Source organism: Helianthus annuus, chromosome 2 (genome assembly GCF_002127325.2).
Source record: "Helianthus annuus cultivar XRQ/B chromosome 2, HanXRQr2.0-SUNRISE, whole genome shotgun sequence".
Taxonomy (NCBI): domain Eukaryota; kingdom Viridiplantae; phylum Streptophyta; class Magnoliopsida; order Asterales; family Asteraceae; genus Helianthus; species Helianthus annuus.
Genome location: NC_035434.2, coordinates 2794331 through 2866419, shown reverse-complemented (window position 1 = coordinate 2866419; position 72089 = coordinate 2794331). Strand labels below are relative to the sequence as shown.

The following is a 72089-nucleotide window of genomic DNA, read 5'->3' as shown; positions in this document are numbered from 1 at the left end:
CCGTTGATATCATCTTATTGTTTTAGTATATTTTTCATCAATTGACATTATTCCGAAGTCCCGGAAATGCTTTGTTATAGGTTCGGACGCGTTAAAATGCTATATTTTGAGCCAAAATAGACATTTTTGCAATTAGGGCGTTATACCGGAAAGTCTTGTTTCTTTGCAAGATGTGTTTTCACAATAATGTTTTCTTATATAAATGGACTCAGTTATGTTATCCGAGTGTCGTTTTTCAGTATTTCGCTCTGATTTCACGGTTTGCTGGCATGAATAGTGTAACCGTGAATAGTGCTCGCGACACTTTTTACCAACAATTTTAGGACATTGCTTGTTTGGTTTCGCCTTACGACTAAAACCAACATATGTTTTAGCTTTGTTTTCTTGTCCTAACACTGTTATCCACTCAACGACACTGTTTCATAATTAAATTACGCTAAATGCATGAGATTAAGAAATATAAATAGCGATTAGATTGTACGGAATTACCAGTTATTTGCCAGTTGTTACATCTGCTAGTGTGGAAAACTTGTCTGTTTCTTTGATTGCCAAGAAGTGTGTAGACTTTGTGAGTCGATCCACGATCACCCAAATAGTATCGTTCCCACGCTGGGATCTAGGTAGGCCTGTAACAAAATCCATGGAAATTTCTTCCCATTTCCATTGTGGTATCTTGGGTTGCTGAAGTAGGCCTGAAGGTTTCTGGTATTCAACTTTGACCCTCGCACAAGTCAAACACTTGCCGACGTATGCTGCGATAAGAGGTTTCATGCTTGGCCACCAATACGTTGTTCTGAGATCGTGGTACATTTTATCCGACCCTGGATGTACTGAGTAGGGAGACTTGTGCGCTTCATCCATCACAAGTTCTCGTAGACCGCCATAAAGTGGGACCCAAATACGCCCTGTTACATAGTAAGCACCGTCTTCCTTTTGTTCTAATTGTTGCCTTGAGCTGTGTAAGGCCTCAGCCTTGACATTTTCTGGTTTCAATGCTTCTACCTGAGCATCTCGTATCTGTGCAGGAAGACTAGACTGGATTGTGAGGTGCAATGCTCGTACACGCCTAGGTGTAGTCTCTTTCCGGCTGAGGGCGTCAGCCACACTATTGGCTTTGCCTGGATGGTACTTGATGGCACATTCGTAATCATTCAGTAGTTCAACCCATCGTCGTTGTCGCATGTTCAGTTCCTTCTGCTTGAAGATATGCTCGAGACTCCTGTGATTGGTGTAGATAGTGCACTTGGTACCGTACAGGTAGTGTCGCCATATCTTAAGCGCAAAAACAACAGCTCCCAGCTCTAAATCGTGCGCCGTGTAGTTTCGTTCATGAGCCTTGAGTTGGTGCGAGGCATAAGCAATAACTTTATCCCGCTGCATCAATACACAACCAAGCCCCTGTATCGATGCGTCAAAATAGACCACAAAATCATCTGTGCCCTCTGGCAATGAGAGAATAGGTGCACTAAAAAGTTTATCCTTTAAGTGCTGAAAAGCGGTTTCCTGGGAATTACCCCAATGATAAGTGACACCCTTCTGTGTCAGCAATGTAAGCGGCTGTGCGATCTTTGAGAAGTCTTTAATGAATCGCCTGTAGTATCCCGCCAAACCCAAGAATTGGCGTATTTCCGTTGGTGTACGCGGTGCAGGCCAGTTCCTGATCGAATCTACCTTGGATGGATCAACATGAATCCCATCCTTGTTTACCACATGGCCTAGAAAGTGGACTTCACGAAGCCAGAAGTCGCATTTTGAAAACTTGGGGTACAGTTGCTCCTTTCGCAGAAGTTCCAAGATAAGACGCAGGTGCTGCTCGTGTTCCTCTTAACTCATGGAGTAGATCAGGATGTCGTCGATAAAAACAATCACGAACTTGTCTAGATAAGGCTTGCACACACTGTTCATAAGATCCATGAAAACTGCAGGCGCGTTCGTTAGCCCGAATGGCATGACTAGAAACTCGTAGTGGCCATAGCGAGTTCTGAATGCCGTCTTGGAGACGTCCTCATCCCGGACTCTCAGCTGATGATAACCTGACCTCAGATCAATCTTGGAGTAGTAGCTCGACCCTTGCAACTGGTCGAATAAGTCGTCAATACGTGGAAGAGGGTAGCGATTCTTCACTGTGACTTTGTTCAGTTCGCGGTAATCTATGCGCATTCTGAATGTACCGTCTTTCTTCTTCAAAAATAATACTGGAGCTCCCCAAGGCGAAGAGCTAGGACGAATAAAGCCCTTATCCAAGAGCTCTTGCAATTGCTTTGACAGGTCCTCCAGTTCAGTTGGAGCTAAACGATACGGTGCGCGGGCTATTGGTGCTGCTCCTGGAGCTAGCTCGATTTGAAACTCGACCTGGCGATGAGGCGGTAGACCAGGTAAGTCTTCAGGAAACACTTGGATAACCAATCCATACCAACGACGATGTCGAAACTACCCAGAACTATAGGAATAAGGTCGATGGAGAAAGCTTGACCAGCGAGGATAAGATTACTACCCTGAACTATGTGTGTGGCCTCTATATTTTTACCATTAGCTAACTCTATGACATGTTTGGTGTTTAATGGAGTTGTTGCACGTTTTAACATTTGGCTAACTTTAAGAGACACATAACTTGTATCCGCACCCGAATCAAACAATACAGCAACGTAAAAGTCGTCAAGAAGAAACTTACCCATAACTACGTTAGGGTCGTTCCTTGCGTCACCCCGACCCAGCACGAACACACGGCCTCTAGCATCATTGCCGTTGTTGTTGTTGTTTCCCCCGTTGTTGTTGTTCCCATTGCCCTGATGATTGTTCTTGTTGCGATTCTGGTTCTGGTTCAATTGAGGGCAATCACGTTTGAAATGACCTTCAGCCCCACACTGGAAACACCCCCGGTTTCCTCGCTATGGCTGCTGTTGCTGATTCTGTGGAGCTGGTGGTGGGAGTTGCTGATTCTGATTTGCAGGTCGCGAACTCCTACAGTCTTTAGCTTCACGCCCTAACTTGAGACATCTCTGACAACGTTCCTTGCGTCACCGTCCACTGTGGTGTTTGTTGCACCTATTACATAGTGGGTGAATTCCCCGATATCCACCCTGCCCCGGACTGCCTGATGATTGCTGACCCGGATTCTGGTAGTCATTTGTCTTGCGCTGCTGTGTTTGAGACTGAACAGAAACTGATCCCTTGCTGGAATCCCCATCCCATTTTCTCTTGTTGTCACTGGGAGTAGCAGAAGTAGTAACAGCAGTAGTGGTAGCACTGATGCGTTTTGGCAGCTTGTTCTGTTCCACTGCTTGATCGGTGAGGCGATGAGCAAGACGCTGAATGTCTTGGATGTTGTTAAGGTTAGCCGATGTCACATGGCTCTGAATCTCTGGTGCAAGTCCCTTGAGATACAACTCAATGCGCTTAACTGGAGGGTCCACCATAGTTGGACACAAGATGGCCAGCTCGTTTGACCGTTTCGTGTAAGCTTCAATTTCCGACCCCGTCATTTTCAGGTGATACAGTTCCACCTCCAACTTGTGAATGTCATCACGCGTGCAATATTCTAGTTTGATCAGTTCCTTGAAATCTTCCCAAGGTGTGGCGTTAGCAGCTGCCAACCCTAGGATCTGTACTTGCGCGTTCCACCAAGTTAGCGCTATTCCTTCGAGAGTGCCAGTGGCGTACTTCACCCTACGAGCCTCAGGGCATTCACACATTTTCATATACTGACTCTAGCTTCTCAAACCAATGGAGGAGTCCCACTGCCCCCTCGGTGCCACTGAATGTGCTTGGACGACAGTCCATGAAGTTCTTGAAAGTGCAGACGGGCGGCTGAGCGTGTTGACCTATTGTGTAAGAATAGGACAAGGTTAAACACAAGAGTTAATGTAGGATCTAAAGATCCTAGTGTGAATCACATCCGCAGGGTATACTACCTGCTTGTGCAGCTGCAAGTGCCGCAGCAACTTGTTCTGCAATGAGAGCCGTCAACTGGGCTTGAGTCATGTTAACACGTCCAGACATGATCTTCATAGTAAAAGTAAAATAAGTGAGAATGGTTCGCGAGTAGTGCGATGACAGAAGAGAGTAAGCACTCAATTGTTCTCAAGCAATAACGAATAGTAGGCAACGTATTCTAAGCATACCACGAGCAAAGTTCTATGTAATTCTAGCATGTAGGCAATAAACATAAACCTTATTACCTAGGATGTTGAGTCTTGCACGTGGAGCGAAGCGTCCTTGTGGATCGTTGAGAGCACTGTTCTGGTTATAGTCTGGTTTTAATAAAAACGTTTTCCCCATATTAAAACCAAGTTCTCTATAACCAATGGCTCTGATACCAATCTATCACACCCCCAAAATCCACACGCGGAGTATCACCGCTTGGGAGCGTGACTGTCCAGGATCAAGCCACCAATCATATTAAACATAGCATTTAAATATTAAAAGTAATCATTACAACCCATCACAATATAACTGGTGTTCAATAAAAACATAATTTAAGTAGCGGAAGCAGAAGTATGTAAACCTAATGAAAATCATAAGTTCAAATGTTTAAACGTTTAACATGGCATCCTCAATCCATGTCCCACAACGACCTGCTCCTCCCTGTGCAAGCTCCATAAGTACCTAAGGTCCTGCAAGGCATGTAACAGAGAGTCAACAACTAGTTGAGCGAGTTCACATTTAATAGTTCAGTAATTGTAATAGTATAGTAAGCCTTGTGTTCATTCGTTAAGTCATGTATCGTCTTAGTTCGTATCGCGGCCCTCTAGGCATGTATGCGAAGATTAGGTGAAGTTTCCCAAGTATTCTAGACTAGGTATATTTGTATCGCGGCCACCTGGCATGTGTGCGAAGTTTAGTGTATAGTTCGCAGCCTTCCTAGGCATGTGTGCGAAGATTAGTCATATTATCGCGGCCGACCCCGGCGTGTGTACGAATATCAGTTCTATTAGTATCACTAGTCTAGTCGTATCTTATCAATCACCCTTCCTCACCCGAGGACCATATAACTAAGTTCCATAAGCTAGGTAAGTACAAGTAAATAATCCAAACCCATTCCCACCCTGGGAACCCCATGCCTTGGCTGTGTGAACTCACCTTGGTTTGCTCGGCATGCTAAGTTATGTGCTCACAGTTAATCAATCAAGTCCTAGAGTGCACGTATATGTAATCAGTTTATATTCTCGAAACACATACCATCGTATAAAATAACACATAAATAATTACCAAGCAGCACATAGCACGTATTCTGAATCATATAAGTCATGCGTATTAGCTAACAGTTGTTAATAATCCCAGTTAACTTCTAACAGAAATTAACCAAGTTACTGTGCAGATTAACCTATCGGCGAAATGCCCCTTGTTTGGCCGTGACCCCTCTCCGACGAAACACTTCTGTTTTGCCAAGGTCGTTTCGTCGTAATGGGTCTTGACGAAACACCTTTGTTTCGCCAATTCGGTTTCGTCAACCGGTGATTCGCCGGTATTTTATTTTCATCCCAACACAACGGCAAAAATATTAATTCTTAAAAATAATCCGATGGGCCCTTAATTGCTAGTGGGCCGATACAACAGCCACTGCCCTTCCTTGGGCCGCCCAACCCCACCAATCAGAATAGATGACCACCCAAATCCCACATGACCTCCTGCACTACTGGCATTTGATCTTGTAACCTAGGTATTCTTCTAGCCACCCATTTCATGTACACTATTCCATAAAGTTCACATGCAATTCAAAGTATTATATGATGGCCGGCAGTTACATGTATTGACTTTTGATGTAAGGTGCCCCTATTTTGATTGGACCAACTTTGGTTCCAGCCGATAGTTGAACCAATGGCACATAACAATTTGGTCATCATATGCACTTTCTTTATTATTCGGTCATTCACATAATTATACAATTTTGTCAGTAGGTCACATGGAGCAATTAAATATAGATCACACTCATTGCACATGTATATCTATAATCTTTTAAAATGGTCGACAATCTTAGATGATCCCACGCTATTATTGGACCAACATATGTAGTGGATTTGACTACTACACACAACAATACTTATCAAAGAATATTGTAAAAGACAATTATAATAACAATACTAATGCAAGAGATGTTATTGGACCGAAAAGGAAACATAGCCGCAACAACTATCATATCAATTCTCACCACAGATAACATGCAAGCATAATATTCAAATAATCGTTTTGAAACACAAAATCGGATAAAGACTTGCACTAACCACGATGAACAAGGAAGAAATCTTGATCGTTCTTTGAGGGTTACGAAGTCACAAGGCTGCCGTCAATAGAGGAGGAGTCTAGGGTTTAAGAATTTTGATAACCGTTCCCCTAATCTAATATATATATATATATTTATATATATTTATATATATATGTACATATATATTTACGCATAACAGTTTGGGCCGTAACTGGGCCTTGACGAATTGACGGGTCGGCGAAACAGTACCCCATTTCGTCGAGTAGACTTGTGGCGAAACATATTTTGTTTCGTTGGGTTGTTCCACACTTAAGCAGTTAAGTTCATGAAATCAAACTTTACACATATTTAGCACATAACAACTCAACACTCATTTCAACTTATAATTTAACTTTTTATTCAACGTACAATTACAAGTCAAACAAATCCAACACTAAATAGTTAACGCGTAATGAATGCGAGAGTGAAATGTCGGAAACTCGAGTTGTCACAAGCAGGATTGGCTTGTGGTTGATTTGGACCACCTTGGTTCGGGTAACTTCGACAAGCACTTGCCGGGTGACCAACTCGCCCACATGATACACACAGACGACACTATAAGTGAGCTTGGTGATGCCCATTACATTTGTTGCATAATGGTGTCGTTCCCTTGTATTGCTTCTTAGCAGGTGTTGTTGCCACCTGGCTAGGTCCTGCTTGATTTGGTGCAACGACTGGAGAATTCTTTGAAGCTTTACGTTTCTTCGGTTTTGGTGAAGGCTTGGCTTCTGTTCCTTTGATGACTCTTGCGCGACTTCATTCTGGAGTCGATACATGGCAATAGCTAATTCGACGGTCTTAAGGACTACTTCGCCTATTTGCTGGGCAAATTTGGCAGTCTGCTCGGACATTTGAGTGTTGCTGAGATGAAGAGACATTCTAGAGGGAAATGAAAGACTTAGGAAGAAACAAGTGAAATGTTATTGGAAAAATCAAAACAAAATGGCAACGCATAAAAATTGCCATCATTTGTTTGTTACCTAAGGCAAACAAATGAGACGGTGACGAATCAAAGTAAACGGGTCATAGTAATGTATCACTGAAGACATGCTCACCTATAAGTGAACACTCACCCCAAGAGTTTCCAGGTAAGAGTGACTGGTCCGATTCTGCGGATTTGTACGAACACTCTAGCCTTAGACAGAAAACTCAGAGTACAGGTATTCACCCTTCCAGTTTTCACGTGTTCACATCAAAAGACCCAAACTTTGACGAGATTTGAAAACTTAGAGGGTTTAAAACCTAGTAATCAATCATCCTAGAACAAATGATTAGTTTTCAAAGCGATTCTGAAATTTATGTTCTTGTTGTGGTTGTCGCCTAAGGATAGGTGACGGTATTGTTTTATGACTAAACACAAGTAAACTCGTTTCAGGGTCCTAGGAAGGTTATAGACTAGGTAGAAGAATTACTAATAACCTAATTCCCAATAACCATGAGCTCTGATACCAACTCTTCTGTCACACCCCGACCACGTAAAACAACAAAACGTGGCGGAAACGTCAGGGAGTGTTGTAACAGAATCATTGTTTCATAACACATGGAAATTTAAAATTTTGTTTTATTGATTTAAAAGAGTTACAATGTCTTAACAACAAAGAAACATAACATAATTAACTAGTCTTGCATCTTTTAATGTCACTAAGGCCCAAGTCCTCCTAAGTGTCTCTTGATTAATCCTATGCATCATTTCCTGAAACACATGTGAAAGTAGGTACGTCAGCATAAAAATGCCCGTGAGATACATAGGTTTTATTGATTTAGGATTCATGACTTATAAGTTTAAAGAAAAAATGTTTAAGAAAAGTTAGTCATGATCCTTGTAAAATGTTTTTGTTTTATAAGTCATTTGAAAGCGATGTCAAAATAGATGATATGTAAAAGAATAGTGTAAGGTTAAATGAATAACCAAGTAAAATGAGTTTGTATAAAATAAGTTGTTTTGTAAAACAATGTCTTGTGAAAAAATATGTCATTTGTGTAAAATGTTATATCTCTAAACTGAAATGATTTAAATAGCGCTACGATATGTAATACCATAAAAGCACTTATATATAGGAAGTACCAGCAGCGTATCCACCATGCCTTTACATGTTTCACACGTCTCGTTACTTAAATCACTTACCACAAACAAACCACCAATGTATAATGTTTATGTATAGTCAAATGTCAAATGTTTATGTGTAAACCATCAAATGTAAATCATGTAATGTGTAAACAAAAGTTATGTATGGTAAGTAAAATGAGACTACTTAAACCACATATAAAAATGTACAAAACAAAGTATTTGAATAAATCAAAAGTTATACTTTGTAGAATAATGCATGCTTTACTAATACAAACACTTATATGGTAAGTTAAACGCATACATTCAAGCCTTGAGACAGAAGGATAACCGTAGAGTAAAGATTATCAAAAGAATGTTTTCGGATTCAGTCATTCCTTTCATCCAAACAAACCTAGGATTTCAGGAATGGGATTTGTCAAGTCCTATGGTACCATTACTTACTACCGAGTGGCGTAGCTATTGTTAATGAATGTATATAAGTCCCGTTTGTACAAACCAAATGTTATACAAAATATAAACATGTTATATGAAAGTAATGTACCTAATATGCTTAAGTGAACATACAAGATAGAGATGCAAAACAATGTGTCCATATGTTACGAGAACATATGCAACAGAGATGCAATGTAAAAGAATGTACCAGGTATGCACTAAATGGACATACATAGCATAAAATGTAATGTAAAATAATGTACTAAGTATGCACACAATGGACATACATAGCATTAAAACATAATGAAATCATGAACTAATAGTGTACTAATGAACATAACAAGTATATGATATGAAAACATGGAAAGCATGAAAGTAACAAGTAGGCACATGTGTTTCACCCTAAAACGTTTGAAAAACAGTAAAAGAGGGGTCTATGCACTCACTTGAGGGTGCTTAGAAGTCTTGAATAACAACCAAGCAAAGCTAAAGGGATCACGGAATCAAACGACACCCTATATAGATAACTACATAAATAACCGGACCTAAATCGGGAGATTGGATAGTATGAGGTTTCGTAAACCAAATGAGTATTGGAACTCATATGATATGGTTTAACAAAGCCTATATACTAAAATGAAACCTAACCTAAGTGCTTACGACCCATTACGACCCGTTTATGTAGCTTATGCTACTTTAACGCGTCGTTTGCGTAAAACGCGTTTGGACCGCTTAACTAGTCCTATGACAAGTAAAATATGCCTTAACATGTCTAATATAGTTACCTAATCAGTTTAGACGTCAAAATTTAGGTTACATATGCTTAAAATGAATTTATGCGTAAAAAGGGTATTTTGGTAATTTTCCTAAGGCATATAAACTACTTATCATACAACTACTTAAACGACGTGACCATAAGGTATAACCTCGGAAGGTTATTCCCTATACAACTATGGTCACCTAATGTGTTTGGTCGGATCCTAATGATCGACCAAACGGGTCGGGTTCGAAAGTATAAGCGATTGTTTAGATCGCTTACCTTACGACCCTATATAAGCACAAGTCTAAAAGTGACGAGCTAAACATGTTAAAACATGTTAAAACATGTTTAGTGAAGTTTGAAAACAGGTTTGGTATCAAGACAAAGGGTCTTGATACCTAAAAGATGTTTGGTTATAAAATATGCAAGAGTACACGTTTTGGCCGAAACTACGACTCGTCACTGAGCCTAGATAACGTGGTAATCAGTAGGTATAGTCACTAGGGACTATAACCATCGTGATTACGCTCACGTTATGAAGTTCAAACGAATTTTGTATTGACCATAAACTGGTCAATGCTGAAAGTCAAACGCAGTTTGATTTTAACGCTATAACGAATGAAAAACACGAAAAAATACTTATAGAAGGTCCCCACAGGATTGATTTTCCAAGTATTTCTCAGGTATGAAGTGTTTTACACTTCAACTTAGAGAAATCTCAGAAATTAAGTGGGTTTTTGCAAATGATAGCAAGGGGTATATATAGGCATGGCACAACCGTTAAGATCATTCGTCGAGAAACGTGCTTCAATCTAGGCCGTACACATGGGCCCATTGTTTTACAAAACTATGGGAGCCCCTAGATTAAGCCCATTGTTTGCTCGAAACCATTTGCAAGTGGGTTTTGTGAGTATAACAACTGTTAACAGCTGGAAAAACTCATTCTGCACATCTGGGAGGGCCTCGCGGCCCGCGTAGCACATGTACAAACCTTACGCGGCCTGCCTGGGTGTTCTAATCAGCAAACAACTTTGCAGAATTGACAGTTTCAGTCCCTGTTGTGTTTTAAAGCCATTTCGACATGTTTAAGGCCCGTCAAGCCAACTTTAAGGCCCTAAAATGATGCTTAAAAATTGTGGACATGCAACATGCTCAAAAATATGTCGGATGTCAGTTCGTTTGGTCATATGATTGCGATGTTCGCTTAATTACGACGAAATGCGCATAAGCGCGAAAAATAATCCAAATTGCGCGCCGAATGGATTTTTCTTATGCCAAATACTAAAATAAAATATTTTAATGCTTACATAAATTTTTGGATGTCCGGATGTATTCAGAACGTAAGTTGCAAAAATGCAAACTTATGCACTTTTTGACGCTTTTACTCCCTGAATGAGCATAAAGTTTATTTTACCATACCAAACCCCTCAAAGCCTATTTCTAAGCTATGTAAAGGATATTTAGGGTGTTTTTAACTTATGATCATGTTCTGGAATGTTGGTTACATTTCAAATTGGCATACTTTCGCAGTTTGTCAATTTTAGTCCCCGTAAGCGAATAAACTTGATTTTGCCATACCAATGCCTTCAAAACTTATTTCTAAGTTACGTAAAGGTTATTTAAGGTATGTTAAGCATGAATTGATGTTCCATAGTATTTTTTGCGTTTAACTGATTACGTTTACGCACCAGTTTGCGTATAATTCTTTAGAAAGCGATATAGAGTCCGAAATCGATCAAGAATTGATACGTGCAAATGATACAGATATTTATACAAATCCCAAGTATGAAATATAACATTTCATTAGTTTGGTATTTGTTTGATGGTTGAAGTGACACAAGTGTCACAGCTCAAGCTTCAAAACTCTGCGACTCAAAACCTCAAACTGTAGCTGATGTTACAGGGGCAACTCATCCCGTGTGTAGCCTCCATAATGTGAGGGATGGTAGGGTTCTAAAGTCAGCATAGTGTATGATAGGAACCATCAGAATGGCTCGTCCAGTGGTGTAGAAGTGAAAACGGTGCTGTCTGTGAGATCGGGGAAAATGCCACTATAGCAAAAGGATCGTCACACAGGTGCGGACCTGGAGTACCTTCCTGGGGTGCGGGTATGTTCTGAAAGAGAGCGATAGATATGTCGGTGCAATGGACGTCGGTCTTCATAGGAGCAACATCAGTGGGTGCGGGTGCAGGAACAAATGTCTCAACAAGAGAGAAGATCTTCAGGTGCAGGTACTGGGACATGTATAAGGGGTGCAATGTCTGGTAAACCAAAAGAAACATGGTCAGGATCAGGAATCGGCTCAAGATCATTAGGCACATCATCAGCCTAACCCAAAAGGAGCAGAAGCTAGCTCAATAGTAGGTGCTAGGTCGGGTAAAAGGTGTGGGATCTCGAGCAGGTGATGGTGCAGCAGTCAAAGCGGTGTCGTCGTCTGAGTCAGTAGTAGAAAGCTGCAATCCGGCCGTCAGTAAGGCTGCAGATGTCACAGACTCAAAGAAGTCTGAAATCGAGTGTATACTAAAATCAGATGATAGCTTGATAACAGGGATCTCAAGAAGTGAAATTAGCGACAACGTTCTCATCTAACTTTCCATCATCATGGGCGTCGTCAGGAGGACCATCAATAAACAAATCAACGTCATCATCAACTACTCATCGAGTAGCCAATCTTCGGAAGGAATGTCCATAGGAGGTGCATCATCGAGGATCGGAGCCATGGTGTTCTCACCATCGGGATGACCAATGATGAGGTGGTCATGGACTGAAACAAGGATGACCAATGTCTAGTAGCACGGATGGTTGGAAGTCGTCCTCGTCCTTGATCAGCATATCAGGATCACTCTCAGTGTCTAACGTAAATATTTCTGGCGCAGGTGCAATCTCATTATCTGTGGAGGTGGCCGTAGGGTCGTCAATGTCTGATAACTCGCTTTCTAAAGAAGGTGACATGTGTGCCGGCACATAATAATCATAGCATATATATTCATAGTAATCACTTACTATATTGCAAACAAGGACAATTCATCATGTAATCATGTATTAACATTACTCTTCATGAAACTTCCTATCCTTCCTAGTCTCCCAGACTAAACTACCTTGTCTCCCAGACTAAACCAACTAGTCTCCCAGACTAACTACCTAGTCTCCCAGACTAAAACACCCAGTCTCTCAGACTGAAACACCCAGTCTCTCAGACTGAAACACCCAGTCTCTCAGACTGAAACACCCAGTCTCTCAGACTGACACGCCCAGTCTCTCAGACTGAAACACCTAGTCTCTTAGTCTGACACACCCAGTCTCTCAGACTGAACTCCCTAGTCTCTCAGACTAAACTTCCCAGTCTCTCAGACTGAACTACCCAGTCTCTTAGACTAAACTCCCAGTTTCCCAAACTGAATTTCCCAGTCACTCAGATTGAACCATAAACATAAATTTTGAAATGTGTTATGCGTCTTTTTGTTTGTAAAAATGTTTGTTTCCTGGATCTAGGCGTTCCGTGTATGCAATGAAAACATGTTTGTAAAAACGTTTTTGTGAGAGCCCTAATGGTTGTAGTCTAGACTCGAGAAGGAATCCTAGTTTGTGTAACTTATGTATTTATTTCTTATGATTTTTGGTAACATTTTGGATTGTAATTTCTTGGTATTTTGTTAAGTTATATTATTTCATATCCTAAAATAATATAACTATCACACGAAGTATACAAGTAATCCCACATATTATGTCTTTGATGTATATTTATTCTAAATATACACTTATCCATTTTTATTTATAAAAACCAACCTCCAATACTTGTATTTTTGTTACAAAAATTATGGCAAAGTTTATATTGAAAACCATAGTTAAAATCCGCTTGTAAATATTTGTCAGAAAATATTCTTCTAAGTGTTTATATTTTTAGAAAATTTTGCCATAGTTTCCCCTAAAAATGGAGGTGTCCATGCTTTCAAAGCATATCATTTTCTTTTTAAAATCATTACAATCAATCAACAATCTAACCAACACTTACCAAGTTCCAAAACAATGCTATTTACATTACAATCATTAACTTGAACTTTCATAAAAACTTGTAGTAACTTGGTAGTGTGTTTAGTAGGTTTAGTTACCCTCCAAAATGTATTTACTTCTTTATAAACTTCATTCTTGAAAGACTTAGATGTATACAACTTGTAGACATGTTTTACAAAAAACATTTCTTTATGAAATCTTCTTGCTTCACAAGTGCTTCTACACTTGTTTTATCACCAAAAATAGTGTTTGTTTATGTAACAACCAAATCTATGTAACTTGTTATTTAACTTGGTTTATTTGGAAAACTATTTTTGAAATCATCCAAGTCTATGTCTAGTAATCATGTTATATGCTTCATTATTCATAAAATCATTTTCATACTTGAAGTTCATGAAAACATAAAGCATGATGATCTTGGTCCTTCACAAGATCACCACCTTAACTTGCTAGATCATGTGTTAAATCACAATCTAGTAGGTTTCATATGATGTCTAACAACACTAACTCAAATCACCAATCATTAAGAAGCAAATCAATACTAGTCAACATGTATTCATATGGTTTTAAGTTTATGTTAGAGTTTCATGATTATGTTCTTTAGTGTTCTTCAAGATTAACAATGTTCATCATCTTTTAACCATCAAAATATGAAGTAACAAGAGATTATAAGGGCCTTGCTACTAGCTCTATGGCTAGGGATGAACACAAGATGTTGAAGATGATAAATGTGTTGGATAAAAGCAAATGGAAAAGGTCCTTCAAGATCCAAGACCACTAAGCTTCATTAGATACCTCCTAGCACGGTATATGGATTGTATGTAAGTAAGATGATGATGGCGGTGTTGTGGTTGCTTGTTCTCGGCCGAAAGAGGGAAGGGAGGAGAGGAGAAGATGGTGTAATGAGCTAATGATCTTCAAGGTTATACTTATAACCATTTTAAGGGATTATCCACTAGTTAATGTGTTCCAATAGTACAAGACATGATCTCTAATCCAATCTTAGTAAATCAAGGGAAGATTTTGGTGGGGCCACTCTTTGTGACCATCCACATGAGAGGGGGGGGATAGGTTGTGGTTTAATGGTAAGTTAGATAATGTAGTTAGTTTTCAAGTATAATGTTTAGTGTTTAAGTGTGTTATGTGTTATATAGTGTGTTAGGGTGTTCGGGGATCATAACTAGCTTAAAAACATTAAAACAATGCTTCTAGTATAATTTTGATGTTTCGGGCAGTGTCTGGTTGTTCGGTTAGATACTGGTTCATTAAAGTGCTAAACTATACCGTTTAGTGTTCTTTATGTACCCTTTTGTGACACTTTTAATTCCCGACACTTAGGAAAGCTTTCAGGACCATTTAGTCATATTTGTGCATGTTACCAGCTTGATAAAATGCTGATTTTTGCTGAATTCTGCTAAATTCTGCACTTTATGTGAGTTTTAGGCACTTTCCGGCACTTAAACTATCACCTAGAACAACAGTTTTGTGGTCCTTACTTCCCTACACTCTATACTAGTGTAGTACACACTCTCTGGCCCATACTGGGTCTCAAAACAACGTCTGTCTATGTACTGAATTCCGTCAGCATTTTTCTAGTTTGTCACTTAACTGTTCTAACTGTGCTTTGTGCATCATTTATGTCAATATGTTTGCATGCAGTCAATGATATAACATCAAGCAGTATGTGATGCACATGTATGTATATGGCAGTAATCAGGAAGTAATTCAAGTCATAATTTGTAAATCTGCACAGTCATCAATCATTAATTATTGTTTAACTAATTGTACGGATGCATGCAAATTTGGCAGTTGTCACATGTGTGGATCTAACAGGGGTTTCCCTCTTGTGGGATTAGGAGTAGTGCATTCACGGTAGGTCACGCTGCTAAAATGGCTACTTCGGGCAAAGCGATCAAACACGAGAAAGCATGCCTTGACAACTAGCACGTGTTTATCCCATTTGCTTTTCATACTTTTGGTTTCCTTGCGCCAGAGGCTGTGTACCTACTTAGTTGAGTTCAACGGGTCATGCATAGTAATGTTATGACCCCGAGATCTATTGACGTAGTTTTTAAAAGAATTAGTTTTGCTATTCAAAAAGAGGTAGCGACGCAGCTTGTTGCATGTTTACCATCTATCTCGGTGTAAATTCATAACAAATGGATGATTATGATTTAGAGTATATTATAAGAGAATATCATTTGTGTATTGTCAAATAACTATATATTGATTAAATATGTCTTATTTTCTTTATTGCAAGATGAGTCTATGATCATAATAGCAATAATATTTATTTGTGGGGACAACAATTTTGCAATGATGGACAGTCTTTATTACATAATGCTTCATTCGGGATGCAGCAAGAGTCTTCTTCTACCCCAGCACAACAATACTTGAGTATATAACTGGTTTTAACACAACGCGAAATGCATTTTTTTTGGAGACGGAACCCCAAATGGTTTGATGTTAATGGAATCATGTTTACCACCTTAAAATTTGACATCAAGGTTATAGATTAGGAAGTTAGTTTAAAAATTGTGACATGCGAAAATATTTTCGTAAAGAGAACTTACCCTGGTACCAAATCATCAACACAAGAACTACCAGAAACTGTAATTTCATAAGTCTCATCATTATGCCTGGTGAGTTTGAGATTGTATGGACTTTGAGATTGTATTTGTTCTTCCAATTATAAAGTTGAGGATGGTTATAATGGAGAAACAATTGGTATTTATATGCACATTTTAGTAGTGGGGCAATCGTTTATTTTACTCATTTCAACATTGTATATGCTTCTTTGCCAAACTCCTAACAAACTCTTAACAAACTATTAGTTGTTTATTACGTGTTTCAAGCATGTACCATATAATTACAAATATATACATGTTCTATGATGTGTATATGCTTTCTACGAGTTGTGCACGCATATGGTGTTCTATATCTTTTACGTATTTATTTATACCACATGTATATCATGCTTATTTAGAATGACAAACGTTGTACAGGCTACAAGTGTTATAAAGTACAATAGGTGAATAATCTTTAATCATTGTAAATCATATCAGTTAAGTTGGTACTTAATAATGGATGGAGGTAAATATGATTGTTGCAAATTTTGTTTTTAAAAAATTAAAATGTGGTTGTAATATTTTAACATATCTTGTAACAAGAAAGTATAATAAAAATATTCTACAATATTTTGTAGCTTCTTTTTTTTCTTTTTCTTTTTCTTTTTCAGATATAAAATCATTTTTTGCATTTAAGGAAAAAAAGATGATGCACGTCTATGTAAAACCATTTGCGTAGACATGAATTGTTAGTAGATATCAAAACACATATTTATGTGTTCTAAAAACGCATGGGTGTGTGAGGTGTTGCTGGCCTTCTGAGTATGTACGCGGCAAGGATGTTTTATTATGTATGCTGCAAGGTTAATGGTGTTATTTGTCTATACACACAAAAAAAATTATTTTGTTAACCTGTGGTGTTATTTTTTGTTCTCTGTGTTTTAGTAGTTGCACTGGTTTATTAATATGTGTTTGATATGTTCATGTTATTTATTTATGTATGTGAAGCTTTATGGTGTTAACTTGCCAATAGTGTCTTATTTATGCAGAGCAATTGGTATGTTTTTTTATACATCATTAACATGAACATCAATTAGTTTGTAAAAAACCATCTGGTCAATACACATTCTTTTGTGACGAAAATGGCAATAGAAATTCATTAAAACACTAGAATAAAAAGGTGTAAAACAGAAACAGCTTACGATTGTAATCAGGCTTTACATAGTAAAATTATACCATAATCACAACTTTGCCAAAATGCTAACACGTCATATAATCAAAATTTCCCAAAATGTTTTTGTCTTTTAACAAAAAGTTAAGGTGTTTTGTTGTCCACCTACACGGCAGCTCCCAACCTTTCACCAATCCGACTGATTGCATTGTCTTCCATACTCACCCTTTCATCCTCGTCCAAAAGTGCGTATTCTTGTACTTCTCATTTCACTTGGCCCCGTTCCATGTTCACGTCGCTTAGGAGCATTTTTGAGAGGTACTTCTTACGTAGATCGTCGATTTCTTTTGCTTGATCAGGCAGCACCTCTCCTTTGATGTCCCTCTCATTCAAGAAACCACACATCCAATGTCCCACGTGTGTTCCTATTCAATACCGAACCATCAGAATTGTTCATATTTCGTGTACATGTATTTTAATTATTTTTTTAATAAACAAAAAATTATACGAGATTAACAGTGTAAGTTTCCATATGCCGCATCAGGAAAATACCACAGTCAATGCCATTATAAAGTGTTTGCCATGGCAACTCAAGTCGAACTGGTTGTGTATTCCTTAGTTGTGAGGTGATTATTGGATGCATCTGTCTTAGATACCGAAAAAATGCACTTATCTGCAGTTACACAATATTGATGTTAAGAAATATTTTTTTTTGTTATGGGATCCACATAAATATAAACATACATAAACTTACCATCTTCTCCACATTTCCGTGGTATCTTTCTAAGCCCGCAGCACCTTCTACGTTGTCAACAATAAAGATATCTCTTATTTTCAAGTTGAAAAACAGTAGATAGTAATGTTGCCCGGTCAACATAGGTATAAACACCATCTTGAAACCTTTAAATACTTTTGATTTTGTAGAAGCCAACACAACATTCATATTTGTCGTAAACTCTGCTAATCGGTCATCATCAGACAACACAAAATCTTTTTCGAGCTGTGGTGTTTTCCAGGTAAACAAAAAACAAGGTATGATGTTTTTCAGCAATCAAAAATTTGTAAACACATAACAAACTATGGTGTTATTTAAGAATTTACAAGAAAACCATGGTGTTATTTAAGAAGAAACAAATAAACAATGGTGTTATTAATTCCAGGCCTATGGTGTTATTTAAGCAGACACAAGTAATACATGGTGTTATTCACTATGCCCACATTATACAGTCTGCTTTCGAGCTGTGGTGTTTTTCAGGTAAACAAAAAACAAGTTGTGATGTTTTTCAGTAATCAAAAATTTGTAAACTTATAACAAACTATGGTGTTATTTAAGAATTCACAAGCAAACTATGGTGTTATTTAAGTAGACACAATTAAACAATGGTGTTATCATTTTTAGACCTATGGTGTTACTTAAGCAGACACAAATAATACATGGTGTTATTCACTATGCTCACATGATATAGTGTGACACCCCAGGAAAACTAGTGAACAACATAGCTTACGTTAGTGAGTGCGTACCAAATTTCGGGACGAAATTTCCTTTTAGTTGGGGATACTGTGACAACTCGTATTTCAAACCCGTTTTTGTATTGTATGCAACGTATGTGAATTTGATTGAATTATCAAATGATTGAATTATTGAATGTTATGACGTTATGATAGGTTATATGTTTATGAATATGTTTACTTTGTCCGAACCGCACAACACATAGCCGATCGCACAAACTAATGGGCTGACCCATGACACTCTCGGCCCACTCTCTTTGAATCCGAAACACATAGATAACCCATGAAGGGATTCGGCCCACTACACTTATACGAAATAGATGGTAGGGTAAACACCTCATTTGTTACAATTCACCTCACACACTCAAAACCCTAAAGCTCCCTTTCTCTCTCTCGAACTCGAAGGCAGCCAAACACCCATCTGTTCGAAGCTTTCTTGATTCGGATTATTCTTGTTCGAAGCTTGTTAACCGGTTAGTGCCTTATGATATGTGTTTACAAATGATGGATGATTATGTGTTTCGATTTCATGATTGTTGTTTAATGATAATACTCTTGTTAACATGGTAAACTATGATGCTAGTTATTAGTGTTCTTGATAATCGGTCACAATTGTATGATGATATAAAATCCATGTGAATCGGTTTTGATATGGATGTTAACCCGTATATGTGTTCCCGACCGAATGATGTTATTGTTGCTAGGATCTTGAACCATGTTATTGAATATGCTAGATGTTCTTGTTGAAATTATTTAGGGTTCATATGAATCGAATGTTGAAAACTCTTGTTTGATCGGCTAAGGGAATGGTGATAACCTAAATTGTGTTAATTGATATCTTATGTTTGGAAACTGATAAAGAATTGTAACCGGTTGCTTAAATCATGGAAATAACAAAACTAATCGCACAAGGGAGCCACTCGTACAAGGCTCCCGGTCGCACAAGGCTTGCCTAATCGGGCCCGTGTTTATAGCCCATGTTGAACTGTTGTTACTGGGCCGGACTGCCCAAAATCTCACTCGCACAAGGCCTCCTGTCGTACAAGAGGTCCTGATCGCACAACTGGCCGGGTCGCACAACTCAATTCAGTCGCACAAAGGAACCTGATCGTACAATGTAACCCCAGTCGCACAAGATTTTATGAATCGCACAAAGTGTTATGTCCATTAACTGTTGGGCCGGATGAGTGATTTGGGCTGGTTAATCTAAGTGAATCGCACAAGATTGTTATTTGGTTAATGAATTGGGCCGTGATGTTTTTGGGCTGTTATGTGTTACTTTTTGGGCCGGTACATGTTGTGGATCGCACAACATGTTGGGCCTACTGTCTTTATATGCTCTTGACTGTTAACGTACCAAACGTGTTACCATGAACTTTACGTACTTATGACTTGTTAGTCTATGTGTGAACATACGTGCTCTACTTGAACCCAACCTGACTTGTACGGTAATCCTGTTAGGACGTGATTGACCACTTTTAATTCAAGTAACTTTGGTATAATCTGCCGAGCAAACCAAGGTGAGTTCATTACATTTTCTCAAGCATGCGTCCCGGTGGTTTGGGACAACTGGTAAACATTGGAAGGGAAACTTGGGGTAAACAACTGAAACATAGAAACAATCATTTACCGGATTGCCTGTAAGGCAATGGGGTAATTAGTTGATAGCGCTATTAGGTTTGGCACCCTCACACCGGGCCGTAAGGACGGGCGTGAACTAATTACTGGGACAACTTGTAATGCGGATATAAGACCTCCTACAGCTTGTCAAGGTTGTTTGATACCTTGACTTTGACCAATGCCTGTAAGGCATTGGGGTTAGGCATTCCCATCATTGACGCTGCATACGGTACAACAAACGAATTAACAACGATATCAGAAACAAACAACGAGTTGATTTAACTAATATCTGGTAACTTCACACGTAAGCAACACCTTGAACTCACCAGCGTAGTCTGACACACTTGTTTGCATGCTTGTAGGTCGTTAACTTTGGAACATGGACTTGCTATCTGGGCGTGCTGAAGTGGTCATGGATCGAAGCTGCTGGATTATTTTAATTGATACATTGGTTTTAAGTTTATTTTGAAACGATTACTAAACAACTTATCATTTGCTTCCGCTACATAACTCTTGGAAATTTATTATCGTGTTTGACATTTAATCTTGGCGATTAATGACATATTTATTTAAGTATTTACTATTGGTTCAATGTGATTGGTGGCTCAGACTCTGATGTGTAACACGCCTCGCGGGGTTTCCGCAGGTGGTATTTTGGGGGTGTTACATATAGTCTGTTTTCACTTACTAATCTCCAGAAATTGGATTAAACTCATATGGTAAGTACAAGAATAACTTACCAACATTCCTGCACTACAGAATAATCTTGGGGCTGTCCCAATCCTCCTCTTTTTTTCTTCATAGTTCAATACCGCGGACCAGGCACAGTTACACCAGGCATCATCGACTCAAAAGCCCTCTCATCACCGGCACGTTACCGTTGTTGCCGAACAAAATATCCCTGCAAACCGAAACATGATTGACACGAATGTATAATTCAATATATGTTCAAAAAAAATTGTAACGTATAATACACTAGATAAACACATTTTTAAAGTTGTAACACCTCGTGTTTTCGAATGTCAAAGTCAAAGTCAAATGTTGACTTTTATTGTATTTAATCTATTTTAATTATTGTATTATGTGGAGTAAGTGTTGTATAATCAAATGAATCGAATGTTAATCGAATGCGAAATGTTAATCGACCTTGAATAGTAGGAAGTAACAATGTGATAAAGTCAAATTAATCGATAATCAAGCTAATCAATCAATCATCGAACTCGAATCTCGAATTATGCGAACTTTGGTACTTTTATACGTGTGTGTGTGTGCCTTATGTGTTACTTGTGCATGTTTATTTTATGTTGTTATGTGTGGTAAATCAATCAAATCGAATCGAAACTCGAAAGGCAATCAAACTCAATCGAAATCGAACCCGAAATGTGAAATCAGGATGCTTATATGTTAGATATAGTAGTTGGGACTGAAAGTAATTTGACTAGGAACTCTATCGTACTCAAATCATCGTTCGTCGAAATCGAAATATCAAAAATTGTCGCAAAACACTCAAAGGTTGTGCCAATCGAACAGGACCTCCTGATCGAACAGGCCAACCGATCGAACATGCTGTTCGATCGGGCAGCCCATTCGGCCAGTGAAGCCTGGCCGATCGGTCACACCTTTCCCCTTTTGGAAGCCTATAAATAGGGATGTCCTTGTCTTCATTTCCACTTTTGGAAAGTTCTGATCGGCCAGCTCCTATTCTTCACTTTTTCTCAGATGTCTCTCCAATCCGGTAAGTATTCACTCTAAATCTTGTACGTTCTTGTTCATTACATGATTCTACACCTTTCTATCTTTTGAAACTTGGATTTTAACCATGACATCACCAAGATCTAGGTGTTCTTGGGTGGTGACATCATGGTGTTCTTCAAGAACATCATGTTTTGGCATCATTCAACCGTGAATAGCTTAGATCTAACCGATTTCCACATAAACAAACTAAAAATCTATCATAGATCTTAACATTTCACGGTGTGAAATATTGAAAGACGGATTTTCCGACTTTCTTTCAACTCTTTTACACTCAGTACACTAAAACCGGTAGAAACGGAACTTGAACCAGCTCACAAATCGTTTTGTCAAACACAAGGTTCAAGTTTCAGATTCTAACTACGAGGTTACCCCGATATCGGTTAAGCGCTAAACTACCGTTCTGAACATTACTGGCCGGACTTGGGTGATTCCTGTCCGAACCAATGAAACAAGTAAGAACCCATGTTCTATGGTTCAAATCGCCGTCAAAATACCTCAAAATCATATCAAAGAAATCAAAACCGCCAAGTGTTAGACGATAGGCCAACCAGGTCAGAAATGCTGGCCGAACGGTCGGCTATTCGAACGAACAACCCAACCGAACGAACTTCCCAGCCGATCGACCGGGCCAGCGGATCGGCTAACACATGGTTCCACATTTTCAAGAAGTGTACTATTGACGAGGTGAAGTTCGATCGAATGTGCTACACGATTGGTAACATTAATCTTCGGATCATGAGATACTATGCTTCAACACTTAACTATTTTTCAATTCGTTTAAAGCATTGGAGTGCCACCCGATCGAGCATGCCACCCGATCGAGTGCAACCCTGCCAAGGGACTATACTGAGTGACTAACCGATCGGTTGGGCTAACCGATCGAACGTTCCGTTCGATCGACCGACCTGAAAGGTAAGGATACTTCAATATGTCCTGATAATGCTGCAAAAACTTCAAAAGTTCAAACCATCATACACAAACACATCCTTCCTAAAGGAAGAAACAATCCACTCGAAAGGACCAGCCGATCGAGCCTACCGGCCGATCGAATAGGACTGTTCAAACGGACTTTCAAACCGAACGAACCGCTCGTTCGATCGAACCTGTTGTCCGATCGACCGGACCGATCGACCCAATATCACTCGTTTGCATTTCCGTGTTACTCATCGTATACTATCGAACTATTCAGGCTAATCTACTCTCAGCGCTCCCTTCAACCCATAATCAATCACTATGAGTATACTCGATCCCTTTTTGCTTTTAGCACTTTTAGGTGTTACATACGTTATCTATCAAATCACAATCAACACAAAACTATTTGAACGCTAACCGATTGCATGTGCTATTTAACTAAATGAATGATGTTTATTATGTTTACACGTGGAGTGCTATCTACCTACCTTAGCAACATAGTACTATAGTTTGGACTCAGCACCCGTTCACACGGGGGTTGTTAAGGACAATTACTTGCATGGATTACGGTGGTATTCATGTATTGCGAACTGTCTCGGACAGTCAATCCGCAGTCGTTGGTACCGATGGTCCCATGTCGATAATTAACATGCATCGTTTTCCTCTGTGTACGTGCCTGGTTATGCGTAAACTATTCGAACTCTATATGCTATTATCAAACTTGTGTGCTCACCTTTACATTATATGTATTGACTTTATTTTAACGTATGTGGCAGGTGTATAACGTGTTTGCTTGCTAGGAAAGCGAGGCAACAATAAAGCTTTAGAGCCCAACAAATAGTTGTAAGTAGTGGTCTACCTAGGGGTTTCTAGAAGCAGATAAACAATTGCCATGGAGTCGTTGGAGTTGTCTGATCAAGCATCTATGGCATTAGCTGTCTGTAGATCTTGTCCAGATGAGTCTTAATGACTCTGGGCAGTACTTCACTCGCTTGGTTTGTAATAATTAAATCTGAGTTGTCGAAACAGTACTATTTGTTTAGTTGTTATCTATGATAATTTGTTTATTTATTTGGGATACGGTATGGGACGTATCATTTAACTGAATTTGTAATAATAGTTGTTGTAGAAACTTCTGGACAATCTGTTTCGCTCAGTGCCGTGCCCCGATGATTCCGCCATCGGTTGGGGTGTGACAAAGGTCCAATTCAAATTCATACCATATGTTTCCTACTGCAAAAAATATGCATCGAGCCAGTGTGTCTTCAGCCTTATCACGAACCGATCTCAACATGACAGTGCGCTCGATGTACGGTGACCGCAATGCTTCCAAAAGCTTGATTGTCCATTTCGGCCTTGGCGATCCACATCGCTGAACAGGCTGCGTTACGTCCTTACATTTTTCATTCATTAATACGTCGGCCAGTCTTGTTGACAAGTTCACCACTTCAATTCCCGAAACGTTGGTGTCTGTTCACTTTGAACCTCTTCAACAATTTATCCACTTCTGCGACAAACGACGATGTCATTGGTGAAAAGGGAGAAGGGTACTGTGTTATACGATCTTTATTTTGCTCGTTTGTAGGAGTGTTATTTCCCACTAATGATACACTACCTTTTTACAGATCAACTTGTTCAGCTGCTTCAGCCACATCATCCTTTTCAGCTTCAACGTTTTTATTAGTCGTTTCGACTTCACATCGAACAACTTATTCAGCTTCTGCAGCCACATCATTCTCTTCAACTTCAACGTTTTTATTAGATGTTTCCACTTCATCATCAACAACAAGGTGTTTTTTCTGTATCTCCTTCCACTCCAATTCTTTCCATTTCAACAGATCACTCTCGGGGAACATCAGATATGATTCTGCTAAGGTGTTTTTTAACTTGTTCACGCATATCTCAAATTCACTAATTAGGTTATCTAAAAAATTCGACCAAACTAGTACGAAACCCCGGTTTAATAACATATCATCAGAAATAACATATACTTTCAAGTCTATTACGAATCATAAGATGTTTACCAGCTCAAAATCGTCGTCAGATGTTCCTAATGGTGTTGGAGTGTCCCCATACTATGAGACCATCGGAATGAGGCATTCGCCATCTGGACCTACAAATAATGGACATGTTTGGGTGTCAGGTTGTGACAGAAAGTAATCTGCAAAGTGTCTGTATATACCCAAGTGCACATCATCATCTTCAATCTCAATCTCTTTAGTACCTTCATCAATCAGATTCTCCTTTTCCATTCCTTTTTCCCTGTTTTTTTTTTTGCTTCTTGATTTGTTTTTCACCACATTCAACCCCTTCGCCTCGTTTGGGTTTTTTTCTCTTCCCTCATCTTTGTCTTCTTATGTTGTTCAGCATGCATCCTTTCCATATCTCATTCTAGATTGTTCAGAAGATCATCATGTCACACCCCGATGTTTCCACATAATACCGGTGGTCCCCGCGGGGAGTATCGTCACGTAATTGATATCATCATAGTCAATACACACAATATAATAGCACAGCGGAAGGCTTGGTGAATAAACTATTACAAACCATAATGTCTGAGTGTCCGAAGGAAAGAATATACAGACTGGATTGTAAAAGATCCACAAGCAGATCATAAATAAATACAAAGAAACAAAATAACATACTTCAAGTATCTTAGGTATTTGCAAGATCCTCTTATAGGACACCTAATAGCTCCAGCCTATTACGAGAGGTACCTGTCAATCAGCCTTTAGAAAATACGTCAGTTTACACTGGTAAATACAATTAACTGACTCTTTTGAAAACATTTATGAAAATTGATTTAAGTGCACATGGCACAAATCATTTATAACTTGGGACAACTATTTAAAGATAATCTCGTATACAGATTTACATGTTTGTCTTACAATTGGGACCGGTTTGGAAGCCGGTCATGATTAACCGACTCACCACTTATTGAACCCACAAAGGAATTATCCCCAACATGTGGGTTTATATTTTAGCATTTGCATCTGTCAGGTGTATGCCTACACCCCGTGCATAGGTCGTGGCCATTTTCAAATGAAATGAGTCGAGGATATCCAAGACACGGTCGAATTAACCCTCAATGTTTATGTTATCAAAAAAGACAGATTAAAACGGGTTATGTAAATTTATTAATCACAATCCGATTAAATGATTTCATACCCGACCAAGTGGTATTATTATAATACCATATCCTAATCCCGTATAGGGAAAATAAGTTAAAAGTATTTACCTGAGCTAAGTGTGAAAGATAAATCAGCCATCAAAATCCTAAAGCTTTTTTATGATACCTTCTACTGGATGCTACTTAATCTGTATAGAAGGTTTAATAACCTATTAGGATGTGAACGAGTCTTTAGTTAAGTCAAAGACTTAGCTAGAAAGAAACTTTACGGTTCTAAACGCTAGATTAAGCGGAGATCGGAATAGAATGTGGTTTAGACCCGACAAGCTTGGATACTTGTATAATATGGATAAACTAAACACATTCTGGAATTTGAGGATTTAATGATAAGGTTAACCCCGTTTCGGCTATTTTACGTAAACTAGTCACATAAACGATCCGAACGCGTAAACGCGTAACGGGTAACCAAATGAATTATATACAGGTCTTAATGTTATTATGCTTAAAATATGTTAAAACATCAGTAGGATATTAACATATATGCCCAAAAAGTATTTTGAACCAATTTAAGTCCCGTAAGAGCTTTTTGGAAATTTTAATACTTATAAAGAGATTTTATAATAAACTGAAGTTCTGGAGTAATAATATTTAATTTATCTCGTTACATTAGTAAGATATTACATATATGTGAAGTTTATCATTTATGTCCAAACTATGCCCCGAAAGGGCATTTTGGTCATTTCACATAGGCTTTTTTATGTGTTGTAAAACACATACATTTATCTTATGTAAATTGTATATTTTTAAATAGTTTTAGAGTATTTTTTATTAGTTTTAGCTTCTATTTTATTAGATTGTATAATTGTAGGTCGTGGCGCGAAAAAAGAATTAAAAACGAGCTTAAACGGCTAATGTGCATATGATGACGAATGAGATGATCTGCATTATTTTATTTTTGTGAATCATCACAAATGACAAGGGTTTGGGTTGACAGAGTTTTATTTGGTTTGACCGAAGGAAAGTAAAAAAGACCGTATATAATTTTAATTTAATTTGGGCCATACTTTTAGTATATATGGGCTAGATGAAACATGAACTAATTTTGTGTTACAATCTTATATGGATAGATAAAAGCCTACATGAGACATATAATTCTGGATACATTATTGGGCTTCGAGAAGCTGGGATGATTTCTTTGAGGGGATATCAATACCCTACGGCTAGAGGAATTATCAAAGGGGAAGCAGTTATATTTTGAGAGTGGGAATTCAGAGAGGTCAGACGACAGCAAACTGAAAAGGGAATCAAGAAGGAAAAGAAAAACATCAGAAGGAAATTCTTTTGATAGCAGCAGATACCAAGGTGAAGAAAAAAATCAAGAGTTTGGTTCGATTCTTTTTAACAATTATGAACATGTTTTCATCTTTTAGACTTTGTTTTGAATCTGAGACAATGTTTAGAGGCTAAAACTTTTTAAGCCACTTAGGTTTGGATGATCTAATGATGAATGTTTGATATTTATTTTTGACTATGACTTTGACAACGTTTTGGAGTAAATTGGTTATAAGTTGTTGCTAGAATTGATTGTGCATGTTTTTGTTTTGCTGGATTTATTGATTTGGTTGATGAGTTTAATGCTTTTGGTAAGAATAAGTAACCACTATTTGTGTTAAAACTCGCTTTTAGGTTGTTTATTCGCGATTCTCAATCTAATTGTTTGAACTTGGTAACAATTCATAACATAAAATCAATTTAAAATCGCACCCATCTTCTTTGATTCGAAAGATAATTAGAAGTTGCTAGGTAATTCTGTGCATTGTTTGGTAGTTTTGAGCACCTGATAACTCGGGGTTTGTCTACTTATTCGTGTGTCAGTCAGTCCTAGGATTTTGGTGTATCATCTTAAAGCTTGCTTCACATCTAGAGGGTTGGTTAAGGGTAATCCTTTGCAATTTAATATTTGTGGGATTTAGGACCTTTAATTAGGCTTGTTTCCTTATAGTACTCCATCACACGTTTTGGTTGTTTTATTGGTTGGTTTTTAGGTTCTTGAGTTAGTGGGTCACTTTCCTTGTTACCTAATTACTATAGGATTTATTCTCTTTCACAAGAGAGTAGTCACTTAGAAACCTAAACCTAAGTCATTTGTCAAATTATTATCTTCACGTGTCATTAGTGATTCCTACCTAAGTGGTTTGTTCATCTCTTCTGGTTAAGTTCACATATTTTAGTTTCCTTCGTGTTCGTTAGTTCCGTTAAGTTAGTTAATTTAATTAAAACATTATTTAACTAATTCTAAAATAAAAACCAAAATTCTAAAAATCAATTTACGACTAGAATTGTGATTTGGCTTAATTATTATAGGTGTCAGTCTAGAGTCCACGGTTCGATACTCGGTCTTACTAGTTATACTACTTTCACGTCCGATTCACTTGCCGTTGTGTGTAGTTAGCGAGTTCCATTTTTAAAACTTGGTCATAAAAATTAATTGCAAAAATCACACATCAAGATTTTGGCGCCGTTGCCGGGGACTTTTTTTAGGCACTTTTGAGAACGACCTGAGTCATATTTTTGGTCTTTTTATTTGATTTCTAGTTATTTGCCTTGAGGTCCCTTGCTTTGATTGCTAATTGATATTTGTGCTCTTAGGTGTTAGGTAGTCTTTATTATTTTTTTTAGCGTAGTCATAGTTTTTATTTATTTATTATTCGCCAGTTTATGCCCCATACTCGTTCACATGGACCACCCGAATTTTTTGCTTCATCTGAACCCGAATGAGAGTTGTTTGAGCATCTTAGCCAGCATCATAAGCGTATTTGTAGGATCACCGACAAAAAGGTATTCATTCCTATTCCTACAGTTGCTATGGGTGATAATCCTGCTAGACGCACTGTGAACCAGCATGCCACTAAAGGCTTCACCGGAGGCCGAACTCCCATCACGACACCCGAAGCACCCGCTAACCAGAATTGGCAGATCCCTTCCCATATCATGACCACGATTTCTAAGAGTGCTCAATTCCACGGTTTGGAGGACGAGGATGCACCAGGATACATCACCCGATTCTTGCATATCTGTAGCACCTTCAATCTTCATGGTGTTACCGCTGATGCAGTTTATCTGCGCTTGTTTCCCTTTTCCCTTTCTAGTCGAGCTGCAACTTGGCTCGACACTTTGCTTCAAAATTCTATCACTACTTGGTAGATTTTGAAATCTAAATTCTACAAGAAGTACTACCCTCCATCCAAGGCTGCATGCGTTCGAGACCAGATCCATTCGTTTCGTATGGATCCCGATGAGCCTTACTACATGGCATGGGAGCGATTCCAAACCTTGCTTAGCAAGTGCCCCCAACATGGTCTTTCTGAATGGGCTCTAGTGGAGAAATTTTATAATGGTCTCACTCCTGACACTCAACTGATGTTTAATACTGCCGCTGGAGGTTGTATAATGGACAAAAAGGACCCAACTGAGTGTGAGGAAATGTTTGAGAGTTTTGCTATGGTCGGTCAACAGAGCCATCCTACTAGGAATTCCATTCCTTCTACTAGGACCACCTCCTCTGCTAGAGGTGTGTATCAGGTCACTCCTGACACTAGTTTGGCTGCTGAGTTAGAGGCTTTGAAGGGGGAGATGAGGGAAATGAAGTTGAAGGATCGGAAGTGTGAGATATGTCTTGGAGGACATGAGACAGCTGATTGCCCCGTGGGATCACAAGAAGAGGTCGACTATATTTCCAACCCGAATAACCGTTTCCAAAATGCTGCATCTAATAATTCTTATAATTCGGGTTGGAAAAATCAATCCAACTGGAGGTCGGGAGGAAACTCTTCAGGGTTCCAACAGCAATCTTCGAGTGGATCATCATCTGGTACTGAGTTCAAGGAGCTGAAGGACATTCTACTTGCTCAAAGTCAACAGCTGAACCAGTATATGACTTCCAATAATCAGCGACACGAGGAGCACGATCATATGTTTAAAAATCAAGGAGCTTCATTGCAGAATTTGGAGAGACAGATGGGGGAGATGGCGAGACAGTTACAGCAGAGGCCACAAGGTGGATTACCGGGTAACACCGTTCCTAATCCTAATTCTCATGCTCATGCCAAAGATGTCATGACTAGGAGTGGCAGAGAGGCCATAGTTGATCAACCGTTGGTAGATGAAGAGCCGGTTGATGAGGGGATAGAGATGGAGACCCCCACTGGCAAAGTGCAACCCAGGCTAGCCCCAGCAAGTACCGCACAGTCCAGTGAGTCTCAGCAGAAGAAGAAGGAGCCCGTTCGTGATTACTCATCTATTCCTTTTCCGGGCAGATTGAAGAGAGAGAAGGAAGCGGAGCAGTTCTCTAGATTCTTAGGTTTGTTTAAGAAGCTCCATATTAATCTTCCTTTTGTAGAGGCTCTAGCACATATGCCTAAGTATGCCAAATTCCTGAAGGACATTCTTAGTAATAAGAAGAAATTGGAGGAGTTATCACATGTGTCTTTGAGTGAGGAGTGCTCGGTAGTTCTTCAGAATCGTCTTCCCAAGAAAATGACTGATCCGGGCAGCTTTACTATTCCATGCTTGATTGGTGATCTATCAGTCAGCAATGCCATGGCCGACCTGGGAGCTAGCATAAATTTGATGCCCTATGCAGTGTTTGCTAAGCTCAACCTAGGCGAGCCTGCTCCTACTCATATGAGTCTCCAGCTTGCGGATCGGTCAGTGAAATATTCGCGAGGGATTGTGGAAAACATGTTGGTGAAAGTCGACAAGTTTGTTTTCCCTGTTGACTTCGTGATCCTGGACATGGATGAGGATGCTCATGTTCCTTTGATTCTAGGTCGACCATTCCTAGCTACCGCAAGAGCATTGATTTATGTTTATGATGGTAAGCTAACGCTTCCGTAGAGGATGATATGGTCACCTTTGATATCAATAGGTCGATGACTCATCCTAGAGGCACGACGATACTCTCTACTTCGTTGACACCATCATGTCACATGTGGGTCGTTGCTTGAGTAAGGTTTGTGGGCATGATGCTTCGGACATGCAGATTCTGGACACGTTTATCCCGGAGGTTGAGATGACTACTACATCATATGGGGAGTCCGAGAGTTAATCTGAGGTTTTTGAGGTAGTTGAGAGGAAGGAGCCTGAGGAGAGGCCATCTGTGGAGAGTCCCCCTGTCACACCCCGAAATATCAGAGCTGGCGTGACTGGACTGGTATCTTCATTGCACAGCGGAAGCAAATAAGCTAAGACTTCTAGATAATGAACGCCGCTAAGTACTCGAATTCCCATGGGTTCTCCTATTCCAACCGTTCCATAGTTTTGAAAATGCAACCTGAGAAAGAACATGCGAAAAAAATCACCATAAAGTTGAGCGAGTTCATAGTTTGTTTTGAAAAGATTCAAAAGAAATCTTTTTGATAACCGGTTTTAAAGTTTTTGAGAAAATATAGTAAAAGCATTTTCTTGGCATGATATATGAGAACTGTGAGTCTAGCCCACGAGAGTGTTTGTGCATTGCACGAGAGAGAATGGGCCAAGCCCAAGCGAACCTTTGCAAGCAGGATCAGCGCTTCCTCTTACTTAGGTATAACTTGAAAAACGTTACCAAAGTTTGTAATTCATGTATTTGTGAGTTTCCATCAAATGAATCTTATGAATACATGAAAGTTTTAGTGTTGTAAATGGGTATGTAAAGCGTCTATGAACAGGTTGATCGTTAATGTTTCGCGAGGACATTAACGTATGCGGCGACATAGGAAGTACTCAACCTGTGTAGACGGTTTTTAGTGTCGAATCACCTCGACTGTGTCGAATCACCTCGACTGTGTGAATCACCTCGACTGTGTCGAATCACCTCGACTGTGTGAATCACCTCGACTGTGTCGAATAACCTCGACTGTGTCGAATCCCCTCGACTGTGCCGATTCCCCTCGACTGTGTCGAATCACCTCGACTGTGTCGAATCACCTCGACTGTGTCGCCCGTACCCATTAGAAAATCATGCACGTTTCGTAAAACCGGTATGTTTGTATAAATTGTTCGTAAACCATTCGAGTTTCCTTGAAATCCCTTCGCAAACATGGTTGAGAAATATGAGTTTTCGTTCATCGAAAAGTTATTTACTTTTGCAAAAACTTGCATGTCTTTCCACCCCCGAAAACATTTATAAAAATGTAAAACAGTAAAAAGTGGGGGTTATGAACTCACCTTGACATTCCTGTGCAAAACTAGCTTAGCGTGATTCCAAAGTATCCTTCCAAGAACATGAATTAGCTAGCGTGCAACTATAACATTCCTACGAAGGAATACTTATAAGTTTTCTAATAAAATAACGTAGTTAAACTACGTGTCCAAGCTCTACCGAATCGTCAACTAAACGATTCTATTAAGGTGCTATCTTGATTTAGAATAACCATTCTATGGTTAATTGATCCCGTTTATAATAGGGATAAAACTAAGTTTCGAGATCGACTTAGTTTTCGAGTGATTTTGGACGTATATATATTTATATCTATAAATTTAAAATATATTTATTTAGCCGTGTTAGTTGTCGCGAATAGAAATATGTGTACGGATAAAGGCGCGTCTTGTTGTGTCGTATATGATGCGGTAATATACCGTTGTTTTCGTAGGATGGAAATATATATATATATATATATATATATATATATATATATATATATATATATATATATATATATATATATATATATATATATATATATATATATCTATGCAAAAACTTGATGCTTGAAACGAATATACAAATATACTGTTGTTATAAAAACACTCGAAAATAATCGAGTTGTCGTCGCTTGAAATAAATATTCGAATTCGCGATATTTGAAATAAATATAAACTATTATATTTATGTTATAAAGACTCTCAGATTATCATATACTAAATATTTGGAATATATAAATTCCGGGTTCCGTCGTTTAAAATGAATATAAAACAATTATATTTGTAAATATTAACGACATTTGAAATAAATATAACTAATTATATTTATTTTAAAAAAATATTACACGAATAACGACGTTAGAACGAAATATACTAATTATAGTTTCGTTGTGAAAGTTTCCGAGGTTTGTACGTTTGAAACAAATATGAAGAATTATATTTATTTAAATTAAGTATCGGGTTTTTCGTTAGCTAGTAAACATCGTCAAAATAAGTGATACACTTTATATTTTATCTTATAAGAAAACTCGATTTTTTTGTAAGTGTCGTTTTTGGAATAAAATACGTTTCGTGTTTCGGATTTTTATGAAAATCGGGCAGAGTTTCGTCTGTTTTTGGACGCCCCGACAACACAAGTTGTCGCTATTTTTATCAAAATTCAACAATTTTCACCAAGCAAACAATGTATATAAAACTCGTCGAATTTACCAAAATGTAACTAATTTTAATCGAAACGGTTAAAGCTCGGTCACGTATAACTAACTAAAAGCTAAACTAATGTAACTAAATATTTCGCGTCGTTTAAATGTTGTTACCGGGTCGTGTTGACTGAGTTTGACCTCAGTTGACCAATTGTTGACCGAGTTAACTCGCCAAGTTGACCAGGTTTGACCGAGTCGAACCGTGTTTAATCAGAACCTTAACCGAGTTAATCCTTTGCTGAGCCGAACCCGAAATAAACCAATCTTTGACTGAAACTGAACCGATCTGCATTGTTGACCCGAGTTGACTCGGTTGTTGACCGATTCAACCGAGTTTGACCCGAACCCGAACCAAACATGAACTGGCACCACCCAACTGAACTGAGTTGACCCGTAAATTGACCTGACCCGAACCGTTCATACTCGAGCAGAAGCCATTCTGACCTGACCCGATCTCATCATGTACAAACCGAACCTGATTGTTGAACCGAAAATCTGTGGTTGACCCGAGTCCACCCGACCCGTCTGCCCATCTCACTGCCGTAGTCCCCATGTTCAAAATCGACCATCATCTTCAATCTCTCGGGAACTGATCGGTCGGTATCATGGACCGCCGCCGCCGCAAATCTTCATCGGAGGGGGTACCTCGCCGGAAACAGACACCGGCTCCACCCTATGACACACCAGTTGTCGGAATCAGGTAGATCGGAGGGTGTGGGTGAGGTGTTTGGGAATGTCGCGGCTGGAAACAACCACTGCCACCGTTGGTCTCTTCGAAGAAGAAGGGGGGTGGGGTGTCGCTCATCGGAGAGGACCGCCTCGGAGCACCGGCCGTCGCCGGCTCCGTCGGTCATTCCGGTTGCTGGAAGGAAACGAGAGAGAGGGAGTTAGGGTGAAGTGCAGGTGGGCTTGACATTTGAAAGTCAAAATTCCTTTTTGTGTTACAGAGGGGAAATCGAGAGTGAGGGTGAGGAAATTATATCTGTATTTGTTGAATTAGAGGATAAGGTAGAGAGAAGGTGAAGTGGTTAAGGGGGTCTTGTATGCGGTCGATCAAAATAATGAAGACTAGGGTTTGCTTAGTCTTTTATACTTAGGTTAGTTAGTTAGTGGGCTTTGGGCTTGGGCCTAGGGCCCACAAGCCCAGTCCCCGAGTTATGTGGCCCGTAATTCCTACGAGACTTGTTATCAAAACCCGAACACTTCGTAACGTCATAAATCATAATTTTTGGTTCAAAAATAGTTAAAATAGTGTATGTAGTTGTTGTTGTCGCATTTTAATCTTCGGTTGCGTAAAGCGCGTAGATTGCGTCGGTGGCTGTTCCAACTCGTTTTTCGATCCGGTTTCGACTATGGTTGTTAAAATTTAATTATGAAACTAAATATATCGTAAAGTTTCAGTTCTGAAGGTGATGCGCGTCTCCGTTGCTTCCATTTCTTTGTCGATGCGTTTCCTATAGTCGCGTTTTCCATTTACGTTCACGTTCGCGTTTTTGAAGTACGTAAGCACAATAAATTCGCAAAACCAAATTTATAAGTGTAAAATACGCGTATAAAATTTGTGGTTATCGGCGTTGTCAGTATTTTATACGGAGTCAGTTCGTTGTCGCTTAATATTTAGCAGATTTACCGTAAACCACCATACACGCACTGTAAGGTTAGATAAGCGTTCCTAGGCATACCAAGAGCCTTATTAAGTTAATTTGTGCCTTAAAAACTGTTTATTATCGCCTTAAACGTTGGTTAATCGCGTAATTAAGAGGCGTTAATTACAGGTTGTCACATTCTCCCCCTGTTGCAGAAATTTCGTCCTCGAAATTTAGTCTATGTTATCTCCTCAGAGCTGTGTCGTTCCTAGGTAAGTCCGAATAATACCAAAATGAATGAGCACGTAATTGAATCAAAACCTATTCAGATTACGTGAATGTAGGGACATTTTGCATTGATAAGAACCCAACGGTTCAACTGAATTTGTTCAAGAAATCGATGTCAAGTGAACGAAGCGTAGTGATACTATCACCAATATGAGTAAGTTTACAGGGGTCCAATAAAAGAGGAATTTCGACCAATAGAATTCCAAATGAAAGTTCACAAACTGCAAATCGATTTTTGAAACAATAGAATTCACTACCAACAGAAACTGGTGTTGGTTGTTGTATGATTGAAACTCGAGTTTAACAAGTTCCAATAAATAGACTCATGAAAATGATTTATCAACAATCGAACCATTAAATGAATAAAATCAACGTGTTGCAGGGATACACCGAAATGAAATACAACCGAACATGGTGTATCATCGTCTTAATACATAGTTGCATTAAGACTATTTAAGTGATTAGTCAACAAAAGCATACGTAGTTTCGCATGAAGCGATTGATCGTGATTAGCACAAGCTACAAGTTTATACCGACGTCACAAGGTGTCGTAGTGAATGAAATAATTCAACAATAGCGGTGATCGAACAAGTTCACCGGGTTTGAATTCAACTGAAGGTCCAACGAAGTAAGTGTGAATGTATTTTCCAAACAATCTCATAGGATTTTCAAATGAAGATGAAACAAATAAATAATGTTTTCGAGCGAAGATGAAAAGCAATAAATATCACAAAATGTTCGCTCAATGGTGAAAGAACCGTTAAGAGGTACACCGAAATATGACATGAACTTGTGTACCATTATCTTAATACACGATTGTATTAAGACTGCTTTAATATGACAATTAACAAAACGGATTTAATATAAATAAACAAATAAATAATTAATTAAATCCGTACATGATGTGTGCAAACGAGATTAGCGCAAGCTTCAAATTTGTGAGAACGTCACCACAAGGTGATCGTGATCAAGGAAATGATTCAATGAAGTCGAAGACCAAACAAGCATGTTATGGTTCAAAGCAAATGGAGTGCTTGTTAGGATTATTTCAAATATGATGGCCTCAATCCATCATACGGAATCTTGAATCGAATATATATAACGAGCAAGTTCAATCAATTAAACTTGGTTGAAACACAATCCAACAATGAATTCATGTATCAATACAAAGGTTTCGACATGGTTACAACAAAAAAACCATGTATGCAACTCAAAAGAAGATGAGTTTTCCAGGAAATCTGTCGACTCGATATCAAGGAGTCAACACTTTACAATAATGCGAGTCATCTAGATCACAATGCAAAGATTGAGTATAGCGAAATAATATATGAGATGTTGACAAAACGACCATTCAAAGTGAAACCACATGCGTAACAAACAATGCATGTGTAGCGTACGAATTTGTCAAGAAATAAGCAAATGAGTGTTCGCTGTCATGAAATAAAATCTTCGTGTTGCAATGAACATTAGGGGGGAGTAGAAATGTAAAAAAAAAATCCACTCACTAGATGCAAAAGTCGGAATTTCAATAACAGAAATTTAAGGACTTTACCTGGAATTTCGTGTGAGGACTGGTTGTTAAGTGATATTATCATGGAATGTCGAACATAGCGTATTTTCCATAAATGAAATAGGGGGAATGCGAAGACGTGTGACTTCTTTTGTAGCGCCAACCATTGTAAGTCTCTTCAGACTAAGTATCGACTGTTGTGAAATCTTGTTTTAACGTACCTTAGCGTGACTCGTGTCATTTGCAGGATCACGTGGCAAAGTACCGCATTTTTTTGTTGGTTCTCCCGCTGACGGGAAGCATTGTTGTTGTCGTGACCATTTGTGGTTTCCCCAAGACCTTGCCTCGAAAGTCGTGTGTGATGTACTCCGACGTCCGCTGACGTATAGTTTAAGTTTCATGTATACTTATGCACTAGCGTTTCATTCCGTGTAGAATGTGATGCTCCGACATCTGTTGACGTATAATTTGAGTTTCATGTGTTGCATTACCATTTCGTTCCGCGTAGGTTACCTGCTCGGGTAAGTGAGATAGCATAGACGACATAATATAATGGCGTTTGCCCGAGTTGTTAGTCATGGTTTCTAAGTAAGGACCTTTAATGAATTTCGACATAAGTTTCTCATCAAGAGTTTTCTAAAGGTCCTATATGCGTGTTATCAAAACCCTCTAGGTTTTGCTTACTGTGTGTAATCGTTTCGTGTATCGTATATCAACTCAACACTTGTGTATGTTTTAACCAAAACTATTGATTCATTGTTTTCGGCAATGGTTGGAAACCCATATTCGAGTCCTAGGCGTTCTGTATGTGTTCAAGTCTTGATATCTAAGTCCCCAGAGGATAGTGAGGTTAAAGCCTAGGTATCTCTACAGAGACCTAATTCGCTGAAACCTATAGCTCTGATAACAATCTGTCACACCCCGAAATATCAGAGCTGGCGTGACTGGACCGGTATCTTCATTGCACAGCGGAAGCAAATAAGCTAAGACTTCTAGATAATGAACGCCGCTAAGTACTCGAATTCCCATGGGTTCTTCTATTCCAACCGTTCCATAGTTTTGAAAATGCAACCTGAGAAAGAACATGCGAAAAAAATCAACATAAAGTTGAGCGAGTTCATAGTTTGTTTTGAAAAGATTCAAAAGAAATCTTTTTGATAACCGGTTTTAAAGTTTTTGAGAAAATATAGTAAAAGCATTTTCTTGGCATGATATATGAGAACTGTGAGTCTAGCCCACGAGAGTGTTTGTGCATTGCACGAGAGAGAATGGGCCAAGCCCAAGCGAACCTTTGCAAGCAGGATCAGCGCTTCCTCTTACTTAGGTATAACTTGAAAAACGTTACCAAAGTTTGTAATTCATGTATTTGTGAGTTTCCATCAAATGAATCTTATGAATACATGAAAGTTTTAGTGTTGTAAATGGGTATGTAAAGCGTCTATGAACAGGTTGATCGTTAATGTTTCGCGAGGACATTAACGTATGCGGCGACATAGGAAGTACTCAACCTGTGTAGACGGTTTTTAGTGTCGAATCACCTCGACTGTGTCGAATCACCTCGACTGTGTGAATCACCTCGACTGTGTCGAATCACCTCGACTGTGTGAATCACCTCGACTGTGTCGAATAACCTCGACTGTGTCGAATCCCCTCGAATGTGCCGATTCCCCTCGACTGTGTCGCATCACCTCGACTGTGTCGAATCACCTCGACTGTGTCGCCCGTACCCATTAGAAAATCATGCACGTTTCGTAAAACCGGTATGTTTGTATAAATTGTTCGTAAACCATTCGAGTTTCCTTGAAATCCCTTCGCAAACATGGTTGAGAAATATGAGTTTTCGTTCATCGAAAAGTTATTTACTTTTGCAAAAACTTGCATGTCTTTCCACCCCCGAAAACATTTATAAAAATGTAAAACAGTAAAAAGTGGGGGTTATGAACTCACCTTGACATTCCTGTGCAAAACTAGCTTAGCGTGATTCCAAAGTGTCCTTCCAAGAACATGAATTAGCTAGCGTGCAACTATAACATTCCTACGAAGGAATACTTATAAGTTTTCTAATAAAATAACGTAGTTAAACTACGTGTCCGAGCTCTACCGAATCGTCAACTAAACGATTCTATTAAGGTGCTATCTTGATTTAGAATAACCATTCTATGGTTAATTGATCCCGTTTTTAATAGGGATAAAACTAAGTTTCAAGATCGACTTAGTTTTCGAGTGATTTTGGACGTATATATATTTATATCTATAAATTTCAAATATATTTATTTAGCCGTGTTAGTTGTCGCGAATAGAAATATGTGTACGGATAAAGGCGCGTCTTGTTGTGTCGTATATGATGCGGTAATATACCGTTGTTTTCGTAGGATGGAAATATATATATATATATATATATATATATATATATATATATATATATATATCTATGCAAAAACTTGATGCTTGAAACGAATATACAAATATACTGTTGTTATAAAAACACTCGAAAATAATCGAGTTGTCGTCGCTTGAAATAAACCCAAAAATATGATGAACAAGTTTGATGATAAACATAAACATGACTTGAATATATGAAGAACTTGTTGAATATGATATGAATGTGGTTTGGATGTTTGAATTCTACATATTTGATCCGATTTTGGTTAGTTTTAGACAACAAAACATGTTTTAGTGGATAGTACCATATAATGTAGCATGACATTTGAATTTCATTGGATAGTACAACTGTGCAGAATCAGCAACTGTTGGGGACTCGAGACCCCTGGTTGCGACTCGCAACCACAACATTACAAGCCGAGACCGTCAGTTGCGACACAGGTTGCGAGTCCTGTTGCGACTCGAAACCATAACGTGACCAGCCGAAACCACAGTTGCGACATAGGTTGCGACTCGCAACCACCAATGACCAACATAAACAGCACAACTCGAAACCACGCTTGCGAGTCCGGTTGCGACTCGAGACCACACTTAGTGGGCTTGCCTGGTTACGGGCCTTAGTTAATGGGCCGGCCTTATGGGCTCCTTGTGCTACTGTTTAATGCGTGTTTTGGGCTTAAGTAATTGGGCTGAACATATGGGCTATACGTGCTACTGTTAACTGAATATGTTGTGCACTATTGAAACTGCCATGATAGAACTGTATGCTAGGATCGTTACTTGTACGTGCACTGCTTGGTTTGAATCTGATTATAAATATCTATGTTAGGACATAGTTGACCACTTGCAACTTGACCGACCTTTCTGTGATTAACTGCCGAGCAAACCAAGGTGAGTTCACACCCTTTACAAAGCATGGGATTCCCTGGGTTGGGAACGGGGTTAAGGAACGTGGATTCCTCGTCCTCCTTGGGTAGGACAGCAGTGGTTCAGGAATGTGATTCCTCGTCCGGACGGACGGATAACTCGTACTAGACCAAAACTCTATCACGAAGTCCCTCCTTTTTATATCGACTTAATCGCCGGGCCAATGGCGAGCGGGTCATTAGTTAGATAGCGCTATTTAGGTCTGACAAGCCTCACACCGTGCCGCAGAGGACGGGCGTGAACTAATGGATCTGGGGCACGTCAATGATGATAGACATTGACGGTTTTCAGGGCACATAAACATGACTACAGTCAGCAGTCGATATGGTAACGAGTCTAGTGTACGCATGGGGTAGCCCCCACGGCCGAAATGCCTGATAACTATCATGGGGTAGCCCCCACGGCTGGAATGCCAGAGTAATTGGGAATGATTAAGTCACGTTTTAAAACTATGGGGTAACCCCCACGGCAGGATGCCAGATAAAGGAAACTGTTTTCGAAACAACTAAAACGAACACCCAACTGTGAACTCACTCAACTAGTTGTTGACCCGTTACTACATGCTTTGCAGGACCATAGGTACTCAGATGGAGCTTGCATGGAGGAGAGTCGTTGTGGGACACGGATTGCTGCGTACCATGTTAAACTTGAAACAATTGAACTTATGTTTTACTTTTGAGACTTATGTTTCCGCTTGCAACTTAAACTTTGCTTTTGTTTGAACACCAATCGTATTGGTTAGACTTTTATAACTATTTATATGCTTGTTCAGTATGATTGGTGGCTGGATCCTGGTCAGTCACGCCTCCAAGCGGTAGTACTCCGCGGGTAGATTTTGGGGGTGTGACAGATTGGTATCAGAGCCATTGGTTATAGTGAACTAGGTTTTAATAAAGGAGAAACGTTTTTGTTAAAACCAGACTATAACCGGTATAGTGCTCAACGGTCCACAACGACGCTCCACTCCACATGCAAGGCTCGACATTCTAGGTGATATGATATGTGTATATTGCCTACTTGTTAGTTACATAGTACATTGCCCATGGTATGCTTGATTAGTATAACTACTGCTGTTTGAATACGTGCGTGCTTACTCTATCCTACTACCGTACTTTCGCGAACCTCTCTCACTCGTGTTACTCTTGATATGAAGAATCATGTCTGGACGCGTTAACATGACACAAGCCCAGTTGACGGCTTTGATCAACGAACGAGTTGCCGCAGCACTCGCAGCTGCATACGCAGGAGGTATATCCTGCAGTCCGAACTTATCCTAGGATATTTAGGATCCTACTCTCGTGAACCAACCTTTGTGTTAAACTCTGTCTTTCTTTCACCTACCTTAGGTCAACATGCTCAGGCACCGGTGTGCACTTTTAAGACCTTTATGGACTGCCGACCCACTACTTTTAGCGGAACTGAAGGAGCAGTAGGTCTCCTCCACTGGTTTGAGAAACTAGAATCTGTGTTCGAAATGTGTGAATGCCCTGAAGCGCGCAGGGTGAAGTATGCTACTGGTACTCTCGAGGGTTTGGCCCTCACGTGGTGGAATGCTCAAGTGCAAATGCTGGGGTTGATTGCTGCCAACGCCACCCCATGGGAAACTTTCAAGGAAATGATCAGGGAGGAATACTGCAGTCGTGATGACATTCATAAGTTGGAGGACGAGTTCTACAACCTCAAGATGACGGGGTCAGAGATTGAGGCGTATACTAAGAGATCGCATGAGCTTGCCTTGTTGTGTCCTACTATGGTGGACCCTCCGTATAAGCGAATTGAACTCTATCTCAAGGGCTTGGTGCCAGAGATCCAAAGTCATGTGACTTCAGCAAACTTGGCCACTATCCAGCAGGTTGTTCAGTTGGCTCACCGTCTTACTGATCAGGCGGTGGAGCAGAACAAGTTACCAAAGCGCATAGGTGCTGCAACTACTTCTGGTACCTCTAGTGAGAACAAACGGAAATGGGATGGAACTTCAAGCAAGGGTTCAACTTCTGTGCAATCTCAGTCTCAGCAGAGAAAGACTGACGACCACAAGAGCCCCAGTCAGCAATGTCTGGTGGTCAAAGTCATGGTGGGTACAAGGGGAATCACCACAAATGAAATCGTTGCAACCTACACCACAGTGGGCCATGCACCGGGGGCAACTGTCATCGGTGCAACAAGCCTGGTCATGTTGCAAAGGATTGCAGGAGCGCATACCCCGCCAATCAGAATCGTCAGCAACCTCAACAGAATCAGCGGCAGCAACAGGGTAACAACAAAGGGTGCTTTCAGTGTGGAGCTGAGGGCCACTTCAAGAAAGATTGTCCCCAACTGAACCAGAACAACCACAACAACAATCAAGGGAATGGCAACAATGGGAACAACAACAACAACAATGGTGCTAGGGGGCGAGTGTTCGTGATTGGCCAAGGTGAAGCAAGGAATGATCCCAACGTGGTGACGGGTAAGTTCCTTCTCGACGACTTTTATGTTACAGTTTTATTTGATTCGGGTGCCGATACTAGCTACGTGTCCCTAGAAGTTAGTCAAATGCTTAAGCGTATTCCAACACCCCTGAACACCAAGCACACTGTAGAGCTAGCTAATGGTAAGAGTTTGGAGGCCTCGCACGTAGTCAAAGGTTGCCAACTTATTCTCGCTAACCAGACCTTCTCTATTGACCTTATTCCTATCGTCTTGGGTAGTTTCGACATTGTCATTGGGATGGATTGGTTATCCCAGCACCGTGCAGAGATTCTTTGCAACGAGAAGATCGTTCGTATTCCTGGTTTTGGTAGTGAACCTCTCATGATTCGTGGAGACAAGAGAAGTGCTGTTGAAAACGTCATATCTCTCCTTAAGGCCCAGAAATGCTTACGAAAGGGCCACACAGCAGTTTTGGCTCTAGTTACTGACACCACGGAGAAAGAGAAGAAGCTAGCAGATTTTCCAGTGGTACGTGACTATCCTGAGGTATTCCCTGAGGAATTACCTGGTCTTCCACCCCATCGCCAAGTCGAGTTTCAGATCGAATTAGCTCCTGGAGCTGCGCCTATAGCACGTGCACCTTATCGTTTGGCTCCATCAGAGTTGGAAGAACTCTCCACGCAACTACAAGAACTCCTGGATAAAGGTTTTATTCGTCCTAGCTCATCGCCTTGGGGAGCTCCAGTACTATTTGTGAAGAAGAAGGACGGTACCTTCAGAATGTGTATCGACTATCGTGAACTCAACAAGGTGACTGTGAAGAACCGGTATCCTCTACCGCGCATTGACGACTTGTTCGACCAGTTGCAGGGGTCGAGCTACTATTCAAAGATCGACCTGAGATCGGGATATCACCAGCTGAGAGTTCGGGAAGAGGATGTCTCTAAGACAGCCTTTACGACTCGATATGGGCACTATGAGTTTTTGGTCATGCCGTTTGGGCTGACAAACGCACCCGCAGTCTTCATGGATTTGATGAACCGAGTGTGCAAGCCTTATCTGGACAAGTTCGTTATAGTCTTCATCGACGACATCCTGATCTATTCTAAGAGTTAGGAGGAGCACGAACATCATCTACGACTTATTCTGGAACTCCTTCGAACAGAACAGCTTTACGCAAAGTTCTCGAAATGCGACTTCTGGCTTCGTGAAGTCCATTTCCTAGGGCATGTGGTGAACAAGGATGGGATTCACGTTGATCCATCCAAAGTGGACTCTATTAAGAACTGGCCTGCGCCTCGTACACCAAAGGAAATTCGCCAATTCTTGGGATTGGCAGGTTACTACAGGAGATTCATTAAGGATTTTTCTAAGATCGCACAGCCTCTCACTCTGCTAACGCAGAAAGGCGTTGTTTATCATTGGGGAAATGCACAAGAATTAGCCTTTCAACATCTAAAGGATAGACTTTGTAGTGCACCTATCCTTTCACTGCCAGAGGGCACAGACGATTTTGTGGTTTACTGTGATGCATCAATTCAAGGTCTTGGTTGTGTATTGATGCAACGAGATAAAGTCATAGCCTACGCCTCACGCCAACTCAAGGTTCATGAAAAGAACTACACTACGCATGATTTAGAGCTGGGAGCTGTCGTTTTCGCACTCAAGCTATGGCGACATTACCTGTACGGAACCAAGTGCGCCATCTACACCGACCATAGGAGCCTAGAGCACATATTCAAGCAGAAAGAACTGAATATGCGACAACGACGATGGGTCGAGCTACTAAATGACTACGAGTGCTCCATCAGGTATCACCCGGGCAAGGCGAATGTTGTGGCTGACGCCCTAAGTCGAAAGGACACTGCGCCTAAGCGCGTAAGAGCTCTACAACTCACGATCCATTCTAGTCTACCTTCGCAAATACGAGCTGCTCAGATAGAAGCACTGAAACCAGAAAACGTAAGGGCCGAAGCCCTACGCGGGTCAAGACAACGCTTAGAACAGAAGGAAGACGGTGCTTACTACGTAACAGGACGCATTTGGGTCCCACTCTATGGCGACTTACGAGAACTTGTGATGGATGAAGCACACAAATCTCGCTACTCGGTACACCCTGGTTCGGACAAGATGTACCACGATATTAAAACTACGTATTGGTGGCCTAGCATGAAGGCCCACATAGCAACTTACGTCAGCAAGTGTTTGACTTGTGCGCGAGTCAAGACGGAATATCAGAAACCCTCAGGCCTACTTCAACAACCAGAGATACCACAATGGAAATGGGAGCAAATTTCCATGGATTTTGTTACTGGCCTACCTAGATCTCAACGCGGAAACGATACCATTTGGGTGATCGTGGATCGACTCACAAAATCCGCACACTTTTTGGCGATTAAGGAAACGGATAAATTCTCCACTCTAGCGGAGATATATCTCAAGGAAGTTGTTTCGAGGCACGGGGTGCCCACCTCTATCATCTCTGATCGAGATGCACGTCTTACTTCGGAACTGTGGCAAGCAATGCACAAATCCTTTGGCTCACGTCTAGATATGAGCACAGCGTATCACCCACAGACGGACGGGCAGTTCGAGCGCACTATTCAAACCTTAGAAGACATGCTACGTGCATGTGTAATCGACTTTGGCAACAGCTGGGAAAGGCATCTGCCACTTGTGGAATTTTCATACAATAACAGCTACCACACTAGCATTAAAGCTGCTCCGTTCGAGGCATTGTACGGACGTAAATGCCGGTCACCTCTTTGTTGGGCAGAAGTGGGGGATAGTCAAATCACTGGGCCAGAACATGTGGTAGACACTACTGAGCGGATTGCTCAAATACGACAACGCATGGCGGCCGCTCGAGACCGTCAGAAGGCCTACGCCGATAAGGGCAGGAAACCACTTGAGCTCCAGGTTGGGGAGCGGGTATTACTCAAAGTTTCACCCTGGAAGGGTGTGGTTCGTTTTGGTAAACGAGGCAAACTCAACCCACGGTACGTTGGACCTTTCGAAATCATTGAGAAAATAGGCAATGTGGCATACAGACTGAACTTACCAGCAGAACTCGGTGCAGTTCACAACGTTTTCCATGTGTCGAATCTGAAGAAGTGTCTGTCAGATGAGACCCACGTAGTTCCTCTGAAGGAACTCACGATCGACGAACAGTTGAAATTCGTCGAGGAACCAGTCGAAATCACGGACCGGGATGTTAAGGTCCTCAAGAGCACTAGAATACCTCTCGTTCGAGTTCGTTGGAACTCAAGTCGCGGCCCAGAGTTTACCTGGGAGCGCGAAGATCGGATGAAACAAAAGTATCCCCAACTGTTTGCAAAGGGTACGACCACTACTGAGGCTGAAGCTACGGAATTTCGGGACGAAATTCCAGATCAACGGGGGGAGGATGTGACGCCCCAGGAAAACCGGGAAAACCATACAACCTAACTAGCTTCCTCAGTGAGTGCCATCAAATTTCGGGACGAAATTTCTTTCAACCTGGGGATGATGTGACAACTCGAAATTTAGAACCCTTCCTGTATCTCGATGTAACATGCTTGAACATTTCGTGACTAAGTTAACTTGTTAAAGTTACTAGTATAAGTGAACTTTGATGTGAATATGTGTTTTGATTGTATGTATGTATATATATATATATGTGTGTGTGCGTTTTATGTGAACAGAGAACAAAGGACCCGACTCGAGACCATGAGGTCTCGAGTGAACAGTAACTAGTAGACCGGTTTGGGCCTTTGGCCGGTTGGGCCAAATGGGCCGTAAACCCTTAACCGGCTCCTAAGCCCTTTAGGGTGCATTTGTGAAACAAGTATATATACTATGCTTTTAACCATTTTGCCATTCTTTGGGCAACCAAACACACTCACTCTCCTACACACACTCTCACTCTTTCCCTCTCACTAAAACCCTAGCAACACCACCCTTCTCTCTTGTGCCGGATTCAAGGATTAATCGGATTCACTTGTGTTCCTCACTCGGAAGCTCCCGGACAACAAACTAACTCTCCTTCACACGCACACCTCATCAACCGGTTAGTGATTCTTGTGGTGTTTTGTGTTTGGGTTGATGATTTTGACATTATGTTGCTTGCTAAGTTTGAACATGAGAAATGGTTGTTTAGCTATGATAAAGATGTTGATTGATAGAAAATAGCTACTTAGTATCAAATGATGATAAATCGGTTAACATGTCTTAATTTCGGATACATTGCATGATGGATTATGATATCTTGTTTAAACCACTAGTTGTTGATGTTCATAAAACCGGTTTCGCAATTGTCATGTAATCGGATTAGTTTAGAACCGAGTTTGTGGTGCTATGTTTAAGTGTTTTGATGGTTATTCATGTTACGACTAGATTAAATGCTAAAAACCCAAAAATATGATGAACAAGTTTGATGATAAACATGAACATGACTTGAATATATGAAGAACTTGTTGAATATGATATGAATGTGGTTTGGATGTTTGAATTCTGCATATTTGATCCGATTTTGGTTAGTTTTAGACAACAAAACATGTTTTAGTGGATAGTACCTTATAATGTAGCATGACATTTGAATTTCATTGGATAGTACAACTGTGCAGAATCAGCAACTGTTGGGGAGTCGAGACCCCTGGTTGCGACTCGCAACCACAGCATTACAAGCCGAGACCGTCAGTTGCGACACAGGTTGCGAGTCCTGTTGCGACTCGAAACCATAACGTGACCAGCCGAAACCACAGTTGCGACATAGGTTGCGACTCGCAACCACCAATGACCAACATAAACAGCACAACTCGAAACCACGCTTGCGAGTCCGGTTGCGACTCGAGACCACACTTAGTGGGCTTGCCTGGTTACGGGCCTTAGTTAATGGGCCGGCCTTATGGGCTCCTTGTGCTACTGTTTAATGCGTGTTTTGGGCTTAAGTAATTGGGCTGAACATATGGGCTATACGTGCTACTGTTAACTGAATATGTTGTGCACTATTGAAACTGCCATGATAGAACTGTATGCTAGGATCGTTACTTGTACGTGCACTGCTTGGTTTGAATCTGATTATAAATATCTATGTTAGGACATAGTTGACCACTTGCAACTTGACCGACCTTTCTGTGATTAACTGCCGAGCAAACCAAGGTGAGTTCACACCCTTTACAAAGCATGGGATTCCCTGGGTTGGGAACGGGGTTAAGGAACGTGGATTCCTCGTCCTCCTTGGGTAGGACAGCAGTGGTTCAGGAATGTGATTCCTCATCCGGACGGACGGATAACTCGTACTAGACCAAAACTCTATCACGAAGTCCCTCCTTTTTATATCGACTTAATCGTCGGGCCAATGGCGAGCGGGTCATTAGTTAGATAGCGCTATTTAGGTCTGACAAGCCTCACACCGTGCCGCAGAGGACGGGCGTGAACTAATGGATCTGGGGCACGTCAATGATGATAGACATTGACGGTTTTCAGGGCACATAAACATGACTACAGTCAGCAGTCGATATGGTAACGAGTCTAGTGTACGCATGGGGTAGCCCCCACGGCCGAAATGCCTGATAACTATCATGGGGTAGCCCCCACGGCTGGAATGCCAGAGTAATTGGGAATGATTAAGTCACGTTTTCAAACTATGGGGTAACCCCCACGGCAGGATGCCAGATAAAGGAAACTGTTTTCGAAACAACTAAAACGAACACCCAACTGTGAACTCACTCAACTAGTTGTTGACCCGTTACTACATGCTTTGCAGGACCATAGGTACTCAGATGGAGCTTGCATGGAGGAGAGTCGTTGTGGGACACGGATTGCTGCGTACCATGTTAAACTTGAAACAATTGAACTTATGTTTTACTTTTGAGACTTATGTTTCCGCTTGCAACTTAAACTTTGCTTTTGTTTGAACACCAATCGTATTGGTTAGACTTTTATAACTATTTATATGCTTGTTCAGTATGATTGGTGGCTGGATCCTGGTCAGTCACGCCTCCAAGCGGTAGTACTCCGCGGGTAGATTTTGGGGGTGTGACACATTCTATGGTTAATTGATCCCGTTTATAATAGGGATAAAACTAAGTTTCGAGATCGACTTAGTTTTCGAGTGATTTTGGACGTATATATATTTATATCTATAAATTTGAAATATATTTATTTAGCCGTGTTAGTTGTCGCGAATAGAAATATGTGTACGGATAAAGGCGCGTCTTGTTGTGTCGTATATGATGCGGTAATATACCGTTGTTTTCGTAGGATGGAAATATATATATATATATATATATATATATATATATATATATATATATATATATATATATATATATATATATATATCTATGCAAAAACTTGATGCTTGAAACGAATATACAAATATACTGTTGTTATAAAAACACTCGAAAATAATCGAGTTGTCGTCGCTTGAAATAAATATTCGAATTCGCGATATTTGAAATAAATATAAACTATTATATTTATGTTATAAAGACGCTCAGATTATCATATACTAAATATTTGGAATATATAAATTCCGGGTTCCGTCGTTTAAAATGAATATAAAACAATTATATTTGTAAATATTAACGACATTTGAAATAAATATAACTAATTATATTTATTTTAAAAAAATATTACACGAATAACGACGTTAGAACGAAATATACTAATTATAGTTTCGTTGTGAAAGTTTCCGAGGTTTGTACGTTTGAAACAAATATAAAGAATTATATTTATTTAAATTAAGTATCGGGTTTTTCGTTAGCTAGTAAACATCGTCAAAATAAGTGATACACTTTATATTTTATCTTATAAGAAAACTCGATTTTTTTGTAAGTGTCGTTTTTGGAATAAAATACGTTTCGTGTTTCGGATTTTTATGAAAATCGGGCAGAGTTTCGTCTGTTTTTGGACGCCCCGACAACACAAGTTGTCGCTATTTTTATCAAAATTCAACAATTTTCACCAAGCAAACAATGTATATAAAACTCGTCGAATTTACCAAAATGTAACTAATTTTAATCGAAACGGTTAAAGCTCGGTCGCGTATAACTAACTAAAAGCTAAACTAATGTAACTAAATATTTCGCGTCGTTTAAATGTTGTTACCGGGTCGTGTTGACTGAGTTTGACCTCAGTTGACCAATTGTTGACCGAGTTAACTCGCCAAGTTGACCAGGTTTGACCGAGTCGAACCATGTTTAATCAGAACCTTAACCGAGTTAATCCTTTGCTGAGCCGAACCCGAAATAAACCAATCTTAGACTGAAACTGAACCGATCTGCATTGTTGACCCGAGTTGACTCGGTTGTTGACCGATTCAACCGGGTTTGACCCGAACCCGAACCAAACATGAACTGGCACCACCCAACTGAACTGAGTTGACCCGTAAATTGACCTGACCCGAACCGTTCATACTCGAGCAGAAGCCATTCTGACCTGACCCGATCTCATCATGTACAAACCGAACCTGATTGTTGAACCGAAAATCTGTGGTTGACCCGAGTCCACCCGACCCGTCTGCCCATCTCACTGCCGTAGTCCCCATGTTCAAAATCGACCATCATCTTCAATCTCTCGGGAACTGATCGGTCGGTATCATGGACCGCCGCCGCCGCAAATCTTCATCGGAGGGGGTACCTCGCCGGAAACAGACACCGGCTCCACCCTATGACACACCAGTTGTCGGAATCAGGTAGATCGGAGGGTGTGGGTGAGGTGTTTGGGAATGTCGCGGCTGGAAGCAACCACTGCCACCGTTGGTCTCTTCGAAGAAGAAGGGGGGTGGGGTGTCGCTCATCGGAGAGGACCGCCTCGGAGCACCGGCCGTCGCCGGCTCCGTCGGTCATTCCGGTTGCTGGAAGGAAACGAGAGAGAGGGAGTTAGGGTGAAGTGCAGGTGGGCTTGACATTTGAAAGTCAAAATTCCTTTTTGTGTTACAGAGGGGAAATCGAGAGTGAGGGTGAGGAAATTATATCTGTATTTGTTGAATTAGAGGATAAGGTAGAGAGAAGGTGAAGTGGTTAAGGGGGTCTTGTATGCGGTCGATCAAAATAATGAAGACTAGGGTTTGCTTAGTCTTTTATACTTAGGTTAGTTAGTTAGTGGGCTTTGGGCTTGGGCCTAGGGCCCACAAGCCCAGTCCCCGAGTTATGTGGCCCGTAATTCCTACGAGACTCGTTATCAAAACCCGAACACTTCGTAACGTCATAAATCATAATTTTTGGTTCAAAAATAGTTAAAATAGTGTATGTAGTTGTTGTTGTCGCATTTTAATCTTCGGTTGCGTAAAAGCGCGTAGATTGCGTCGGTGGCTGTTCCAACTCGTTTTTCGATCCGGTTTCGACTATGGTTGTTAAAATTTAATTATGAAACTAAATATATCGTAAAGTTTCAGTTCTGAAGGTGATGCGCGTCTCCGTTGCTTCCATTTCTTTGTCGATGCGTTTCCTATAGTCGTGTTTTCCATTTACGTTCACGTTCGCGTTTTTGAAGTACGTAAGCACAATAAATTCGCAAAACCAAATTTATAAGTGTAAAATACGCGTATAAAATTTGTGGTTATCGGCGTTGTCAGTATTTTATATGGAGTCAGTTCGTTGTCGCTTAATATTTAGCAGATTTACCGTAAACCACCATACACGCACTGTAAGGTTAGATAAGCGTTCCTAGGCATACCAAGAGCCTTATTAAGTTAATTTGTGCCTTAAAAACTGTTTATTATCGCCTTAAACGTTGGTTAATCGCGTAATTAAGAGGCGTTAATTACAGGTTGTCACACCCCCATCCTTGGAGTTGAAAGATTTGCCATCTCATCTGGAGTATGCCTTTTTGGATGAGGGTTCTCAGTTACCTGTCATCATTTCTTCGGAGTTGACAGAGTAGGAGAAGATGACGGGTGGTCCATTGGACAACCCTTTGCGATGCTAAAAGACAAGTTTATCCCTCATTTATGTGTGTAATTATCTTGAATTAGATAACTACTGTTGTTTATGTCTCAGGTACGGTTTGGCGGATTAAATTGAGGAAAAATGCAGCTCTGAAGGCTTACAAGTTGAACGGGTTGAGAATGCGGAGCAAAGGATGAACAAAGCACCAAATTCATGCTGCCACCGTAAATTACGGTCCCACCGAAATTTACGGTGGACCTGAAATCCACTTTTGCTTCCACCATAAACCAGTCTGTTCGTGTCGTAACAATTTGAACATCACCGTAAATTACGGTGATACCGTAATTTACGGTGGAACTGACGGAAAAAATGTAACTACCATCATTTATGCAGTTTGGAAGGTGTCTTTTCATTTTTCTCATCATTGGACGTTTTTGGAACTTGCTAGGGGCGATTTTGGTGATTTTGCTTGGTTGTAAACATTGTCTAAACATTTCGTTTGTGTTTTCAATCCGTATGAACGTTGAACTTTGTGCTATGATGATTCACCAAGCTATGTGTGGCTAAACTCATGGTGATCATCCTGAATTGAAGGTTAGTCTAAGACTTTTGTGTTTGGATTCGTATTTCTATAATAATAGACTTGCAATGTTTGTTTGTTTATTATGGTGTGTGGATGTTTGTTTGTAAATTGTTGATTGATGTTATTATCATATTCTAAACCGTACGTTCTTGGTGTCGTTGACAATCGAGATATCACGGGAGGGATTAGGGTTGGATATTAGTCAATTGGTTATCGGGTAACAACCTCGCATTGTCGTAATCCGAGTACTTAGTTCCCTTTTATCACAACAAACAATTTGCGTGTACCTATGTGATTCTTTCTAGTGAATTTAAACACAATTGTCAAAAGCAAACTGGAAATTTAGGATGGTCGCTTGTTCCTAATCTGTTTACAAACTACGGTCTTTGATTTGCAATTTAATTAGTTAATTTTAGTTATTAAAACCAAAACAATCAACTCTTGAATTTTAATTTCTGCATTTTAGGTAATTGTAGTTTAATTGCAAAACTATACAATCGACATACTTTCTACATACTCCCTGAGTTCGATACCCTCTTATCACTATCTATAGTTGTTTTTGGGATTAAATTTGCGTATACCTACGACAACACGTCAAATTTTGGCGCCGTTGCCGGGGAGTAGTGCGCAACGTGTGTTAGTTTAATAGTTTTGTTTTGTTATTTTCGGGTTTATGCTGGTTGTGTTTAGTGTGCAGGTACTTCAGGTGTATGCATACTAGGGGCTCTCACAGGTCATCACCGCTATCGTTTGATCCAGAAATTGAAAGAACGCTAAGACAAAACAGAGTTTTAGTAAGAGAAAACAAAATCATTGGTTCACCCACTTCACCCATCACACCGAGAAACATCATGGTTGATTCTCAAATTCCACCTGCAACGGGTCAAACGACCTCATCCTTTATACCTACTTCCACCCAACCATCACCAAACACCACATTACCTAATACCACCGCTGAATTCACACCATCCAATGTCACCCAACCAATCACTACCCAAGTTGAACCCACCGTTACCTATAACCCTTTTACCACAATCCCACCCTTATCCCACTTCTTTCCACCAACTACGGGTCAATCATCATCCAATTTGACATTTGCACCAAATTCAACTATTGTGCATACTACTTCATCTTTTAGACCACAACAACAGTCGGGTTTTCAGTATTCGACCCTTCCATTTGGGCAAACTTCGGGAATCCAAGGAGATGGTTATGATGAAGGATTTGAAGATTTTGAGGGGTATGACGACGATGGTTACGCCTATGGGGGTTATGGTGATCAAGGAGAGTTTGGGTATGTTCAAAGTCAATCTCAAGGGATGGCAAGTGTCGGTGGAATGCAACAACAACTCATACCACAACACATTCGGCCAAGACCACAAGGGCCACCAATGCAACAACCTATCCCATTACAACAAGTTCGGCCGCAACATGCACAACCACAATTTCAAAGGCCTATTTAACACCCACCGATGCCGCAACAACAATTTCAACAACCGAATGCACCACAAGGGCACATACCAAGGCCAATGGGTCCTATTTGCCCAAGGGGTAGGTTTGGTGTACCAAGGAGGCATCTTAGAGAAAATGTGAGGGGCATTGAAGCACATTTTAGGCCGGTAATTACTCAAAACCCTTCACCGGTAGTCATTCCTCATAATGATCAAGGGCGAACATTTGAAGTAAGGACCAACTCTTTGCAAAGTTTACCAAAATATAAGGGGTTGGCAACGGAGGAGTCTTACTTTCATTTAGAGGCTTATGACTCGATTTGCAACACTCTTGGGAGTAGAGGGTTTTCGGCCGACGATATTAAATTGGTTTTGTTTCAATTTTCCTTGGAAGAGAAGGCGAAAAAATGGTTCTACACGTTACCTTCGGCATCCATATATACATGGTGGGAGATGCAACAAACTTTCTTGGATGAGTTTTACACCGCCCAGAAGACCAACGATGCAAGAAAAGGGTTGAGAAGCTTCCAACAACAACATGGTGAGATGTTTCACGAGGCATTCGAGCGTTTCAATATGATGATTAAAAATTGCCCTCACCATGGAATTGAAGGGGTTGAGTGCCGAAGATGCACGTGACTTGATGTTTATTACCGGTGGGACTTTTGGAACAAATTATGAGAACGATGATTGGGAGTTCTTGGAAAGCATGGCTACTACATCAAAGAGGAAAGCTCAAGCCTCAAGAAGAGCCCGACCGGCCATTTCCCGACCTCAAGTGCACGCCATAGATGATGGTAATGTTCAAACTACTAACCAAATTTATGATGTTTGTGCTTTGTGTAATGAAATAGGTCATGCGGCTGAAAATTGCCAAGGGATGTTGGAAGGGCAATACGAAGAAGTCCATGCGGTTCAAGGTCAAGGTCAAGGAGGAGGTCGTAGGAATTACAATAATATGAACTCTAATACCTACCACCCCGGGTTTAGGAACCACCCGAATTTTCGGTATGGGAACCCTTCAAATCAAGCAAACCCGAATTTTCAAGGTAGCCAAGGTAACTTTGGTTCACGCCAATCTTACAATAACCAAGGTGGATATCGAGGCGGAAACAACTAAGGCTATTAAAAACAATATCAAACGGGTCAAGAACAAGGGGGGTCTTCGGGTGGAAACGAGATGATGGAGATGCTAAAGAGCATGCAAATGGAGATGCAAAAACGGAACCAACTCGATGAAGTTCGAATGCAAAAGGATGAGGTTCGTGACAAAAGCATCCAATCACTAACAACCCAAATGGTTCAATTGGCAACCGACGTGGCGGAATTGAAGAAAAGTAAGGGTCAACTTCCAAGCGACACTAAGGTAAACCCTTCGCATGGTTCATCACGAGGTAATGTTAATATTAATCATGTTAGTGTTTTAAGAAGTGGAAAAGAATTTAAAGCCAATTTGTCACCCGAATTGGTTGAGGGGGTAGTTGAGGATATCACGGGTAATGAAAGTGATGATGAAGTTTCACCGGTTAAACCAAAAGAAACAATTGTTAAAAAACCAGGTTTGGGTGAAAACGAAAAGAATGAAAAAGTTGAGGGTGAACCAAGTCAAGTCCCGTTTCCATCGGCCCTACTTGACCCGGGAAAGAAAATTTTTATTGTGTCGAGAGGTCCTCAAAAAGAGGAAATGTGGGACATGTTTAAACAAGTGAAAATAAATCTCCCACTCCTCGATGCAATAAAACAAGTCCCCGCCTATGCAAAATTTTTAAAAGAATTATGTACACTAAAAAGGCAAAACAAGAAGAAAGTGCCTAAGCGGGTGGATTTAACCGGGCAAGTGAGTGCGGTTTAAATGGGAGCTTCCTCCTAAGCTCCAAGATCCGGGCACGCCATTGATTAATATACAAGTTGGAAATTTTCAAATGGCTAAGGCGTTGCTAGATCTTGGAGCCGGGGTTAGCATTTTACCGGGGGGCTTCTATGACCAATATGACTTTGGTCCGTTAGCAAGGGTGGAGACAACGGTTGTTTTGGCCGATTTGTCTCATAAGCTACCCAGGGGTATGGTTCAAAATGTAATTGTAAAAATTGATGAGTTTTATTACCTGGTTGACTTTTTAGTCTTGGATTACTCATCGGCGGACCCTAGGCAACAACAAAATATAATTTTGGGTCGGCCATTTTTAAGCACCGCACATGTCACACCCCGACCACGCAAAACAACAAAATGTAGCGGAATCGTCGGGGAGTGTTGTAACAGAATCATTGTTTCATAACACATGGAAAATTGAAATATTGTTTTATTGATTAAAAGAGTTACAAGGTCTTAACAAACAAATAAGTATAACATAATTAACTAGTCTTGCATCTTTTATTGTCACTAAGGCCCAAGTCCGCCTATGTGTATCTTGATCAATCCTATGCCTCATCTCCTGAAACACATGTGAAAATAGGTACGTCAGCATAAAATGCCGGCGAGTACATAGGTTTTATTGATTTAGGATTCATGACTTATAAGTTTAAGAGAAGTGTTTAGTAAAAGTTAGTCATGAACCTTGTAAAATGTTTTGTTTTGTAAATCATTTGAAAAGCGATAAAATTTGATGATATGTATAAATAAAAGAATTATGTGTGGTTAAGGAATAACCAAGTAAAATAAGTTGTATAAAGCAAGTTTGTTTTTGTAAAACGAAGCCTTGTGAAAATGTATTATTTGTGTGAAAATGTATAAGTCCAAACTAAATGATTCAAATAATGCTATCACATGTAATACCGTACAAACACTTATATATAGGAAGTACCAGCGGCGTATCCGCCATGTTTGTATCATACTACACCCATACCGTTACTTAAGTCATTAAACAAACCACCAATGTATAAAGTCCATGTTTAAACCAATCGTCAATTGTTCTTGTCTAAACCATTGTCATATGTTTAAAAGTCCAAAATGTAGTCATGTATGTGTAAACAAAAGTTATGTATGGTAAGTAACAAAATGAGAATACTTAACCATAAGTAAAAAGGAACAAAACAAAGTATTTTGAATAAATCAAAAAGTTATGTTTTGCCAAGTAAAAACTTGTTTTATTGATACAAACATTTATGTGGTAAGATAACGCATTACATTCAAGCCTTGAGACAGCAGAATAACCTTAGAGTAAAGGTTATCAAAGTAAAAATGTTCACGGATTCAGTCATTCCTTTCACCCAAACAAACCTAGGGTGTCAGGAACGGGATTTGTCAAGTCCTATGGTACCATTACTTACTACCGAGCGGCGTAGCTAATGTTAATGAATGTAGTAAAGAACCGTTTATACAAACCAAATGTCATACCAAATGTAAACAAATTATGTGAAAACAATGTACTAAGTATGCTAAGTAAACATACAAAGCAGAAAAGTCATGTAAAACAATGTGCTAATATGACATGTAAACATATATAGCAAAACAATGTAATGTAAATCAATGTGCTAGCATGCTATGTTAACATACATAGCAAAACAATGTAATAAAATCATGTACTATAAGTGTACTAAAGAACATAGCAAGCATATGATGTGAAAACAAGAAAGCACGAAAGTAACAAGTAGGCACATGTGTTTCACCCCAAAATGTTTGGAAAACAGTAAAAGAGGGGACTATGTACTCACCTTTGGGTGCGTTTCTATATGCTAACACAATTCCTCAAATTATTTATTTGTCCTAAATTAAATAAGAATGATTTAATAAACAAAATTCATAAAAATGACGAAGTTTCTCCGATTACTTGGAATTTTCACGTAACTTTGAGATTCGTCGAAAAGTTCTTATTTTTTATTATTTTGGTATATTCGCGTATATGTACTTTAGCGTAAAACAAGTAATCTTGTCAAGTATTATCATGTCATCATACACATATTATAAAACACATAGCACATTGTAACACATAAAATTTACTCATGAATAACCCATTATAGTTATGTCGAAAAACACTTATTTTAGCGTTCCGGTAACATTTTTGAGCGTCGGAAGTCACGTATGACTAACCGAACACCAAGTAAACTTAGTATAAGTTAAAATACTTGTTTTTATATCAAAAATATCAGTTTGGTTACTGATCAAAAACAGTTTAATAAAAATCCTCCGAAAAGGCGATTTTTAACCGTTTTACCGCATAGTTTTGCATCAAACGTTACCCGAACCATCCCAAATCGAAACGACTTGAAATTTTGACACAACCCATGTTATTTACTGAATAAAATAATGGTTATACTCCCAATAGTGCAGGTCTTAAATGGAGCATATAAATCATGCAACTTTCGCATATTTTACCACTTTTTAAGCTATATGTACAACATGCAATGCTACCAAACCTACATCAAAGTTTTGTGCCATTATAATACATCAAATAGGGTCATTTTTAGTGCTTATAATCTGTTCAAATTCAGTTTTGTCACACAACCATTTTTTATCACTTTTTGAGCTCAAAATCAACATATATTCACATGTACAAGTGCCTAAAGCACACTAACATTTCATCATCTTTTTATATGGGTTTAGATGCATAAAATATGTGATATTCAGATGTATTTGCTGATGTAACGTATATTTAACATATCATACATAAATCACCAAATACTTGCATTTTTATCATCCTTCAAGAACATGTAACAACATAGACAAGTATTTAACAAGAAATCGAACTTCAAGACTCACACACACACACATATATATATACGGTTTATACATCACCATTTTTATTTGTTTCAAGACCCATTTCATTTTAGATTTCAAGTTTAGTGAAAATCCCAAGATTTATGAGAAACTTCAATCGTCAAGAACAACCAAGAATCAAAAGTATGATTTAAACATAATGTTATACCTTCAAGATTTAAGTAGGTTGTAGGATGAGATTTTGATGATAGGAATCTTGTAATCACTTGACAACACCTTGGAATCACCTTTAGATCTTCATACTAACATGAAAGTTACTAGAAAGGGACTTGATTCACTAGAACCATGTTTGAAGGTTTGAAGAAATGAAAATGGAGGAGAGAGAGGGTTGGGAACGGTTGGGAGAGGGTGAGAGAGAGAGGAAGATGGAGTGTTGAGTGAGAAATGAAGTGAAGTGTTCTTATAGGGAAGAGAAAAAAAGAAATCTAAATAAAATCTTATAATATCCAAGAAAATCAAAAGAAATCAAAAAATATCAAATCAAATCTTGAGAGATCTTGGCAAAATATTTTGGGGATCTTGGTGGGTCCTTGACCGAAAATTCATATGGGGGGGGGGTTAAATGTAAATTTTGTTTGGTAAATTAGTTAAAAACAGGTGTTTAACTAGGTACCGGGTATTTTATCTAGCGTTTAAATCTCGGTTCATGGCGTTCTAAATTATTTTTATTTTTCTATAAAAATAAACTCGCCAAAATATTACTGAAATAAATTTCAGTTGCTGAGACTGGCTGCGTTGTCCGCGTTTTGCAGTATAAGCACTGTGTTGCGCAGAAACACGCGGTACACGCTTAAACTTGAAAAATAACGTTTTAAGCGTTTCAATTTATATTTCAATACGAACCTGATTAAAAATAAAATTTCAATCATAACAGAATATTTTCTCGATTTAAATATTATCCGGGCGGTCACCAACGTTCGTTTCGCAGTTTTGTTGTAAATAGTTCTTTAATTCAAATAGTCATGTTTTTGCCATACCAAATCCTTCGAAACTTATTTCAAAGTTATGTGAGGGATATTTAGGGTATGTTTGGCTTACGTCACAGTTCCAGAATGTACGTCGCGTTAAACTGATTGCGTTTAAGCACCAGTTTGCGTATAACCTTCCAGAAAGTGATTTAGGGTTTGAAATCGAATAAAAGTCAAAACATTAAAAACATCAAACACAAATAAACAAACATAGGGATCAAATAACTTTATTACATTGATAACTGAATTGTTTACAATAATTACAAGCACAGATGTCACAGCACATGCTATTATCGATTGTAGATTTGGTACAGTTGATATGGCTTTTGGAAATAGAAAAATGCGTTTGAATGTTTTTATTAACAATTCTAATGCTAATGGTGTTGATGAGTGTTTCATGGCAGATATAGTTGACGGATGCAACCCACATGAGTATGAGGAGGATGGTTTGGATGTTTGCCTGTGTGATTTTTCTGAACAGGTACATGCTTATGCACTCCGGGTTGAAGAGGAAAAGCAAGATGCAATGGCGTTGAAAGAAGGTAGACCGCCATGGACCCACCAATTCGAAGGTCTACCGGTGGAGATCGATTCGGGTACGAAACTATCATTAGAGGAACCGCCAAAGTTGGAGCTCAAAGACTTGCCTAGCCACTTAAAGTATGTGTTTTTAGGGGATAATGACACTCTACCGGTCATTATTGCCTCTAATTTGGAGTTGGTACAAGAGCAAGCGTTGTTGGAGGTTTTGAAAGAGAACAAGGGAGCCATCGGATGGACGATTGCCGACCTCAAAGGAATTAGTCCATACATTGTTATGCATAAGATCATTACAACTGAAGATGCAAAGCCGACACGAGAGGCTCAAAGGCGATTGAATCCGAACCTACGGGAGGTAGTTAAAAAAGAGGTTATTAAATGGTTGGATGCGGAAATTATTTATCCAATTTCGGATAGTGCTTGGGTGAGTCCCACCCAAGTTGTGCCTAAGAAGGCCGGCATTCAAGTAGTCAAGGATGAAAGTGGTGAACAAATTGCCACCCGACCGGTTACCGGGTGGCGTGTATGTATTGACTACCGGAAATTGAATGCCGCCACTTCTAAGGATCATTTCCCGCAACCACTCATTGATCAAATTATTGAAAAACTATCGGGTCAAAAATACTATTGTTTTTTAGATGGGTATTCGGGTTACAATTAAATCGCCATACACCCGGATGACCAACACAAGACCACCTTTACATGTCCATATGGCACCTTTGCCTTTAGGCGAATGCCATTTGGCTTATGCAATGCTCCGGCAACTTTCCAACGATGTATGATGAGTATTTTCTCGGACATGGTTGGAGAGTCGCTCGAAGTATTCATGGATGACTTCTCCGTTTTTGGCACTAGTTTTGATGCTTGTCTCAATGAATTACAAAAAGTGTTAAAAAGATGTGTTGAGAAAAACTTAGTGTTAAGTTGGGAGAAAAGTCATTTCATGGTGCAAGAGGGCATTGTGTTGGGTCATGTAATTTCTGAAAGGGGGATGGAGGTGGATAAGGCAAAAATAAGGGTAATATCATCTTTGCCACCTCCGAAAAATGTTAAGGGTGTAAGGTCGTTCTTGGGACACGCGGGTTTTTATAGACGTTTCATTAAGGGTTTTAGTGTTATCACCAAACCCTTATGCAACTTGTTATTAAAAGATGTCCCATTTGATTTTACTAACGAATGTATGCAAGCTTTCACTGTTTTGAAGGAACACTCGGTCAAGGCTCCTATCTTGCAACCACCGGATTGGTCAAAGCCGTTCGAGATAATGTGTGATGCGAGCGACACCACTATTGGTGCAGTTTTGGGTCAACGGGTTGACAAGAAACTGGTGGTTATTTACTATGAAAGCAAAACTTTATCCGAAGCGCAACTTAACTACACCACAACTGAGAAGGAATTACTAGCGGTGGTGTACGCTTTGGATAAGTTTCGCTCGTATATTTGGGGAAGCAAAGTGGTGGTTTATTCGGATCATAGCGCGGTCCGGTATTTGATGGAGAAAAAGGACGCGAAGCCTCGTTTGATTCGGTGGGTATTATTGTTACAAGAGTTCGATCTAGAAATCCGAGACAAAAAGGGAAGTGAGAATGTAGTAGCGGATCACTTGTCTCGGATTCCGGTGGAAGGGATCGATGATGTGAGTGAAATTAATGAAAGTTTTCCCGACGAGCAACTTTTAGCCGTTTCCACTTTCGTTGCACCGTGGTATGCTCATTATGTCAACTATTTAGCCACGGGTGCCATCCCAAGTCATTGGACCAAAAAGCGTCGACAACAATTCATGGTCCAAGTGAAGCAATACATTTGGGATGAACCGGATCTCTTTAAGATTGGGCCGGATCAAGTTATACGAAGGTGTGTGCCCGAAACAGAAGTGTTGGAAATTTTGACCCATGCCTATTCGTCCGCATGTGGGGGTCATTTTAGTGGGCACAAAATAGGCTATCGGGTTCTTTCATGTGGGTTTTATTGGCCCACCATTTTCAAGGATGCATGTGAATTCGCTAGAAATTGTATAAATTGCCAAAAAATGGGTAGTATATCGAAGAGGGATGAGATGCCATTACAACCAATCTTGGTTGTTGAGATATTTGATGTATGGGGTATAGATTTTATGGGTCCCTTCCCGAATTCGAATGGCTTCCTATACATTTTGGTAGCGATGGATTATGTCTCGAAGTGGATTGAAGCTATTGCAACACGAACAAATGACCATTCGGTTGTTTGTAAATTTGTTCAATCCAACATCTTTTCTCGCTTTGGAATCCCGTGGGTTATTATAAGTGATGGTGGTTCGCATTTCAAGAACTTCAACTTCAGGAAATTATTGAAAAGCTATAGCGTGAACCACCGAGTTGCCGCACCTTACCATCCGCAAACAAGTGGACAAGTTGAAGTGTCCAACCGTCAAATCAAAGAGATCCTCATGAAGACGGTAAGAACGGATAGAAAGGATTGGTCGAGTAAGTTAGATGATGCATTGTGGGCATACCGAACGGCCTACAAGACTCCTATTGGCACAACGCCTTACCGGATGGTGTATGGTAAGGGTTGTCACTTGCCAATGGAGTTGGCGCATAGAGCACATTGGGCAATTAAGACGGTTAACGCGGATTATGACGAGGCGGGGAAGTTGAGGAAGTTGCAATTAAGCGAAATAGAAGAGATTCGGGATGAGGCGTACGATTGTGCATCAGCTTATAAAGATAAACTCAAGAAGGTGCATGATGCGAAATTGAGAAAGAAAACATTTGAAGTGGGGCAAAAAGTTTGGTTGTATAACTCAAGATTGAAGATGTTCGCGGGCAAGCTCAAAAGCAAATGGATGGGTCCATACGTCATTCGGAGAGTTGGAAGGTTTGGTGATGTAGACATCCAAGACGAGCAAACATTGAAACAACAAACGGTGAACGGTCACCGCTTGAAGCCATACTTGGAGGGGAACGACATCAATAACTTGGAGCTTGACAAAGCGGGCTACATTTGCACCCGGTCGATGAGGAACAACCATGAAAGGCCCAGGTTTGGTAGTGTACATAGTAGTATTTTGTTTTGTTTGTTTTGTATAGTTTGCACAATTGCCATATTTCCTCGAAATCCGTGTTTGAAACTAGTGTGGGGACGTTCGGGTCACGAATTACTCTAACATTGTATTGAGGACAACACGGGACTTTTGAGGGGGTAGGGTGATTTTTACAAGTTTTTGAATAAATTAAAAAAAACATAAAAAATAGAAAAAAAAAATAAAAAATACAAAAAAAATTCACTCAAAAAATTCAATTTTTGGAAGAACCTCAATTGCCCAGTTTGTACCGTAAATTACGGTATTACCGTAATTTACGGTGGGTTCTAAAATTTTCTGTGTTTTACGGTGTAAACCTACTGGTTTACGGTGGATATTTGATGTTCAGGTTCCACCGTAACTTACGTAAGTTACGGTGTGCAGAAAAATTTGGTGGGTCGGTCGGGGTTCCGCATATAATAAAAAAATATATATAATAAAACACAAACATATCTGGTCACGTGAATCTTTCCCTAACCACACAATTCTTCTTCATCTATCACAATCACTATCTCTTTCAAAGACCCACTTCTTCTTCTTCTTCCCCAACCTTCAAACCTCCATAGCTCCATCAATTCTTGTCCAAACTAAGTGAAATCGGAGTCTATTTTGACTAATTTTTCACGTAGTTTCTGATTTTGCCAAACGATTTACAAGAAAACACAGTTTTTGGGTCCGAATTCCAAACCCCAGTCCGAAAATGTTTGGGGGTTTTTGGAGTTTTTGTTTCACAAGCACTCTAGCATCTTCAAAACAAACAAGGTATGGAAGTTTAATTTGTGTATTTTGATGATGCATTGTGAAGATTGAGGTTATTGTTGATGTTTGTTCATACCCACTTGCTTGTTCATAGTGTTACTTGTTACTTGTTCTTGGACATGAGTATGGTTGTAGATGTAGGATGGTTAGTAAAGTAGTGAACTTTTGGGGATTTCTACATTGTAGAGACACCATGCCCAAATTTTGAAAAAAGTATACACTTATAGTTCACTAGCATCTACAACCATAGTAACAAGCAAGTGTGGGGATGTTTTGGAGGAAGGAGCCTAATTTTGTTGTTTGCTTTTGTTGTTTGTCTAATGTGTGTAGGAAAATGGCTAAGACGAAAGAACAAGCGAGATCTAGTTCGTCATCTTCGAAAGGGAAAGGCAAACAAGTCGAACAACAACCGCGAAAAAGACAATATATGGGTCGGATAAGTGAAAGCGAGAGCGGGAGTGAAGAAGAAATGGAGTTGGATCCAAGTGATAAGCCGGTGTGGAATTCGGGTCCATTAGATGATCAAGCAGAGGAGTGGCAATCGACACTCTACCATGACAGCATGAATAAGTTGAAGAACAAGGCAGCGGCTTTCATTTGTGAACGAGAAGTTAATGAGGCTCAACTTGGCCAGTTCGGGGTGTTCGCTAAATTTCACGCTCTAGGTTGGGAGGGGGCGCTTAGTTGTTATGATAAGGATAAGAGCAACCTGTTTATGACCGAGATTCAAGAATGGATGGCAACTCTTAAGGTTAACCGCTATGACAAGCCATCGCAAATGAAACTAACGGGTATTGTGAATGGAATCCCAGTGGAGATGTCTTTTACCACATTGAAGAAATTGGGAAAATACGACAGTCTACCGGCTAGTGATTATATGATACCGACTCTTGATGACCTCCTGATTAAACCGGAGAAACATGTTCGATGGAATGATATGTTGGCAGCAATATTTTTACCCGGTACATACAGTGGTATTTTATACTAGAAGAATTTAAAGATAGAAGCTAAGTTGTTGCTAGCCATTTGTGTTCTCAATGTTATTCCGCGCAGAGGAGTTAAGGAACAGGTGAGATATCCGGAGGTACCTGTCCTCTATTCGCTAATGCATGGGTCTCCACGTTTTCCGATACGCTATCTGATTATGAACCACTTATGGATATGCCGGAATAAGTATGGAAGAGACATTTTACCGTATTGTCGAATAATTACGGGATTGGTGAAACAACAAAAGGCGATAACATCTGAAGATCGAGGATTGACATAAAGGCATCAGCCTTTTACGTTGGATAAGTTGGGGATTGGGTGGACATATACACAATCAGAGCGTTATCACAAGTTAAAGTCGGAAGGTCAAAGGTGGAGGGTACTAAAGTTGGGTGCACGAGATTTGTTACCGGGAGAGCCGGACGAGCCAGAAAGTGATGAGGAAGTAGTTCCAAGTGGAGATGAAGACTATGCGGACGAGCCGCATGGTGGTGAAAATGTTGGTCAAGGGGGTTATGGTAGAGGTTACGGTGGTATGTTTTACGATTATGCGCAACAGTCTTATGAGCCGGGTTGGGCTTATAACGGTACAATGCAAGAAGTGATTGAAAGTCAACGATGTAACACCCTCAAAATACCACCTGCGGAAACCCCGCGAGGCGTGTTACTCATCAGAGTCTGAGCCACCAATCACATTGAACCAATAGTAAATACTAAAATAAAACATGCCATTAAGAGTCAAGATTAATTGTCAAACACAATATCAGTTCACAAGTGTTATGTAGCGGAAGCATATGACAAGTCTTTTAGTAAATTATTTCAAAATAAACTTAAAACCAATGTATCCATTATACGATCCAGTAGCTTCGATCCATGACCACTCCAGCACGCCCAGATAGCAAGTCCATGTTCCCATAGTTAACGACCTACAAGCATGCAACAAGTGTGTCAGACTACGCTGGTGAGTTCAAGGTTTGTACATGAGTTGTGTTACCAGATATTTGTTAATACGATTCACGGTTGTTTTACGTTGTTGCTCATGTTAGATTACCCTAGGGACGACGCCCTTACGTAACCGAGGAGTGTGCCTCTTAGCAACCCACTATGTTGTTCAGTTAGTTACCCTAGGGAAACCGCCCTTACGTAACCGAGGAGTGTGCCTCTAAACAACCATAGTGAAACCCAGATAATTAGTACCTAATAGCGCTATCAACTAATTACCCCCATTGCCCTCCAGGCAATAACCAAAACCGATTAAGTTGTTTACCCAATGTTTCCCGTCCAATGTTTACCAGTTGTCCCAAACCACCGGGACGCATGCTTGAGAAAATGCAATGAACTCACCTGGGGTTGCTCGGTATGATTCACACAGTTCAATTAAGTTATAGAGCGATTAACCACGTCCTACCACAGTTATCATACCAATCAGATTCGTATTCAAGTATTGCACATAGGTTCTACACGTATTATAACAGGTTGTACAAGTATTCATCATCGTATAGGTATCAGCGTAAACAGTTACATAACAAGCATAGTCCAAGTGTTCAGCCCAATCAGTTGGGCTCGTAATAGTGTGCAGGCCCAATAACAAAGTGTACGTGTAATAAGGGCCTCGAGTCGAGACCGGAGGTCTCGGGTCGCAACGAAGGAAGTTTCGAGTCATATTGGTGTTGAGATTTCGAGTCGCAACCAAAGGAGGTTACGAGTCGCAACGGGACTCGCAACTGTGGTTTCGGCTTGTCATGGTCCGGTTTCGAGTCGCATCCTGACTCGCAACCGTGGTCTCGGCTCGTGCGGTTTGTGTGGTCTCGAGTCGCAACGGGACTCGCAATCATGGTTTCGACTCGCAACCGTGTTAAGTCTATCAAATTTGTACTCACTTTCCTGATTTCATGCACATGATTCCCGTGATATCAGCTAACATATTCGGCAGTTTCACAATCAGATCAAACACGATTTCAAACAGTTTCATTCGTATTCATATCATTATCAAGAACAGTTAATTCATCATCAACTAATCATACTATCGGTTCATCAAACTAGCCGATTCTACACTAGCATGCAACCTAGTCATGTGTATAACAACTCTGTGAGCATGTTATATAACAAATCCATTAGGTTATATGATCAATATTCAATTCTATTCACAAGAACATAACCATCTAGTATAATCATCATGTAACATCCGAAGGTGTGATATGCTAACCGAGAACACTAAAAATCATGAACCAAGCAATAGTGATATACTAACCGAGAGTGTGAAGTGATTAACTAGATCGCGATATGAGCCGAGATCCTAAGAACTTCGATGTTGATGTGTTGCCGTTGGGTTCCAAGGGAAAACGAGAGGGAGAGAGTTCTTTAGGGTTTGTGTGTGTTTGTGTTGTTGTAACAATGAGAGAACAAAACCCCCCCATAGTGTTTACATGTTTAAGAAAGGTGGGCCGACCCCTACTTGGGCCGTCCCCAAGGTCTCGAGTCCAACCGCATGGACCGAATGGGTTGTGTAGGCAAGTGGGTTGGAGTTTGGTCCGTTTATATCCGATGCACAATGTCACAAAAATCATAATCACATAACATTCAAGTTCACACAATCAGTTCATTATTCACATAAGGTTCAAGCGAGTTATACTAGGTTAGGTTCAAAATACGAGTTGTCACAGTATCCCCAACTAATAGGAAATTTCGTCCCGAAATTTGGTACGCACTCACTAACGTAAGCTATATAAGTTAAAGCTAGGTAGGTTACATCGTTTGCTGGTTTTCCTGGGGTGTCACATCCTCCCCAACTTGAATGGGAATTTCGTCCCGAAATTCGCTAGTTGCATCAACACTAGGTTCGCTAGGTTTTGACTGGTCTTCGGGGAACAAATGTGGATACTTAAGTTTCATCTGGTCCTCGCGTTCCCACGTGAACTCTGGACCACGTCTTGAGTTCCAACGAACTCTCACAATCGGTATACGGCTGTGTTTACGAACTTTAACTTCCCGATCCATAATCTCAATTGGTTCTTCGACAAACTGCAATTTGTCATCTATCTTCAGCTCTTGAAATGGTACTACCAGTGTTTCATCAACCAAACACTTCTTTAGCTGTGATACGTGAAATACATCATGGACATTACCCAACTCAGCCGGTAATTCCAACCTGTAGGCCACCTTTCCAATTCGTTCTAGAATTTTGAACGGTCCCACATAATGAGGGTTTAGTTTGCCGCGTTTCCCAAAACGCACCACACCCTTCCAGGGTGAAACCTTTAACATTACGCGATCATTAACTTCAAATTCCAGCGGTTTACTACGCTTGTCAGCGTAGCTCTTCTGTCGGTCACGAGCTGCGGCCATACGGTTTCTGATCTGCACAATGCTTTCCGATGCTTCAAGAACAAACTCAGCGCCTGTGATCTGGCTATCACCCACCTCATGCCAACAGAGAGGTGAACGACATTTCCGTCCGTACAGTGCTTCGAACGGAGCTGCCTTAATACTTGAATGGTAGCTGTTGTTGTAGGAGAATTCTATCAACGGTAGGTGCTTCTCCCATCCTTTTCCAAAGTCGAGTACGCATGCCCGAAGCATATCTTCGAGTGTTTGGATGGTGCGCTCGCTTTGACCATCCGTCTGTGGGTGATAGGCGGTACTCATGTCGAGTTGGGAACCAAACGATTTATGCATTGACTGCCATAACTCTGAAGTGAAACGCGGATGACGGTCTGAAATGATGGAAGTTGGCACCCCATGCCTAGAAACCACTTCCTTAAGGTAGATTGCTGCCAATGGAGAAAACTTGTCTGTTTCCTTGATTGCTAAGAAGTGTGCTGATTTCGTGAGGCGATCAACAATCACCCAGATAGTGTCATTCCCAGCCTGAGTTCTGGGTAACCCTGTCACAATATCCATAGCGATCTGTTCCCACTTCCAGGTGGGTATTTCTGGTTGCTGCAGTAGACCTGAGGGCTTTTGATGCTCTGCTTTGACTTTAGCACAAGTCAAACATTTGCTGACGTAGGTTGCTATATGAGCCTTCATGCTGGGCCACCAGTAGGTAGTTTTCAGATCGTGGTACATCTTATCTGATCCCGGATGTACAGAGTAGCGTGACTTATGTGCCTCTTCCATTACAAGTTCTCGTAAGTTGCCAAAGAGTGGGACCCAAATGCGTCCAGTTACGTAATAAGCACCGTCTCCCTTCCGCTCTAGTCGTTGCCTCGAGCCGCGTAAAGCTTCAGCTCGAACGTTCTCTGGTTTCAACGCTTCTAACTGAGCGTCTCGTATCTGGGAGGGAAGATTGGACTGGATCGTGAGTTGCAATGCTCGCACACGCCTAGGTGCATTATCCTTTCTGCTGAGGGCGTCAGCTACAACGTTCGCCTTGCCCGGATGGTACTTGATGGCACATTCATAATCGTTCAATAATTCCACCCATCGCCGTTGTCGCATATTCAACTCTTTCTGGTCGAAGATGTGCTGGAGACTTCTATGGTCGGTGTAGATGGTGCATTTGGTACCGTACAGATAGTGCCTCCAAATCTTCAACGCAAACACCACCGCTCCTAACTCCAAGTCGTGTGTCGTGTAGTTCTTCTCGTGCACCTTTAGCTGACGAGAAGCATAAGCTATCACCTTCTCGCGTTGCATCAACACACAACCGAGACCCTGAATCGAAGCATCACAATAAACCACAAAATCTTCGGTACCCTCTGGTAATGACAAGATCGGTGCACTGCAAAGTTTCTGCTTTAACAACTGGAAGGCCTCTTCCTGCTTCGTTCCCCAAGAGTACGCCGTGTTCTTCTGTGTTAGTGAAGTGAGAGGTTGCGCGATTTTCGAGAAGTCTTTAATGAACCTTCGATAATACCCTGCGAGACCAAGAAATTGTCGCACCTCAGACGGAGTCTTTGGTGCCGCCCAATTCTTTACCGCATCCAACTTCGCAGGATCCACATGTATCCCTTTCTCGTTAACAACATGCCCAAGGAAGTGTACTTCTCGAATCCAAAAGTCACACTTAGAAAATTTCGCATACAATTGTTCCCTTCTCAAAAGTTCCAAAATGAGACGTAGGTGGCGCTCGTGATCTTCCTTGTTCTTGGAATAGACTAAGATGTCGTCAATAAATACTATAACAAACTCGTCGAGATATGGCTTGCATACGCGGTTCATGAGATCCATGAAAACCGCGGGTGCATTGGTCAATCCAAACGGCATGACCAAAAACTCATAGTGTCCGTAGCGCGTTCGAAAAGCCGTCTTGGGAACATCCTCTTCCCTAACCCTTACCTGGTGATACCCCGATCTTAAGTCGATCTTGGAATAGAAACTTGACCCTTGCAGCTGGTCAAACAAGTCGTCGATGCGTGGTAACGGATAGCGGTTCTTAATGGTCACCTTGTTGAGTTCTCGATAGTCGATACACATACGGAATGACCCGTCTTTCTTCTTTACGAACAGAACTGGGGCTCCCCAAGGCGACGAACTGGGTCGAATGAAACCCCTATCCAATAACTCCTGCAGTTGATTGGACAGTTCCTGTAATTCTCCAGGTGCTAACCGGTAAGGAGCTCGAGCAATTGGAGCCGCTCCCGGTGCAAGATCAATCTGAAATTCTACTTGACGGTGAGGAGGTAACCCTGGTAGCTCCTCTGGGAATACATCCGCGAATTCTCGCACCACTGGTAGATCCTCGATCTTACTTTCTTCAGACTGAGCGTTGGTAACTAGCGCTAACAGTGCAGGATACCCCTTTTGTAGATACTGTTGTGCACGCATGGCCGTGATAATCCCAACCATCGTCCCACTACGATGTCCTTGAACTAACAGTGGCTCTCCATCAGGGAGAGGAATACGCACAATCTTCTCCTTACATAGAATTTCTGCTTGGTGCTTAGACAACCAATCCATGCCTACCACTATGTCAAAACTACCGAGCGTAACGGGAAGGAGGTCAATATCAAACACCTGACCCACGAGATCTAGTTTGCATCCAAAAAGGACATTTGAGGCTTCTATCGTCTTACCATCTGCTAGTTCTACTACTTGTTTAACTTCTAGAGGTGTTGGGGTTATCCCTAATTGTTGACTAAACTCTAGGGACACATAACTCCAATCGGCTCCCGAATCAAATAATACAGAAGCAATACGATCATTAACAGGAAACGTACCAGTTACAACGTTGCCGTCATTCCTGGCATCCCCTGCTCCAAGCTGAAACACCCTGCCCCGAGCACCATTACCCCCGTTGTTGCCGTTGTTGTTATTGTTGTTGTTCCCAGCATTGTTGTTATTCGGGCGGTTGTTGTCGTTAGCGTTCTGGTTTAACTGAGGGCAATCCCGCTTAAAGTGACCCTCGTCACCGCACTGATAGCACCCCTTTCTGAAACCCTGGTTCTGCTGGGGTGGTTGCCCCTGTTGTCTCTGGTTTTGCTGGTGCTGTTGCTGCTGGTGTTTGGGTTGTGAGGTCCTACAATCCCTGGCCTCATGGCCTGGCTTACCACACTTGTTACACGTCCGACCACACGGCCCCCAATGATGATAGCCACATTTGTTACACCTTGGCTTCCTCCCTTCATATGAACCCTGGCTGTGGCCACTTCCCTGGCCTTGATTGACAGAAGACGACTGGCTGACGTTGCGGTTGCTGTTGTCTGGCCTTTTCTGAGTCTGACCAGCACTGGATGCTTTGTCGTAGTACACGCAGGCTGGTTAGGTTGAGGTTGCGCTTGTTGACGCAGGCTGGTTAGGTTGAGGTTGCGCTTGTTGGCCTAATTAACGGGAGGAAACACATTATAGGAATGAAAAGACGTGTACGTGGTATAAGAGTAAAGAGTACTTGGTACGTTCCGTACCAGCTTGATAGGCTGCCAAAGCCTCAGCCACGCGGGTATTGATTAGGTTATTCAACTCAGCCTGAGTCATGTTGATGTTGCCACGTCCGTGTCCTCGTCCACTCATGTTTCTATAGTTGGGAATAAACCGATTTAGAAATCGAAACGAGATGGAAGTCAGGTGTCATACAGATATCTATATACTACCAAGTTTGCACATAGTAAGGCAGAACCCTTCTCACGCTCGATAAGCCTCACTGGGACTTGCATGCACCCCGCGTTATTATTAAGTGTGCACCCATAATAATAAGGCAATTTGCATGCTTATCTCAGTGCCTCTTAGCTTGCGCTCGAAGTTTCCCCCGTTCAAATAACACAACAGACGGTATTACAGGTCTATGATCTACATGAGTCGAAGGGTAGTGTCACACTATCAAGTCACTATGGTATTATACGTTTCAGTCCATATACGTTGTGAGTGTGTGACTGCTAAGCTAGTAATGTATAAAGTGAGAGAGAAACGAACCTTGCAATCTGGTGCTGAGTGTCATGATCGATTTTCGAAGACGTTCGGTTATAGTCTGGTTTTACAAAACGTTTTAAAACCTAGTTCACTATAACCAGTGGCTCTGATACCAAACTGTAACACCCTCAAAATACCA

General features: G+C 40.4%; 1 protein-coding gene, 1 long non-coding RNA gene and 1 other non-coding gene across 3 annotated transcripts; 1 reads left to right on the top strand and 2 right to left on the bottom strand.

Annotated features, from left to right (window-relative positions):
- Nucleotides 1-15780: 15780 nt before the first annotated feature.
- On the bottom strand, nt 15781-16229 carry LOC110927513. Its single transcript, XR_002585684.2, has 2 exons — nt 16087-16229; nt 15781-16001 (listed from the first exon to the last, which is right to left on the bottom strand). It is a non-coding gene; the product is annotated as an uncharacterized LOC110927513 (long non-coding RNA).
- Nucleotides 16230-29462: 13233 nt separating this feature from the next.
- On the top strand, nt 29463-31073 carry LOC110931167. The gene has a single exon (XM_022174574.1). It carries the CDS (start codon nt 29463-29465, stop codon nt 31071-31073), a length of 1611 nt encoding a protein of 536 aa, XP_022030266.1.
- A 23003-nt stretch (nt 31074-54076) lies between these two features.
- Nucleotides 54077-54182, bottom strand: LOC118489888. The gene has a single exon (XR_004887901.1). It is a non-coding gene; the product is annotated as a small nucleolar RNA R71 (small nucleolar RNA).
- Between the last annotated feature and the right edge of the window lie 17907 nt (nt 54183-72089).

Coding starts and splice junctions, on each gene's coding strand:
- LOC110931167 (XM_022174574.1), top strand. CDS start 29,463: ATGGATCCCGATGAGCCTTACTACATGGCATGGGAGCGATTCCAAACC.